We start from the raw sequence: 72,089 nt of genomic DNA on the forward strand, positions 1-72,089 counted from the left end.
TACACTTGAAAAACAGTCCTGTCTAGATTTTTTAGCTATTTCTCCCTTAAGAAAAAAAAACAAAAACATCTTTTGGTTTAGATGAGGAGATGATACACCTCTGGTGCTGTACATTACTGGTCTCTTTTTTTCTCTTTTCTCTCTTTTTTCCTTGCTTCTACACCACTACATGTTTSATAAAAATTTCTCTGGCATGCTGTACTCCCAGGGCTGGCTTTCTGAACAGGTACAGCATCCTTAAATTCCTACCTTTGGCCAAGATTGGTTTGGATTTATTCCCAGAAGAGATTGCTCCTCGTGAGTGTGCTATGAGAATTCCCAATGATTTTCCTAGATACCACTGCAGAACTGGAATTGTACACGAATGAAGAAAGCAAGCCAGAGGTAAAGCTTTGAACAACAAAACTCCAGAGTGGTACTCAGGGTTAGGTTCTGAATATTTATGAGTAACACAGTATTTTTATGGAAAGTTTTTTATTCTGGCCTAGTTCAAGCATCTGGAAAACAATACATACTTGAGWGGTCAAGTTTATGGTTTTTGCTACTGCAAGTTGCTCTTGTCCTTTTTCATATGAGTCTAGATTKCATTTAGTAATAAATGAAAGCATTCTGTAATAAGGCTAAAATTAAAATTTTACAGTATGAAAAATACATGATATAGAAAATGCAGTGAAATTGTATAAAGTATAATGAATAGGCTCTCAGTGAACAAACGGATTGCATCTGAACTAAACTACCCTTGGCAAAACCAATTACAAAAGTATCTGCCAGGAAATATGCACGCTATTAATTTTGCATTTTGATGAACATGTTTTATGCATTTATTAGAATATCTTTTTGGCTAAGTAACAATCTAAAGACAAAAAAAGATAAGTAAATTTTTTATTCAAACCAGTTGTGCCTAACATCCAAAGTTTATGTGCTATGGGTGATATAAAATKCATAAAGCTTCTCTGATTGTATAAGAAAGCAATTTTGCTTTATACAGGGGAACTTATTCTAAAAAGCAAAACTATGTATTTTGTCAGAAAAATACCTTAAAGCTGATCTATAATATCATAAAATCTGTATTTACATATCTGTAATTACAGGTTGTCTCARTTTGAGACAATGTTTTCAGAGAGAAACGTTACAGGATAAATATTTCCTCTGAAGTAAAAAGTTTGATAATTTTTTCCCACCAATATGAAACAGAAGTTTGGGCAAATGTGAAGAGAAAAATAGTCTATTAACAAAACAAGGTGCCCACAGGACACAGATTTAAAAAAAAAAAACTGAGTAACTGATGGATATTTAAAACTCAGGAACACATGCCACCTCCTCCCCCCACAGAATTTTCAGATATTTGCCAGAATTTCACTGTGAATCTTCTTCTGTGCTTACCTTAAGCTAAAGAGATTTGGCTGCAGGTTTGGTTTCAGGGTTGCCAGTCTCTGCTTGGAGATTTGCCTTTATTTTACAGGTTTTACTGAGTTTACTAACCTACTTTTTTCTTTTTTTTATTTTTGACTATATATTTAATTACAGTCATTACTATTTCTTCACAAAGACCACCATTTTGAGAGCTTTCAAGGTACAACACACGAATAAGGAAAACATCCTTCAAAACATTCTGAAAGAAGATTTGATAAAGCACAGCAGGGAAAAGATACAGAACCATTGGTTTCTTTGACACACTAGAAGTCAAATGAGAATTTTGCATCATTTTACAATATCCCTTAGAAGGCAGTCAAATAACTAAGAGTCTATTATGTTACACAGTATTTAGACTGTTGTACACAATCAGCCAGATGCTGATTGATTTCTTCTAACCTTTAGGTACAGCAGGGAGCAATGTTCAAGCCCTCGCTGGAGAAACTGAATACAAAGAYAAGGATTAAGTTGAGGCTGGACTCATTTCAGAAATGGTGATTAGGAATGGGCAAAATAGACAAATAGGTTGACATTTTAAAAAGTTATTTTAGGTCATGAGTAGAATGCAGGGAGTAGATTATAAAAGGATGTGTTCATCAATAAACACATGTAGAAGACAGTAATGTGACGATTAACAGAAGGCCATTTGTGCCCTTCTCTTTAGAAGATACTTAAAGCTTTTCAGCTCTTGCCCTTCTGATGCTGAAAATTAAAAAATTAGAGATGATTTGGGCTGTGGTTACAGTTGCTTTAAGACTCCTGCCTGAGCCCTTTTCCAATGTGTTTTCCTCGCATCATCCATTGTTCCATCTCTCTTGCTGCCTCAGGACCCCATCAGGTCATGCCATTATATGTCAACACCAGTGCAGAGCAACACAGGGATGGTGGGCTCAGGTTTTAACCTGTATGGTTAATTTTTATCTCCTTTAGGAATATTTTACTAGCATTCAGTGCTACTTTCTCTGATGCACCTTTGAATTTTATATGTACGATGAAGAAAAGAGGAAGTGACATTCTCACAGGCATGATTTTGCAATACCTTAAACATGACTGAATTTCTTAAGAGAGATTTGTTTCTCTGTGAATTGGAGTTTTACAGGCTTTGTTAGAGGTCTTCAGTCTAATCATATTGTAAAATACAATGGATATGTATATAAATTTATGTGATGTATAAGTAGTTTATATATTCAATACACAGAAAGTACGTGGAAACAAAAGCTTAGGAGAAAGGCATTGAATTCTCATTTACAGAAGAAAAATATGTTGAAGGGAGTGCAAACAAAGAACAACCAGTGAGTTATATGGGACAGGCACAGCCATGGATGAGGGAGAGATGAAAATATTGTTATATGCTCTGTATAAAAGAAAAAAAAAAGTCAGCATTTTGTAATGTTTGTCATTTCTTCAAATCTGCATTAGCCAATCATAGCTGACTGAAAGTTTACCCTCCAGCAGGAACTAAAACTAATGTCAAGACTGATAAACTCACATGCACTAGGCAAAAATCAGGACTGACCATTTTCATGCAAAATGTCTCCTCCTTTGTAGAAACAAAACAAAATTAGTTTGCCTAGCTCTCTTTCTGACCTTTGCTTTTTTTTTTTTTTTAATTCCAACAAAAAGCAGTATTTATGTCAGCAAAATTATTCAGGAATTTTATTTTTGTCATGAATTGCTTCAGATTTCTTAAAGAGATTTTGCTCTATTTAAAAGAATACCAGATGTAGGAAGAAATCAAGAATTGTATTGTATGTAGGGTTGTAAACCTCATGCCAGCTTAAACAGAGAAATAATGTAGGGYGAGTAACCTATGACTAAGAAAGGCAGTGATAGCCAAGGAAATCATCCAGATAAGGACAAGTTCACACCAATCTCACCCCTCATGGAGTCAGCAGGTGCTTGGTGTTCTCGACTTTCTGYTACTTCACCACAGCCCTTGTGGTGCTGAGCTTCAAATCTGTTCAAGTCAACAGCACAATTTGAAATATCCCATCACTTTGCATTCTGAACAGTGAGGAAAATKGTCTGCACTGTGGACTTACGCCAAGTGCTCTCTCAGCTGCAAATGTAAATTTTACATTTATTCCTGACATTTAAAGAATTTATAGTAAATCTATTTTTAAATTAATGATCCAGTTCCCAGTAAAGCAGCAATTAAAAATAACACTTTTATTTTTTTCTAATAGGGAATTATTATTAAGGATTTTGATTAATTTCAAAGGATTATTTTCAGTCTCTCCTGATACTTTTTTTTTCCAATTTTATACCTGGTCAAATGAAAAATTGTTTTGATCTTAATGAAATATTCCATTACGTAGGTACTATGTTAGATTATATGTTGACTTAATCAACATTTCAAAATCAAGTTTTGTTTCAGAACAAAGAGCTGGACTGCAAATCATCATGTTTTCTCCCGTTTAATTTAAAAATTATAATAATGCACAGATATATTTTCCTCAGATTGTTTTCTTTTCAGTGAAAAATTACTTCTCAAATAAAAGAAATCTCATTCTGGAGTATTTTTGTGCATTTATCCACATGGGATKATTTGCTCACCCTTCTTTTATACCATGCTCTGGGTCTATAACAGCTTAGTGGTTTAATGGATCAATAATGGTGTGTAACTCAAATATACTCACAAGGCGATTTTGTCGAAGTATATTAAAAGCTGAGGTTTGTTTTTTTGTCTGGTTTTATTTTGGGCTGGGTGGGGGGCAGGGAGGGACTCATATACAAGATAAAAGCTAGGTTTTTTTTAATAAACTCTGACCCAGTTTGACTTTCCTGCAAGTTTAAGAAATACCTGTTTTATAGTTAGGGTGATAAAACTTTTTAACCTTTGTACTCAACTGCCCCAAAAGAGCTTGAAAAGCTCACTCCCACATGCAGTGATGTTTTTCATCCCGGGGAGATGCTCACTGTGCACAGCCAATGCAGTCCCTGAAATGATGGTTTAAGACCACAGAACAAAACTGGGCTATAATGACAGGATTCCAGCATGACCTAAAATTTCCAGTCAAATGTCAAAGCTTTTAACGATGGGAAAGCATGAAGTGGGAGTAACCAACACTATTCCTTTCCATCTGGAATAGCTGCTCCTCAGAGCCCACAATGGGAGTGGGGCTGGTTCCTCAGAACCACACAGCCCTGCGTTTGGGGGCCTCTCCAATTAGCCCTGTAATTTACTGTCACTTAATAAAATGGGCCAAGTAACTTGTGCCAGTGGGAATGGAAAAATCCCGACCTCCAGCTGGGGTGGGTGTTCTCAGAGCTAGCCCAGCTCTCAAAAGGAGCCCACAGCTGAATCTGGGGAGACAGAAAGGAGACCTTCAGCCCCCGATGAATTACACACCAGCGCCAGGCCCCAGGAACAGCAGATCAGCTCACACTTTGAAGGATAAATCAAAGCTTTAATCGGGGCTGTCAGCAAAGCAGGTGTTTTGACTGCCTTTATGGTTCATTTTTATGCAAAAAGGGTTGCGGGCGATACAGAAATCACGGGGGATTGAAAATAAATGGCACCGACAGCACTGATCCCACCAGGCGAGGGGGCCAAAATCGGTCTGTCTTTTCACATTATGAAATATACCTAACGGCAGGCTCTTGAAACCCCGCCTGCACAATGCACAGTCTGTGTGCCTGGGACTTGCCTTTCTCTGTCCTCCTTTTCTCCCCCACTTTTTTTTTTTTTATTTGATATGCCAGGGGGCCTTTTCTATTCTTTGGTGATGAACTGCCCCAGCAGCCACAGCAGGTTCAGAATGTTAAAGAGCCGCCACTCACCCGAGCCGACAAAAGGATCCCGCTTTAAAGGGCTGAAAGGACACTGTAGATATTACCCACGGCCCTGGTTTAGGGTAATGTCTTTTTCATCTTGGTTTTCATTGTTCAATAACATTAACAAATGGAACATCACAAAAATGTGTCCATGCAAATTTTCAAGCTTGGGTGGGGGCAAGGGGGATTGCTGTTTGGAGAGAGTTTTATGCCACAGGGATGCTCCAATCCAGCTCCTTTCTCCTGCCTTGCTTTGTGGGCTGATGGGGCATCCACCACTACCCAGACTCACACTTTAAAACTGACATTTAACTTCACTTAATTCTTAAGTCTCAATATTAATAGTGGGCATAATTTTAAAGTTATTTAAATGAAATAAAATATTTCAACCCATGGAAATTGAAGCATTGCGGCATCCTGTAATATTGAAATGGTGGTTGAGAAATGTTCTGATACAGCACACTTTTCCAGAAAGAAAAAAATTAGGGCCTTTTTCTTTGGTTCTGCTATAACTCAATACTTTTCACAGTGTATTCTGTAACATAATTTGAAATATTACTGCAGGGTRCTGCCAGTAAATTTCATTTATCATTTACAAACCATAAAGCAGGCAAGAGAGGAAAAAAAAAGGCAAATGCTTCCCTCCCGTAGTTTCACACATTTATTCATGCTAGTGCCTCACCACTCACAAATGACAGTATTTCAGCAGCTTTAGTAAAGAATTGATTCTTCTATCCTTCCATAAAAATTGAAAAATGTATTTTAAAAAGTAACATCCATCTTAGGATGTACATCCTTAAGACAGATTGACTGAGAAGAACTTTTGAATAACTTTATATTGATTACATGTAAATTAARAAATTCATTATGCTTGATTACCATCATTCATACTATTGCTTTTAGCCAGAAAACTTTGCATCTTTGCTTACATGAAAACGTAATGGATGTGTCTTGTGACTTAGTTGTACAGGAAATGAGATCACCATCCCTATTTTAAATGTAGGCTGATGCCCTTGGTCTCCATAAAAAGTTTATGCATTTTTGGATTTTGACCCTCTAAACTACTGCATGAATTCCAAAGGAATTTTAACTATTACATAAAAGTCAACCTACTGTGATCAAAAAATAATATTTTGGGCTTCTTGCAAGTAATTTAGACACTGATTTTCCAAACATGCATAATCTTAACTCCTATAATAATTCCATCTAAAATAATAAGACTAATATACTTATGAARTACATACTTTCTACTTATTATAGGTATTGCACATTAGGACTGACATTCATGTCAAACTTCATTTCAGTATAATTTCTCATGCCAATGAAGTTATTCCTCGCCAATAAAATTCCATCTGTGCTTGYAGTATTGAGCCTTGAAACCCTAATTTTMTCAAATATATCAGGRCCACAGTTTAYRCAAGCTTTGAAAATGAACRGCTTCCAATAATTTGCTTKRAGAAAGATGATACAAGTCATTAATMAYRGCCAAGATTARGTTCTTGGGGATGTTAGCTGAAAATTCATTAACTTTTCTCTCTGGAAGAGTTGTTATACTCAATAATATTTTGGATGTTTAGATCATAAGGTGATTGCTGCATTCTGATTAACAGTCTCTTCAGAAAAGCTCAAGAAAATTTAATAATAATTAAAAGTCTAATTCAAATTTGCCAAGTCCTTGTTCATGATTAACTGTTTAACATTCTTGTTGTGAGACCACTGGCTGTTAGTCTATAATATAATAAASAGTAATTAAGAAATAATACAAAAATATTTATTTACATTTATCTTCCACAACATTGCAATGGTTTTCCTAATGAAGTGCATTATCAGGATCTGGTTTGTAGAGCAACCTAAAAGAGCCTGCATCGTCCTGAGTAGAGAAGATTTTTTTGGCATAAGAAAAAGTTTAAAGCAGCAAACATTTTGAAATGCAGTTAGCAAACGCCTTAGCTCTGAACACCATTTGTGAGAGTAGAATCAAACGTTCTCATTTGGAATTTCAGATCATTTTTTTTCTAATTAGTAAGCAGGTAGTCTGCCCTGGATTTCTGCTTTCTGTCAGAATTCCATCTTACTCATGAGTAATTCTGGTACTGATAGATTCCCATCTGCCTCATTTGAAAATGGCAAATGTTTCCATCATTTGTTATCTCCAACAAATTCAAATATACTTAGCATGCAGAGATGAAATCTGACACATTCAGCTAAAATGCTGAAAACATGGGCACCACCAGGATGAAGATGAATACATCACAGATTTGTAAATAAACTGTGGAATATGTTAGTATAAATCTGTATAACTCAGTCCTGAAAACTTTTGAAAATATGCACAAATGGGTTAAACCTTCATCATTGACTACTCTTTTGTCCACACTTCCCTGGGTCCAAACACTACCTTTTTCTACCTATTTCCTCCCCAATAGCACAATGTGGCAAGTTTATTTTTATTATGTGTTTGTATTGTTTCTTTCACAGTAGGATTTTAGTTCACAGTGGGACATCCAGACACTGCTGAAAGACAAAAAATAACAAAAAATCATGCCTTCAAGCTAAAGATTTGGTCCCCAGATATTCTCAGAATCATTAAAAATTGAATGTACTGAACAGTACATGTGACACCAGATAAACCACCAAAGAAAGGCAGTCTGAGAGAGGAGAGTCTGAGCAGGAGAGAGGAGGAGGAAGAGAAGGAGAGAGTTCAAGCATTTGGACAACACTCCCAGGCACATAGTGTGACTCTTGGGGATGCTGCTGTGCAGGGCTAAGGATTGAACTCAATGATCCTGACAAATCCCTTGCAGCTCAGCATATTCTGTGATTCTGTGATAGTGTGTGGTTGGTTTTCAGTTTGTTTTTTTCCTTTTTAAGCTTCATAGACCAATTACAATGTTCACTGATTTCTAAATGGATTTTAAATGCTGAGTTTGATTTAAATGTATTTAAGTGGACAGGCAACCTACTATTAAGAGGCTCTCTGCTTAAACTGATAATTAGCTTGTAATGTAGTTGTCATGATCATGATCATCCCCCTTTTTCTAATGRAAACTAGACATGGTTGCACCTGCATTAGTCTGGTTTTTACTTCGTTCTGGAATCAGGAAGCCACATGTATAGGAATGCAAGGCCAGAAGCTCTGATCTTGATTTTCAGTTTCATATTAAGGCTAAACWTGTATTTAGCACAAATTTGGAAGATATAGAATGAAAACAGTGATGAGTAGCATGTTCTCCCTCAGGCTGCTCTGACCTCTGGGGATGTTTTTTTTTTTTTTTTTTCCCCAGTGGGGCCCTCCCTGGTAGCTGTTGAATGCCTAGATAAGTTGTAAGGCCAGCTTTCCCTTCCCTGTCTAAAAATAGAGGGAAGATTAGCAACAATAATTTATAAATGGACGGTGTGAAGACAGATTAATTATAGTTCACATCCCTTTACTGTCATTTCACAGGTTCTGTTTACAGTCTGATGAATATGGAAGGGGTAGCAGAGAGTCTGCAGATGTTCTTYGGTTGTGTTTAGGCTTTAGTTTGCMCAGGACTAAGYTTGYRAAAGCATGTGATGCTCTTGGAGAATGTCAATAGCTCATTGACACCCTCAAATAGACAGAATTTCATCTCCTCCTCCCATCAAGTAGCCATGATACTTTTCTCAAACAGAAGAGCAATGATTTCCAGTAATTCAGCCAGTAGTGCATAATAATTTGTACACAAATWTTCTTTCATTTGTGGTCGCACTTGGCTAAAGAATGCTGACCTTCCAATTTAAAAAAGGAAATTGAAACACAGAATGCAAATCAAGTTGTTTGTTCTCTTTCAAGTGCTGTTATGCCTCTCTAGAAATTACAAAAATTATTCCTCTTGAGCAATACGCAATTAAGCAGTTGGACTTTCTGCCACAAGCATGCTGCCATTGTRTCAGAAAGCACAAACACATTTTTAGAAATATTTCTTCAGCTTGGAAAGATCCTAAGATCTTTGATTCCAATCGTTAATGTGAAAAGTAAGAAGATAATAGATAGTCAACACAAGAAGTATGTTTTTAAAAATATTGCACATGCAAGCCTCACTTAGATTATGATGGAATAGGGCTTAGTATGGTGTAGTTATATTTTAATGAGAAAAATATGTCACAATGTAAYTTGTTTCTTATAAAAACAACCAAAAATATAACGAAATTCCAACAGCTTTTGTAATTTAAAGTGGTTGGAAATTGTGAATATTAATTTTTTGCTGAAAAAATACTTTTGTATGTCACTGAATTTTATTAAATACTTTAATGGTTCTGAACATAGACAAATACTAAATGATGAATAATGTACATGTGGACCACTTATTTCTCTCGCACATGCYATTTTCAGTTCTATCAGAACACATTTTCACTAAGAGAAACTGATATGTTGTGTGACTGCCTATGAAAGTAAAAAATTTATACCATTCATATTTTTCTGCAACTTTTTTTGCCAGCTTCTGCTAATATTGCACTACTTAAAATACTATCCAATTTATATGATGGTATCAGTCTTGCTAGCTGTATTAATCTAACACCCTTCTTAATAATCTGATTCATATCAATGCATTTGTCTGCCACACAGTCCATCTTATTTTCATTTTGTTTGACCTTTATCTGCTTCTRTGTAATAAACCCATTGGCAATCTTTTGGGAGAGAAATGGGCAGGTATATAAACCCGTCATGGTCTGGTAGCAAATAACTAAATCAAATTTAGTGACATAGAGTTGAATGTTCACRGAGTGCTTAGCTAGATTAAAAACACAATACTTACTTGGCTTAATTTCTAATTTAATAGTTAAAAATTCCAATTCATTTTTTACAGGCTAAAAACTTCTCCTTATTTCCCAAATGATAAAGGAAGGTATAATTATAAAGTAATATAAAGAAGAARTTATAGCTGATTAGCATTTATTTTAATGGTCTTTCATCATATGAGTGTGAGAGTATTTATACCCATCCCCTGTTTTCCCTGTCCTCATTAGAAGTCCTAAAGTGACCCCAGGCAGAACCAGAGTAAAAGAAAAAAATAACATACAATATGAATTTTCAGTTTTAGAACTCTCTAATATTAAATAGCTKTTCCTTTTAAAAACAATTTTATACATGCATATTGAGTAGGAATTTCTTTTTGTTTGGGTATCTGTTTTGGGGGCTTTCTTACACCCATGAAGTAGTACTCTCTGTCCTGATTTTGGTTGGCACAGTTAATCTTTTTCCTACTACCTGGTGCAGTGTGGTGTTTAGGATGGTAACACACTGATGTTTTAGTGTGGCTGAGAAGTGTTTACTCTAAGTCAAGGACTTTTCAGGCCCTCAGCTGGGAGGAGATACAGCCAGAATAGATGAACCAAATTGATCAAAGGGATACCATTCTTACTCAAGGGAAGAGCTAAGGGTAGCTACTCACTCCTGAGGTCAACATCCATCAGATTGTGTGCAAAAAAAACTGCTTGAGACACCAGAACAAACCTCCTCTGGGATCACAGAATRKCTTGGCTTGGAAGGGACCTTAGAGAGCAGCTCCTTCCAACTCCCAACTTTACACAGGAAAGCCCTGGTAGAGCATCAAACTCAGAGTAACGCACTGAGCTGTCCTGAGATCAAAGGCCATTCTTCYCCAAAACACAGCAATAATCAGTTCATCAGTTAGGCAAGATATTGCAGCTGATATAAATCTGCTCATTGATTAYAACTTCAAAGGACATTGCCATTTTGACACCGCAAAGATCACGCCCACACTGTCTCATAAATTGGTGACGCTCAGATCTCACAGACATCGTGTGGTAACAATTAAAAAAGAATTGCTGTCCAGAGTCTTGRAGAAGAGTAGACTATTTTTGCCATTAAAAGAATACTCAAGCACAGTCTGGCATCCTTAACACCCACCACGTCATATTTCAAGATCCCAGAGTATTTCTTGAAAAAAGAAAAAAGTAAAAACAAAATATTTCTTAATAATCTTTAGGTTGATAATTAGTTCACTTTATATCTTTCACATGCTGGGGTGAATAATTTACTTTTTAAAATATTTTTAGTCTTTTTCTTTGTCCTATTCAAACATGCATACCCCATGCTATTTACAGTAACTGTCTGACTCTGGCTGCTTGGGACTGCATTTTAGATTGTCACATCAGCAACCACCTTCAGCAAACAGAGGGGGAGTGTAAGTATAACTGTGCTTGTAAAAATTAAACAAAATGAATGCCCAGCCATATGGTTTCAGAGTAATATGCCAACATATTTAAAAATATTCAATAAAAAAAAATTACTTGAACAAAATTCAACAGGGAAACATAAAAACCAAAGAAAAGGAAACACTTCGGCTCTTTTTTGGCAGCTGTAGTTATGCCTGTAGTTGCATGATTGAAAAAGGCTCACAAAATTACTCAGTCTTGAATTGCTCCACATGTGACCGGGCTTTGGTGGTAGTGGATACAGGAGTTTAACTTCAAAAACAGAAGAAAAAAAGAGCACAGAGCTGAACAGCAAATAAAGTGGGACAGAGAGAGGCAGATCTCACTTAGTTTAAAAAACTACTTCTTTTAGCTGATAGCATTTTAAGGTGAGTCAAAGGGACTTTTCCCCTTTTCAATGAAACTTACATATTACCTTAACAATTTTCTGACTACTCGGTCAGAAGAGCTCACATTCCATTTTTTTTTTTTTTTTTAATTTTTGATTTGCAGTATTTCCAGGCTGCTGACAATTATCCTTTTGGAGGTTATTCTGGCCATCAGAAATTATCCAGGGCCGCCAGGCACACCTCCATGTGTGAGCAGTACAGCCCCAGGGAGGAAGGCAGAAGGGAAAGTTTGGTGCATGAGCACAGAGAACAACTCTTACAGCAAACCAGATTATCGTCACAGCATTTGGTCACTTCCTATGCCAATAAATTTAGCATAAGCACCCCAAGGCACAAAGTAAAGGGATTTCCCATATGTGAGAGCATCTCCCAGATTTTCGCTCCCTGTTCCCAGCGATTCAGATGCTGTGAAACAGCCTCTGGCTGGAAACGACTGGGTGCGGTTCCTCCAGAGTTTATTCGTGTCACTTCTGAATATAGCCAGAGGGGACATGAGAGTGACACGGATGTACTTTCCACTTCTTCTGTTCTCTTCTAGCACTGGAAAATGGCCTGTATAACATAATAAGTATTTTCTGTCTATAATATCCATTTTGTTATGCTTTGCAGGAACTGGATGAGYTGCTTACACAGAGCTCCTTGCCAGTTTCTGGACTAAAACCAGTTTTCTGCTAGACAGCATTTTTTTTTCTTTTTTTTTTTAATGACTGTCATTTATTTTATTGTGTTTTGCAGTCTTGMAATTCCTCCAAGTTTGTAATTCTTGCAGAACTTTCCTGCAAGTCCTGGAATCCTAATTTAAACCGAAGTCTACATGTAAATTTAAACATGCATCTCTGTTACTCATCACTTCAGTTCCCAATAGCCTCCAGCTAAACAAACACACAGAGAACACAAAATTATCTTAACTCTGAGTAGTACAGGACATACCATGAGGATACTACATTCTCCCTAGTGTTCCCCCTGCCTCCAACCAATTTCTTGTAATCCCTGGTTGCCAAAGCTCTTAGCTGTGATCCTGCTCCATGATGCTGATCCTCTGTTGTCTGCTCTCTGACTGAAATGGTCCTGAGGACCTTCTCTTGAGCAGCCAGCCAGCTGCTGATACTCCAATCTTCTTTTAATCATGCTCCACTCAAGGACCATGTTTGCTTTAAAACAAACTCAGATGTGGAATTAAGATGAATATGTGGATTTTCCATTTGTTATGTTTTGGGGATCAGGTTTCATGCGCAGTAAACCAGGTACCATTTTCCTTGTTAAAGTTTTTCTTGAATTAGACCTAGGACACACTCCCCTTGTTGTCTCTCAGCCTTTCCTTTAACTATTACACATGGAAGACAAGACATTTAATATTTGAGGGTTTGGAGTTAGGGAACCAGATAGCTACTTGCCAGATAATCACTTGAAGTGATTAAAATACATCTATCTATAYATATGAGCCCTTCTGAAAGGGTAAGAAAGAAATCTGCTTATCTTCTGGTGTAAGCATCATAACAAATAACGACCCTATTGTATTTTCTGATGTAATTGGCTGTAGCTGATTAAAGGTATCTTTTTACAAAGCTSTTTTTATCAGGGGCTGATTTTGCTGGATGGTTTTAAATCCAAGTAGCACACTTCTACATACACTCATATGTTTAAATAACCAGTGYATTCCCTCACTGAGTCTCTCAAAGCAAGCAAGTATTTGAAAAGAAAAAATCCTTTCTGTAAAATTAAGGGAATGCCCAAAGTAGTTCATGGTATTGATGTTCACTTTATGAAAACCACTTTGAATACTTTTATTTGTTTGTGCTGCAGCCAATTCAATTTGCCTGGAACATAAGTTCTTATTTTACTTTTGGTATTTAACATACTCTGCATTGATCTCCTCAAAATGCCATGAAAGCAAACAAAACCCCCCAGTTCTGTATCAAGAAAACACATCAAAAATAATTATTCTTAGAAAGAATAGCTCTCTTACCTAAATGGATTGAACATAAATATTTTCCTGTATTTTATGTTGTGTTATGAAATAAATTTGAGTCRTAATGATACTTATATTCTAGGTTATTTGCTCAGTAGATTAAGCAACCATAAATATTGAGTGATTCCRTCGAGCAGTCAGTATTGGCTGGAGTGACTTGCATGTTAACTGATCCTGGAGCTCCAGGACACTCCAGAAGTTTGTGCCTAACTAAGCTTACTAAAATAACATTAATAAATGCCATTTTTCTAAATACTTAAATTACTTATTTTGGTAAAGGCTCACTGAGAGTTTTCCAATGTGATCACAACTTCTCATGGGTCACAGACTAATTTATTAAAGCTCTGGAGAGAAACTCTGGGAGATGCAAGGAGCCCTTCCAGACAGCCATGACCAGAACCACCCAATCCAAGTAGGTTAAATAAGACTTGAAAAACGTTTATAACTGTGCTGCAACTGGAATCTCTTTCTCATCAATAATCTCTTTTGAAATAAATATGTTAAAGCATGAGGCAAAACAGAAAGGATAGTTATGTTGTCTACAAACTCCCTCACAAAAACTGTTCACATTTACTTGTGGAAATATTTCTGTCTGCTGTCCATTTCTGCTTTTAGATATCATTCCTTCAAATTATGTGTCATGGGAAGATACCACTGAACTGTGGAATGCTACTAAACATATAATATTGCTTCTAGAAGGCAACAGCAACAGTCTATCATAACTTATTTAATTTCACTGGTCTTGTACAATGAGTCCCAGGCTCAACMTTTAACTAAATTGTGCAAAGACACTCTTTCAAACATATGTCATGTATATAAGCAACTCTTCTGTAAATTGTCTGGGAACACACAGCAGAGCAACTCTCAAGAGAAAAAACTAGAGCTGAAATATTTTCCCATGCACCCTCCAGCCGGGTGACATTCCTCTCTCTTATTCCAGATTTACCCCCAGCACAACCAAACAGCCGCTACCCTTTGCACCCATGTTTGTTTGTGCTTCCCCTCCTGTTGATATTTATGAGAGCTSTTTCTGATACCCTTTGTAGCATCATCCTAATTTTGGCAGCAGTTTCTGTGTGTTCRGGTTCCAAGAGGAATGGAGAGAACACAAGCTGTCTCCAAACTGAAGGAATCAATTTTCATTTCTGAAATTGACGGGTGTTCATTTATTGCATGTTGGAGGGATAATAATAGTGTTGCTGCTTTCAGTGAAAAAGACCATTATTGAGGACAATCCACTCTGTCAAAACAGGCACCAGATCTCACCCTTCACTCCCCAGTTTAAAAGTTGGGCTCTTTCCAGGAACTCTTTTCTACCTGGCCATGTCAGTAAGAGCCCCAGGGCATAAGGAGAATGTGAATATTTTTGGACATCAGTACAAGGAGCAGAGAGGAAATGAGAGAGTGAGCTGCTCCTGTCCCACCAGCCCAAAGCGTTACCATATGTTTGGCTGCCACCCATGCTGCCAACAGCCCTTGTCTGGAGACATCAAATCCATTTGGACTCCACTTCCTAGAGCTGATGGACACCCAGCCTTTTCAGGCTTCAGCCAAGCTGTAAACAGACTGTGCTGGCACCACTGGGCTCGTTGAATTAGCTCTGCAGGAACAGAATCTACCCCTGTTCTCATCAGCCTCAGACAAATYGTACCCAGGAGGCAACAGACCCCAGGCAAGGTTTACCAATCTCACATTCCTGGCTCTGGCATGCACCTGGCTCAGAGGATTTAGCCAGAAAACTATGTTCTGTGTCCAGCTAAGTGTCCCCAAAACATCTCAGTACTTTCAGTGGGATAAAAAGCACAATAGGAAGTGAAGAAGACTTTTTTTTTTTTTTTTTTTTGTTTGATTGCTCTGTTTTAAAATAAGCTGTTTAAATGACACAGTGCCATTTGGGAGGTTCCTGTAGAGTTTCAGAGAAATGGTGTCTATTCTGACTCTTCTACTACATACTAATTAAAGTTGGTACTGATGATACATAGTTGGCCATTCCACTGCAGCTTCATTTTCAATTATGCCCTACCACTAAAACCTTATTTTTAAAACCAGTCTTGCTGAAGATTTTAGTCATGGTAGTGGTAACAAAGATGAGTTGTAAGTAGATGAAATAACTACAAATACTCTAAAAAGTACACTTTTTTTTCCATAATATCTAACCTTCAGTCTTTTAATAAAGCAGAAACTTTTGAATGTGTTTTCTCTATAAGTATCTATGTTTCAATCTAAAAAGCCCCACTGTAATTATTTGCAAAACAGTAGTGTGTTCCACTTTCAGATTATTTTATATTTGAATTCACATACTTCTCAGAAATGAAGCCATTAAGAACGTCATAGCATGAAGTCCTCCACAAGAATATTTTTTTTCTGATTTTCAATTGAATTAAGTTTTCATGGATACCAGTGGTTATGCTTCATATTTAAACTTTTGAAGTTTCATTCTGGTTTAATTGCCCAATAATCTTGTTGGGTTCTTGCTGACACATTTTATTACATGCTTTCTTTTGTCTAAGACTTGTACTTTAAGATTGTAGTTAATAATATGTGCATAGCTTTTCCAGAAAGCAGTTTCACTGTGATATGAAGGAATGAGGCCATTTAATATATGCAAAAGTGCAGAACTGCACAAGTTGACAAACTGTCTCTCTGCACACTTACCTTGAACTGCTGCATAATCTCTGAGAGTGTTTTRTTGTAAACTTTAGYAAACAATGTTGAAGAAATCTGTGTKGAGTAATACAGGGCAGCAGAATGTGCTGCTGCTGTCCACCCACACTGGAAGGAAGCCACTGAGTTTTCAATTGTTTGCAGATGTTTTCAATGACAAATCTCTTTGCTATTTTTCATATGAAGTTATGTACTCCGACATGTGCTGCCTTAAGTGCTACAGTAAGTGAGACAAGAACCATCAGAGAGACCTGAATTTTGGTTGCTCTTCAACAAACACATCTATGCTTGTGATTTTTGTTTCACAGGTTTCTAAGGTCATAAGGCATGATTGTAATAGCATCACTTGGCTCCTTAAAGCAGGGCAAATACCATTCACCTRTTGCACCACTGAAACTGTAAATGCCCAAGTTATATCCTCTTTCTAAAAATATTTAAAAGTTTAAATCACAGGACTTTCCACAGTCAGATCAGATACAACCATGAAAAAAGACAATCCAAGCATGAGGAAGTATAAGGATTGTAATATTAGTCTGTGATATTTTGAAAAGATTATAAATAAATCATTTCACCACAAACATTTTYCTAGCTTGGACATAAATCAGCATGTCCTTTCCAGTTAGGTGACCTAATTATTGMAATTTAAAAAGCCAGATGGGTCAAAACAAGCCCAAGTGGTCTCAAGCCTGCCAATTTACCAAGTTTATTCTTTCATCATATTTGAATAAAAAAATGTCCATCATTCTTTGCCAGAGGTGCACTAAGCTGCTGTGGTTGTTTGTCATCATTTGTATACAAGCCAACCTGGTTACCTGTCAGTTTGTAAATATATTGGATAATGGGCATTACTTGAAACAGCACAGGCCTGATTAATAAAAACATTCAAATTTCTCTTAACCCGTTCCTCTCCTTTTCTTCTTGCACAGTACCATATTAMTGTGGATATGGATTTTTTCCACACWCAAGCAGCACTTTCAGCTCATTAGACCACAAGACTCTTACAATCAGCCTTTTCCAAGGCAGCAGCTTCTYTTACTACCCCATCCAGGATTAAATAGAAAGAGTCTTTCCATATAAAATTATTACCAGGCTCAGACACTCCTCCCTTTTCATTTCACCTAAGTTTCATAGTGATGCATTTTTAAACGTCACAAATGTGTTTGTGTGTAGAGAAATCATTTTATTCCAAGATCAGCTGAAGCTTATGAAAACACAAGCACAATCCTCTCTCATCWAAAATGTATTTATTTTACTCGTCTTAACTATCTTAGCTGTATATAATAGTAATTAGAGAGTCTGAATTCTCCTTCTRAGATCTAAATATAATCATTGCTGAAATCCTGTCCTTAAAAAAGATAAGACACCAAGTGATATCAAGTTATTTTAACAAGAGTACCATATGTGAGACACTTTTATTTGCTATACACAGCACAAAGAACACTTCCTTTTAAGGCATAATTCCTGGTAAGCATAGTCCTGGAAAAGCTGTCAGCCCATGGCTTGGACAGGAGCATTCTTCACTGGGATAAGAACTGGGGGGACAGTTCTTATCTGGGCCCAGAGRGTGGTGGTGAATGGTGCTGCATCCCACTGGCAGCTGGACACCAGTGATGTCCCCCAGGAATAGGCACAGTCCTGTTTAGTATCTTCATTGATGACCTGGAGTCACCATTCTTGAAGAAGTTTAAAAAAGACTGAATGTGGCACTTAGAACTGTGGTTTAGTTAATAAGGTGGGTAAGTCATAGGTTGRACTTGATGATCTCAAAGGTCTTTTCCAACCTAATTAATTCTGTGATTTTGTGAATCTGTGGTTTCTACTTAAATCTCCATTATGGTCTTAGGACACTCCATTGCTATGGAGGAAATTAATTTTGCCAAGCAGGTAAATCTTGAAATTCAAAAAAAACCATTTTACACTAAGTAATTTAGTACAAAAGAAATATTCAAGGTTATCACTGTCCATATTTGCTGTAAAAACTCCGTGGATTCTACATGCAGAGAGTTCTCCTAGACCACAGGAGACAGCACAGGAGACCCTTACCCAATATTGCTATTGAGTTTCACCACAAAGTCATGCAGTGTTTTAGTGAGATGAAGGTTATTGGCATGCAAACCATAGAGAGAAAGAATAAAACAATGAAGAAAATATTTTAATGAAACAAAGTAGATCTAGGCTTCCTCTCACACTAGTTTTCACAGCAACTGGAGGCTAAATGCACAAAAGAACATATGTACCTCTTTTGATTGCAGGATCTATAAGACTCACATGCTTTCTATGCAATATGCAGGAAGAACTTTGTGCATGACAGTGAATGTCAGACCTGAACAAATCACTAAGAAAAGCAGGTTATGGCTTAAATCTCCAGTATAGATTAAACCTCCAGTCTATGGGGAAAGATCACCCTCCACAGCCATCTCTGAGAGGGCTGCATACTACACTTGGATTAAATGAAAAAAATTTTTAAAAAAGTAATTCAATCTAACTTTTTCTTTTCTTAAATAAAACCCCACCATTATCTCTGCTATCTTCTGGAGAAGAGATTATAGTAATTCTTCTTCACAAAATGCAAGTATCTGAAAATACAGTGTGTACTTTTATCATTATCTGAGAATTGAGACAGCCCAGCTTCAAATCCCTTTGTCTTCACAGGAAGACAACTTCTTATTGAAATTTCGATCTCTTCTAGCCACTACCTTACCACACAATCTCACATTTTCCCATTGAAACTTCTGCCTTTGTTTAATGTTTAAAGCACACAGTTTTAGCCACAGAGACTGAAAAACAAAACAAAAGAGAGTTGAGGAGTGACTGCCTGGAGGGGTAGACAATTGCTTTCCAATGCCTGGCACAACATGCATTCCTGCTTTTTCTCTTCCTGTATTTCCTCTGGAGTCCAGTCTTGCACACATGTTTGGAGGCAAACCTTACAGCACAGGGCTGAGCAACAGATTGCAAAGCCATGCAATGAAACTGGATGCCTGGTGAAGCTTTAAATGCTTCYTGTGAGCCATAAAACTGTTTGCATGGTCATTTCTCACTGTATTTCCCACACTGCTCCTTGGGCAAGGGGCTGGAGAATGTGTGCMCTGGTCAGATTTCAGCTTCAATTATTACCCAGTTTTTCCAGGGTCTCCCCTGAGTTTTAATTAAACAAAATATTATTTACCAACTCCGCTGAAAATAGTTTTTRCAGTATGGTTTAAATTGTTCCTGTGTTTCTGTTCAGAGAGGTTTTTTTTCAGGAGGAGGTTACTTGATGCCAGAATATTATTTTCACAAGTGCTCAGTCATTTATGATTCTACAGCTCCTAGGATGCAAAGTATAGCAAGGTTGTTAATTGTGAATATTTTTTATTGATTGAAGGTATGATATTATYGCTTCCTTTTCTAAAAATTATTATTTATATTTACTGCATTGCAGAAGATGTTGCAGGACAAGTTTTGTGTGCAGGCACAGTTTGACCCTGGGATACCCAAAGGAGAGAAACTGTGCCTGAAAATGTAACAGCCTGCATTAYTGAAAGAAAATAATGTATACCATAGCCTCCTAGGGATCATAGGTCAGATGCTCTGTTACCTAACAGTAAAAAATGGAGGCTTCCAAATCTTCTAATCTTGGCCAAATGAAATCCTCTGCARGTTGCAGAGAAAGAAATCAAACTTCTTGACATTTTCTATTAATTTCAATGTTGCATTAAAAAAGGTAAGGAAACTGAAGGGTTAAATATTTTGTGAGGCTTTTGTTTGATTTCGACTGCCATTCTTAGACACAGCARCTATAAACACAACCAGGATAAAGAATGCAGCAAAGACATCATTGACAGCCACATCCTCTCAATGTGTTTATCCTAATGGGCACTTACTAGCAAAATGCTAGGCAGCGGTGACAGAAATGTTTAAACACAACTTWAAAAAGTGGTAAAACAACTCTGATCATTATTTCAGTACATTTTTTTATGTAACCATTTCAGAASTGAATGTAAAAAACTTACATGGAGCCTGGAGAAAAATAGTGGCAGAGCAYCCAGTAATAAACTTTGTATTTACTCAAAAGTCCCAACATTTCCATATATAGAAGGAATGCCAGAACTTCTATAACATGGAATGTTTGGGTTAGAAAGGACCTTAATGATCAYTCTGTTCCAATCYCCTGCCATGGTCAAGGACCGCTTCCACCGGACCACTCAACTCAAAGACCCACCCAACCTGGCCTCGAACACTTTCAGGGATAATCAGTATTTTAGTAAATTACCATTTGCCGATTTTCACAGCCTTTTCTGTCATACCAACAAGAGGGATCAAATTGGTAAGCATTTTGAGAAGTACTAGGAACTTGTATTCTGAACAGGGCAATCATGCTCACACTGGTGCTTAAACCACACCAGGAACCTTTAATTCACTATAAATTGTCAAAATGCAGCAAATCCAGATTTATTATATATTTTTTTAATCTGCATACCATCCGTTTTCCCTGTTCCTTACACAGAAGAGATYTGGTGCTGGAGTTTTTATATATGTGCACATACATTTCTATAACTATTACATAATTTCTCATTTATAAAGGAAGCCTGAGAAAAAGAGGGACTCTGAAGCAAGCAGGATTAAGATAGSTTTTTCTCTCATTTGCTGCTTTCTACAGACCTTTTAGTAAGCTTCCTATCAGTAATAAATAAAACTCAAACTCCAATGCATTTCAGATATAATCGAAATAAACCTTCTTGTTCCTGGAGACTGGTCCCTTTATATGATAAGATTCTTGAAGCAGTGCACATACCAAATATCATTACTGTATGTTGATACAGAAATCCCCTCTAGGAAAACCTTACATGTTTTATGATATTKGGATGCAGAGAAATTCAAGGCAATCTACTTTTTCTAGGAAGTCYCCTCTGCAAACAATGGCTCTTTAAATCGTTGACACTATCCATGTGACATAGGCCAGTGGGCATAAACTGATTTAAGGATTTTAAATTTAAAACAGGTTGGTAATCCCTAGKGGATGATATGGCTGTGGAAATGGAGCTTATCAGGCTGCCCTGCAAGCCTGTAGACAGAGCAAACCAGTGTMAGGCTGAATGTCTAAAATTTCCTCCTCTAGAAATAAAGAGTAACAGCTATCTGCATTTATTTACAGAGGAATCTACACCATTTGAAGGGGAGGTTCATACTCTGCTGCTGATTTTGTAACAAACAGCAATGTTTAATCCATGTCAACAGAAAAATAAAATAATCTTCAAGTTTAACAACTATTTTCAAACTACCACTTCGTACATTTTTAACATAACCACCAGTCCCCCTGGTTCCAACAKCTTTTCACAGTTCTGGCAAAAGCTAGATATCCTATAAAAATATGCATCTGCATAAATGGCCAAAATATGGGTTTTTATGGCCATCTCTTAACACTCCTGAAATGAGCAGTGGGGGTTCAAAAACCACTCGTTTTTCTCAACTGTAAAATCCATTTGTTTACTTCTACAAAGACCTCCTTATATATGACAGGTTAACCAAAAACGGGTTTGAAAAAAGAAACAAAAAGGGCTACATTGACTTTTATCTGACCAATATTAGTTACATCACCCCCTCAGTGGCAATGGTACCTTAATATAAATGACTTTTCATTGAGCTTTAGGACAGAGAGAAGCACCACTGTGGAAGGATGGGGTTCAGCCAGAGGCAAAATGTACCTGCAGGTTCACTCTTTTCCAGGAAGTTCAAGCATTTCTGCAYTGCTTTGCAAATAAAAGACAGGCACACTTACAACAGAGAACATTGCCAATATTAAAACATGGTTGCTTTTCAGAGGCAAAATATAGCTGTTTTTTCTGCAAATGCAACATTCCTTTTATTTTAGTGTCATTTACAAAGTTAAAGCAGTTCATTGCAAATTTTGTATTTACATAAATTCAGAATTCAGCTTGAGGTCAGAAAAGCTGATTTTATTGCTGTCTTTCAAGTATACACCGCTGACTTCAACTGGCTTTTCAGCGYAACAACAGTACAACAAATTTACATTTTTTTTGCAGAGATCACAGTGAAAAACCCATTACTGAATTCCATTTGTTCACTGGGGAAAATACTTATGTGCCAAAGACAGGAAGACCTCAGCCTGAAATAATCCATTAATTAAATGAGAAAATTATTCCATAGACCAAAAGAATCAAAATGAAAAAGGACATTTTAGGTTTCATGGGAGTTACAATGCTTTATTATAAGAATAAAACATTTCAACAAGGTGTTGGATCGTTTACTGAAACTAACATTTGCATAACTTTTTCAGTGTTTTGGRTTTATATATGAAATATTTAGAAGAAATAATAAGGGAAAACAATATTCCTCCTTTTTTTTTCTTTGTTTTGCTTTAACATGCCTGTGTGGAAAGAATTCTYTAAGTTTGACAAAGGTGGGACCATCTATATACATTTAGGAAAACATGCTTGCTGTGGGTGTACAAAAATAAAATTTATTTGTTAAATTACACATAAATATAAGGTACAAATGTATTTTTAAAATACAGATAAAGATAATCACACTTGCATTGTGTACATATGAAAATACAGTATTTTAATATTCAACATACACAGACACATTTATGATAAATGCAACTAGTTGGCAATGCCAGTTCTTTCAGTCTAGTTTTTGTTCTTTTTTTTTTTTTTTCCTTTCCAGTTTTCCATAAATATGGAAAAATAGGCTTTTGAAAAAAATTAGTTCTGCCGGACATCTTGCAGCAGCTTGTTAATTTCTGCCACCAGCTCACTGGCATCCATGAGTTCATGTTTGCCATCACTGAGGTGGTTGAGCACGTTGTCAAAATCRTCTTCTTCGTAATTCTCTGGGATCTCCTCCATGGCTGGCAGCCATTTGGACGAAGGCTGCGCGCTCGAGTGAGTCCCCAGAGCGGGCCCGTTGTTGGCAGGATTTTGGAAATGTGTGCTGGCTGCCCAGGCTGCCACCCCCGGTGGATAATTTAGAGTCTTGGCTGGCAAATGTCCCTTCCTGCGCTCCAACGAGTTGGAGTGATCCATCTCATTGCACTCCGTGTAGGCATCCAACGAGGGAGGCAGCAGGCGCTGGAAAACGCTGCTCATTTCGGAGAGGAGGGAGGAGGTGCAGGTGTCCCCTGATTCCTCCTCACTCTGGCAGTCCTTCCCAAATGTTGAAAAACTCTTCTTCTTCTCAGCGGCGTCGGCTGCCTGGGCATCCTCCTCGAGGCCCTGATGGTGCTGCTGCTGCAGGTGCTGCTGGGGTGACTGGAACTCCTCGCCAGGGATGAACATGTTGCTCCTGTAGTCGGAGGAGGGAGAGGGCAGAGGTGGCATCCAGCACTGGTCAGAGTGGCCCAGAACCCTGCACTCCTCTGTGCACAGCCGCATCGCTGCAAGAGAGACCAGAGCACAGTGAGCATCCCCTCCTGCTGCGCACAGAACCTGCACTCACAGGGATTCCTGACACCAGCACTGAGCTTCTCCAAGGTATTCAAATCTGGGCTGCACCTTCTGTGTGCAGGAAGGTGGCAAATGGTCTGGTACTTCCATTGCCAAAGCAGATCGTGTAAGACAGTAATGAGATCTCCTAACCAAAGTTGAAGATAAATATGTAAATCCCAGGGGGAAAACAAGCACTTGTGGCTTGAAGACATTCAAACTGTTTGCACAGCTCTAGCTCATTAAAAATACAAAATAAAAGGAAGAAGTTTCTACAGCTAAGCACTCAGTTTTAGAGAAGTCTCCCACATGCAACTACTGATGCATATCAGAGCAACAAAGTACAGGGAAATAATAAATGGACAGGGGAAAWGAAGAACAAAAAATAATAACATGCAGAGGGATCTCCTTGTCCATAAACCACTCCTTTGTTCTGACAATGAGGTGTATGCAGCATTCGAGGTGTTCCACCATTACCTTTTTAACTAAATCAGTTAAATTTTAATCCAGCACCACAATACCTAGGGCCTAATTCCTGATGTTTACACTGGATTTATACTCTTGGGTGAACTTGCAGCTCTGTAGCCCAGGTTACTGGCACAAGGAGGGCTCTAACCCACCATGTGGGAATCCAGGTCAGCCAAGAGGGCTGAAGAGCAGAAGACACCAGAGCTGCTCTCTCAGCTTCTTGGTTTATTGGTGTCTCTCAGGCAGAAGCAATAAAATGGGGCAAGTAACSCTGAGAGCTACGCTGGTCCAAACTGGCCGATGAAAGGCCATTGCAGGAGAACTTTCTCTGCAAACATTACAGCAGGTCTGGGAATGGTTCCTGGAACCAGAGACAAGCAAAGCTCAATTTGACAGACCTGCAGAGAGGGATGTGCCAGGAGAGAGGCCAAATTTTCCACTCCAAAGGGAACTGACTGTAGGATACAAAGCTGTACCTTAAGCTGGGTGTCTGTGCCTGGAGAAAACCTGGGCACTTCTGGGGCCACTAACAGGTTTGAGTCACAAACTCAAAAGACAGTTTTCAGAAATGACACTCTTTGTGTAATGCATATTTTGACCATAAGAAACTCCTGCTCTAATCAAACTTAGTGGTTAGATTAACCCACATGGAATAAAGTTTCTCGCTCTTTCTCAGTACATATTGAGTACATAAGAAATATTTGCAGTCATGCCCTGGAAGTTTTCCCTGCTCCCTCAACACATTTCTCATCTGGCACTGGATCCACTCCATTTATCAAAAAAATCTTTTTGCAGTGGTGTAAGTAGAACTGAACAGAGTATTTCAATTTAGGATGTACCAGGGATTTATAAAGTCTCATACTGTCAGCACTATTTATTTTTGCACTCTACGCAGTCTATCATACGGTTTGCTTTCCTAATGGCCTTTCCATTCCTATGAGTATAAACTTTCTCTGTGTCATGCACGCAACAGTATGAATTTCTTCAAAATTACAAGCTCAGACTGCAGCCTGGATATTGCACAATCTATTGCAAAAYAACTGCTGATCCAGGAAGTTTCAAACAAACAAAACAAACTAGAATATATCAGTGGCTGAAGTTTTAATACAAGTGACTGAAATGCCTGCCAGTGCTTTGTTCCCCTCTATGATATTTTACAGAAAATACTCAAGAGCTAGAAGTGTCAAAAGACATCTAAGTGATCCATGACCAGTTCTCAAGTCATCCCAAATGGGGATTACCCTTTTAATTAAAAAGKTTCCTTTAAGACTCCTTTAAATTCATTAGATAATTTCAGTGTTCTAGCATTTCATTAGTAGTGAGGTTTCCCCTAGTGTCAGTTTCGTAACTGTTGTTATAAGGAATGGTTTTGGTTTAAAATATTCAATTCTGACATTCCTGAACAAAAGACCAAAAAATACTCGGAAGTAACTGAATGGTAACAAAATCAGTCCTTACATCAGGAATAAATTTAAAAATATCCAGATGCACAACAGCTTTTTCTTTCTCTTCCCCTTTTTTTCTTTTCTTTTTCTTGTTTGTTTGTTTGTTTTTTTCTTTTTCCCTAGAACTTAAAGCTTGTTGTTTAAGATTTAAAGGGAATGAAAAAGAAACAAGTCTTTCATGGACAGTTAGTGAAATTTCTGATCATGTAATTTGTGGAGTTTTGAGGGWCTGGCTCCATTCCTTTCTTGTTCCATCTTCAGCAGACAAACTGAAATGATCTTCCCACAGCATTTTTGCCTTTGTCCAGACTGACAATTCAAAAACCTTTCAAAATGGAGGAAACCTTCACAAAGTTTTCTTTTCTTATACAGGGATTGTAGATCAACTCAGGTCTCATCTGAACTGGTTCAACAGACTTATCTGAAGGATTAAGGCAAAGAAGAGCACTAMATGGACATCTGGGTGAGATTAAATGCCAATCTCAATAGCCCAACCCAGTTGTGTCTCCACTCAGAGCAGTTTTCCTTACTTTGAATGCAATTAGCCTAGCATTTCTGGAAATCCTCTCCCTCGGCTTCCTGTTTAGAGAAGGAATTGTAAGAGCTGAAAATGGGTCATGGGCATTTCAGCCAGCTAAGAGGACAACCATTCCTGTCTGCTGGCCCCACTGTAAAGGGATCACTCCTCCTTGGCAGCAGCAGGGCTGGGTGCCAGTACAAACACCATTGCATTTGAAGTTCCCCAGGCAACTGAGAGCTCCAGCAGATCCCTCCCTGCCTCCTTGCTAAGCTCAGGAGAGAATGAGACATGCCTCATGCTAGCTGGCACAGGAATAAGTAGTAGGAGTTAGGGAGGATGAGGATAAAAATATATTAGGACTCCAGATTTAGGTTAAAGATTCTGAAAACAGAGTAACTCTTCAAAGASTCCAGTTCTGAGGGCATTTGAGGAGGTAAGTGAATGGCTGGGTGTGTGATACAAGGCCTAGAGTGGAGTAAAATGTGCACAGAAAAATTTAAAGTTAAAATGTTTTAAAATAACAATTTGAACTTTTGGCATTCAGTCTTGTTTAGCATAAGAGCCCTGGTTAATACATGGGAGTCACTTTAGGAGATGCTGGACCACCCCCCCCAAAGCCAGGGGGCCCCATGTATAAAATTACTTTACTAAACTTGTTAAATTTATAAACTTGGTTCAGTGAACCCTACTGAAATTATCTCGCCCTCTGGTTATACAGAGAAAACKAAATAAGATCTGAAGTAAGAACAAGATCTAGGGTACAACCAGAGGCAGTATAATTATTAAAGTAATTACAAAATTCTTCTGTCTATGCTAAGCATGATTTCACATGACCTTTTATTCAACTTTTATTTGGGCATAAATTTAAAACCAATATTTCATACACATGAATATGTATATGTATGTTTATCCTACTGTCACTCACCCTTTTACAYTTTTTTCTTTTCTGCCCTCTGCCCTGAATTGTATCTCTTAAGTTCTTTATTACAGAAATTAGGRTTGCAAGATTTAAAATCTGGGACATATTTAGATTCTTCCCTTGCCACTCGAGTTCATTTTTCAGTGGGTAAACCACTTTTCTTTCTTCTCCTTCCATATTTCTTGTCCACTTTCTTACTCAATTTCTAAATGGTAAGAGTTTGTATCATATGGACCCAAATCCACTGTGGAAAACMTATCTCCCAAATTATAGTTCACTGTATTTTTAACAAACCACAACTCCCTGGCTTTGCAAAAACATCCACCCAGTCATTAAAAGTCTAAGGGCTTGGAGCAGATCATACTTTTTGGGTGAATCTGGAGCCAGCTCATGATGTGAGTAACAAAAAAAGTAGGCATTGCTCTGGGTAGATTCACAGTTGTGTCTGAGGTTTCCTTTTAGTAGATATGTCAAGGCTTCAACTCAGTATTTATCATGAAGCAGAGTAAAAAAGAAGAAAACAGGACTTGAAAGCTAAAGAATTTTTGCTTTCTCAGTAGTAGTTTCATCAAAGTGACAGCCAGGCAGTACTGTAAATAAACTGGTCAGCTTCCATTGTGCTCTTACCTGCAGGAATTCTCCCATCTGTAAGGAAAAGGTCACTGAATCCTTCCCCAAGAAGTCTGTCAATTGGAGACTCTCTCCCCAAATCATAATCACTGTCTCCAGCTTCACTATCACCCCGGCCACTGTCTTTCAAGCTGAATTTATCCATATCTTGTAGGGCATATCTGTAAAAAGAATTGTGGACAACTGCATTATCTCACGTATGTTATATTCAAATTTTTGTTTAAAAATACATGTCTGTATTTTCTGATCCATGCACATTCATATGTAGCAGAACAGTCTGGATTCTTACCTGTAGCTTCTGGAATATTTGTTTCCTCGAAAACTTGGCCTTGGTTGATACTGGCCCTGGTGAAGCATCGAGAGAAGCTGAGAAACCTGCTGAAGARAAGGTGGAAAGACTGATTCCTTGAAATGAAAGCTCAAGTTCCTAGCTGTAAAACCACAAATTTGCTTTGTTTGTGGGTTTTTTTTTCCTCCTTTAAGATTTAATTAAATCAAATTCCTGCACACATATAATGCAGTACACATATAATACATATTTGGTGGTGTAGTGTGTGACACAGAAAACATCTGAAGACTCTGTACAATGAGGAAGTGCACTGCTGTTCATTAGTCTSTRAACTCATCATAGTTAATCCATTAAYAAGTAAAACAAGTACTTAAACAGAGGTAGAGTTTTGTTTCAGTTTAATATATTAGAATCAATCCTTTACCATTCCAGGATCCTAATTCAAAACAAAATGGCCTTGCTTTACATGCAAAGAATTACCAGGACACAGTTCTCATTCCTTTAAGCCATGACCCAGCATTTGCAGTAAAAACTGTGATGAGGAGTCTCAATTTGAGATACTTTGATCACATATTACAAMAGATGTACTCAAACTGTGTCAATGTTTAATCTTTTAGTTCTTCACCCCCATTAATGGAAGAAGTTACTGGATTGTTTTTGAAAATAAATTCTCGGGCACTCATTCTCAGATGGAGCTGTACAGAAGAGAGAAGGAAAGCAAGGAATGAACACTGAGCAGTTAAACAGTGCAGAGCCCTGTGCTCCACTCCATTGTTTTGACCTTACTGGGAAGAACCAAGGAATGATGCTATTAACAATTGATTTAATCCTGTTCCCCAGGGAAATGGAATCAGCTGATACTGGAGTAAAACTGAAAATCTGTCGCATCAAAGAGAAATCCACAACACGTTCCCATGAGGCACAGACCTGCCTGCCTCTTGCTCTCACAGGTTGAGTGCAGGGGTATATGCATGGTCCCAAATCAGTGCCTGCACCCATGGATGTGCAAAAACAAGGCCTGGACCTTACCTCGACAGCTGGTGTAGCATGGGTGAGCTCCAGGGAGAAATTTTCAGGCACGTGGTTCGAGGAGATGGTCACCAGGCTGTTCAGCGAYTGGTGGCTGTGGTGGCTCTGCCTGCTGCTCATTTGTCCCCTCTCCAGGGCYGGGGAYGATGACGGTGAAGCTCTGTGGTGAGATCTGATGGGTAGAGTGCCATTAACCGTCGGCACCAGYGTGATGTCCCCTTTGTGGATCTGCCTGGAGGGACGTTTTGGATGGTGTTGGTAGGTGGATTCGGCCACACGGCAGTTGTAAGACCTGGTGTCCTTCTTCTCTCGATTGCACCTCGTAGCGAAGATAACCATAATAACCAGCAAAACGGCACATATTGACCCTAARGATATGATTGTTATCATGGAGATGTCCAGGGAGGGTTGGCTTATCAAAGTTGCTTCGGTGCTTGAAAATGAATAAACGTGCTCAAAAACAGTACATTTCAGAAGAGCTTTAGTGCTRAGCTGAGGGCTGCCTTTATCCTGGACTATCACCAAAAACTCCCATTGTTTCGCTGGAACAGATTCAACACTCACATTGATAGAGATGTCACAAGTTTGGGGATCCATCACAAAGATGTTGTTTTCTTTGTCAGCTGCTATGGAGCAGCTGAGTTCAGAGTTCATGCCAGAGTCTCTGTCTGTAGCTCTTATCCTGGTGACAAGGAAGCCAATTCCAGCATCTTTAGGGATTGAGATTTCTGCTGTGCTGTTGCGTAGCRCCGGCCCCACAATGACAGGAGCGTTGTCATTTTCATCAATGATGGTGAGTACAACCGTGGCGTTGCTAATGAGCTGCTGGCTCCCTCCATCCCTAGCTTGGACCACAAAAGCAATTTGATTTACTTCTTCATGATCAAAGGTCCGCAGGGCATAAATCGCCCCGTTGGAGGGATCAATGGTCACGTAGGTGGTTATAGAACTTCCCAAAATAGAGTTCTCCAAAATAGTGTAGGTCACCTGCCCATTGTCGCCTAGATCTGGGTCTRTGGCTGTGACTGATGTGATGTATGCTCCCGGAGAGTTATTTTCCAAGATAACAACTTCGTATCTGTTTGTCTGGAAGCGGGGCGGGTTGTCATTTTCATCACTGATTTGGACAGTAAAGTGTTTCACTGTGGAGAGACTTGGCGTTCCCTTGTCCTCTGCTATTACAGTCAAGCYGTATTCAGATCTCTTTTCCCTATCTAGGGTGGCATTAGTCAAGATTAAATAGTTATTTTCATAAGTCTTCTGAAGTTTGAAGTGGCCATGTCCATGGAGCTTACAAACTATCTCTCCATTCACACCAGAGTCCTTGTCTTGCACTCTGACCAGGGCAACAAAGGTGTCCAGGGGYGAGCCTTCAGAAATGTAAGCTACTTCTTCTCTCTCTGGGGACATCAGGTTTAAGTTAATTTCTGGCTTGTTGTCATTCACATCCACAACTTTAATTATAATTTTGCAGTGAGCTGGAATAGAATTTGGCCCCATATCCTGAGCCTGAGCATCAATTTCGTAGGATTTGGTTGCTTCATAGTCCACCTGTTTCAGCAGGGTCAGGTGACCTTTTTCTGGGTCTATCCTAAAAGTTTCTATAATTTTGGCAGACACATGACTGCTAAAGGAGTATACGACCTTCCCATTGGCGCCCTCATCTGGATCAGTGGCATTGAGGTCTATGAGCAAAGTCCCAATGGGAGAGTTTTCCAAGAGCTGGATAATATASGACTGCTGCTCAAACACAGGGCTGTTGTCGTTGGAGTCAGAAATGCTGATTTTCAGGAGGGATGACCCAGATCTCTGAGGCACCCCTTTGTCAGAGGCAGTGAGCTGGAGTTCGTAACTCGACYTCAACTCACGGTCCAGCTCCTTAACCACGATCAGCTCTGCATACTTAGCACCATCAGTCCTGGTTCTCACATCAATGCTAAAAAAATCATTGGCAGAAAGGGAATAAGTGTGAAGGGAATTGTCTCCCACATCTGGATCAAAAGCACTGTCCAAAGGGATCCGAGTTCCTACAGCTGCACTCTCTGATATCTCRATAGGGATAAGAGCTCTGGAAAACTGCGGAGAGTTGTCATTAATATCCAGCACTTCAACTTCAACATGGAAAAGCTGCAGATGTTCAGTGGGCAGAGTGATCACATCAAACTCTATGGAGCAGTTTAAGTTTTTCTGGCACAGTTGTTCCCGATCAATTTTAGCTCCTATGCTGATTTCTCCATTATCCTCACGGACTACAAGCAARGGAGAATTTCCCCTCTGCATGGCTCGAAACCGAACCGAGGAAGGGTTAGGCATTTTTAATAAAACATCAGCAACATCCTCCGATAGTCTTGCAATTACCGATCCAACCCTCTGCTCCTCATAAATCCTGTATTTCAAATTCTTGCCCAGCACAGCATTATTGCAAAATATTATGATTAGTGCAAAAATCAATAGAAAGTGCATTTTACCGCCGATTCGATGCATTTGTAAGTTCTAGCAATCAATTTTTCCCAGTATGTTAAAAAGCGATTATTTTGCCTTCCTTCGGTACCTTAAATCCAGAGCACATCTGGTCCTTTCCAACTTGAAAACGCCTTTTCTAGCCAGCCGAGTATTAATAACTTACAGATCGGAAAACTTTTTGCTCTTTTCATACACACCGTGCCGGGACATCCAGATACAATCTGTAGGCAATCCACGCTTTCTGATTCCACTCAGCGCTCCTCTTCCAGCCTGAGATGCTCCGGGGCAGGGTGCTCCTCTCCCGCCGTCAGCATCCAGGGAGCCGGCGGGATGGAGCTGCAGCTCGTCCTTCGTCTCCTTCCGCTGGACTAAACACCCTCCCCCGCCGGCTCCAGCCTAAAATCCTCCGCAACTTCACTCCAAGTGCCCAGACAAAGCTTTTTGCCGGGCTGTGCCGAGCCCCGTGCAGCCAATCAGCCGGGGAGGGCGGGGATGGAAGGGGATGGAAGGGGGCCCGCAGCCCGGCGCGCCGGGGCGGGGGAGCGACAGCGCGGGCGGGACCGGGGATGGGGGTGGGGGGCACGAATGACTAATGGGCAACTTTAAATCAACCTCTCTCCTCCCCACCCCCCGAATTTTCATGGCAGTTTTCAAGCGGGGTTTTGTGATTTTAATTCCTCCCCTTTCCTGCCKCGAGAAATGCGATCGCTCTCCTTATTTACATACTTTTAGGTTCTCCCTTGTTTAACTCGCTGGGATCTTTTAAGTGGGTTTGCTTAGTAAAGGAGCTGGGGGTGACGTCTCGCTATCCGTGCCGCAAGAGCGTCTTCTTGCTGGTTCTTTACCCAGAAGCTGCACATCCCCAAAATCTCTGCTCCTGCCCGGAGCCCGGCGTCCACTCCACAAACCTGTCCTGCTTCTTCCCAAGTCAGGAACATTTGGCACTCTSCGGTCCTTCCCCGGCTGCCTCTCGCAGCATCTCTGCCCTCAGMGCAGCTGCCTCTGCCTGAGCCCGTTCCTCTGTGTGTTCCTGTGCTCGATTGTCTCTGAGGTTTTTTATTTGCTGTTCCAGCGCTACTTCAGATGATCTTTTTCATCCTATTTGAAACAGCACTTCGTGCTCCACCGTAACAGGCTGAGTTAAGCACACCTTCTACATGCCAAGTATTTTAAAGGAMAAGAAGCCACAAGACAGATTGTTTAGAAAGTGACAAAATCCTCCCCTCTCCGATATTGCAGAAAACTATTTACACTCCCACATATTTGCACACAAAAATATAATGTTATGACTGAGTCAAGCACRTATTTAGTGCACACTGGAAATGTTRCAGATCCRTGTGKGAGYTTCRGGCTGCATTCAGGAYATGGAAGCTGATGCATTCTTCTCATTTCAAATACATGCATTTGTGTGGATTCTACTTCCATTTTACATATGCATTTATCATTTTTTCCACAGGCTTGCTATGTTTCTCTTTGTTTTTCTGCTGACTTTGTCCATTTGTTTATTAGTGTTGTCCATAACAATACCATCACTTTTTTATTGCTTTTGACCCTCTCTTATGTTCCCCCCACAGCATATCCAAAAATATAAAGCGTAAATCTCTTATTTTTCCAATTTGCTTATTCTCAGCAGAGCTCAGCCAATGTCAGTAAGAATGTTTTTGCTGAAAAAGAAAGCAGAGGAGGCTCAGTGTGAACTCTGCTTCTTTTTAAGCATTCAAAAGCATTTTATAAGCCATTGTCTCTTTTTTTTTTYCTTCCACAAACTAGCACCGTGTGGCAAATTGTGCAGAATAGAAATGCCCATAATGAATGTATTTAGTACTGGGTCACGCTGATGAACATTCTGCCCCCATGAATAATACTGTTTTACAAGTTTGCAGCCCTTTCAAATTGCTGATCCCCAAACCCTATAGGCAAACTAGAAAAGCTAACACAAGCAACTGGGACTTTAGAAACCCATAGCCATCTGGCCTAAATCTCTAACAATCCAAGCCAATAATTATATCAATTCAGGCTTTAGTGAACCCCTTTGCAAACACCAAAAGAGCAAAATAAAAAGGAATTAGTGACCATTCTAAGTTCTGGTAGAGAGAATTCAAAGCCAGTATAATGCCATTAGTTCATGGACAGCTTTTTTTGCAGCTCTGATAAATCTTCCTAAAACATTTTTCCAAAGCACAAGTGTAWACTCTTTTTGGACCATAATTGGGGAAAGAGGTTCAATTAAATGCTATTCTTAGTGTCAATAAAAAGTATTTTGTTGATAAAAGAAGTCACCACCCCTTTCCTTACATGATGAGTACAGGAGATGAATAATTCATAGYAAAAATAATTCCACTGATTAAAAACTATTACATATACTTTTAAATGATAACATATTCATCCAAGGAACTGTTTAGTAYACTTAGATATGCAGAACTTGCTTTATGTAATTTTTACCACTTTCCAAATAGTAATTCCACTTCATCATATTGGTCTTTCTCAGAGGCCCACTCTGTATATTAATATAGAGCAGGATACCTACAGATAGGAATTATAGCACGTCTTTTTTTCCCCCCCTTTTTGATTTTTTGTTAATTTTACAACTTTATCAGTCATATGTCATTTTGCCACTTAAGTCCACRCTGTCATGCAACTGACCATTTGCACTTATAATGATAAAATGTCATTGGCACTATAGTCCTTACCTCAATTCTGAACTAAAGTAAGGAAAAAGTCTCAATTTTCTTTTTTTTTWWWTTTTTTCATMTGACAASCTGCAAATGAGGAGKAACCCATCTTGAGATTGTTTGCTTAGATGGACTCTTCTAGAAGAGGATGCTTCTCTAGGGTGCTTAGGAGCAATCACAGCATTCCCSAGGCTGGTATCTCCAACATCCAGTGAAAGAGTTTTGTCTGAAAGTCTCTTAAACTCCAGTCCACCTTTGACATGACAGACTTTCCCTCACAAAGAAAAGGGAGAGTCCCACGTGCAGGCAGCAGATGCTTCTTAGTGAGGGTGGTATTGTGAGTGCTGTTTGGCGTGTGAGTGGAGTGCTGCTGCCCTCCTGGAGAGTAATCTCAGTTACTCCCACCTAAGACAGACCTATTCACCAAAAAGTTCTTCCCAAAAGTTGCACTCCAACTCTTCACTGATGTATSTGAGGAAGCAAAACAAAGTGACTTTAAATTGCATTTCCATTTGCTTACAGTACTGCTTCAGAAACCACTGCTGCGCAACAGATTAATTATTTTTCACTTAGCTGAAAGGAAGTTTATTTCTGTGGTCGATATACTTTAAAGTCTGTCTTGTTACGCTGAGGAGTATTACTGAGCTCTCAAGCCTATATTTTCCTCTAAAAGTTTATGACCCCCTGGATGCACAATATTTATGCAAAAATTAGGTGAAAAACAATTTTACTTTGAAGAAATATTTTGATAAATAGTCCCTCAGCAAGGACAGCAGAGAAAAAATATTTTCTTAATGATAGAAACACAGCAGAATTAGCACTGTGCTATTCGGTTCATTCCCCTCCTCAAGATACATACACAGAAATGAGGTTTTATTCACTTTCAGTATGATTTATTACCTTATGTTGCATTATGTTACAAAATGTCACATGAGTTATGCTCCAATGCACAAGACATCGCAAGATAAAATTTGATTTGACACCTGTGCAATGAATGTGAAAGACAAGYCTTCCTAAGTCAAAAGTGTATTTTAAAAGAACATTTCCATCACAATGAATGACAAAACTGAAGAGCTTTGTCTCTCACTCTTGCCTTTCTCCCTCTGCTACATCTTTCCTCTCTCTTCCCTTTTTTCCTCCATCTCTCTTCAACAAGCTTGTTTCCCAAGTAAAACTAACATTTCCCTCTGAGGCAGCATGAGTCCAGATCAAGTAAGGAGTATCCTTGCAGGCAAAGAACTGTTACCATTTTATACTCACTCTTGAGCCCAAAAAGCTGATCAAAGATAAATATGATACAATTCTGTGGAGTGGCAGAGTACATATTTTGATCTGTGGAATATTAGTGTATCTCAGATACCCATTACCGAGTTCACACAAAAAGACAGTCAAAAATGGGGTCAGGAATCCTGGCAGAAAAATCAGAAAAGCAGAAAGTCCACGTGATGTTACCAATTCTGACCTCCACAAAACCTATATATTGACTATATAGATGTATACAGCACTTCCTTACCATACTTCTTGCTGAAAATACCCTGGCTTAACAGCATCTGTTCCATCAGAGCACTGCCCCTTCTGTGCAATGTCCAACAGAAGCTGTCTCAAAGGCTTCTCTGTCACCTCAGAGATAACCAGAAGACAGAAAAAATTATTTTAGTGGCCCAACAAACAGCCAGTCAAAGCCCTGGAACAAAAGGCCAGGAGTGAGAAGATGGAATAAACAGAAAAATTTAGTTCAGAGCTCTGACCTATAATTTCCACTTTGTTAACTTGCTTGAAAAAAAGATCTGATGGGTCATTAAAACACATCAAACCACCAAATTCTATAAACCTGCTGATGGGAGAGAAAGTTTTTTGAAAAGTGAGTTTAAAATTAGATTTTACATTATCATCAGTCATCATAGCAAAGGGCAGGGGATCAGATTTTCTGCTACATGAGTAGATTTCCATGGCATTTTTGCAATGTGGCATTGTGTACATAAATCGTGAGTTAAACCCATATATGTTCCATGCACGGTAAGTACTATACCTAGAATTCAGTCTCTTTCTGCACCAATAAAACTTTTATCTCTCAAAGATTTACTAAGTGAAAAAGAGAAAYATGCATGAGTCTTACAATTTACTAGGTCTCTGTTATAAACAAATGCCTGCCATATATCAGTGGATGCTTTTCAATTTTTTTTTTTTTTTAATTAGTTAAGATGGTGCAGTATACAATGTAAATTCCATTGTACGATCACTCTAACACATTTGTCATTTTGTTTAGTTGTTGCCTTGTAAAGAATGAAGTAAAATGTCTCAAATTGATAGGTGTTTACCCAAAGCTGCCTTTAAGAGCAGCAAAAAGAGGGTTTGAGCATTGCATACGTTTTGGGGAGGCACCAGTCAAGACTGTARCATATTTCTTTCCCACCACACCTAAGCCAACAAAGGTAATGCTGTGTGACCCTGTTCCACTTTCTCACAAAGCCACACAAACCCAGCTACAGGTCCTGTTGCGTACAACAGATACAACCACCCATCTCCTAAGGCATTATTTTTTCTTTCTTACCATCTCTACAGCTGAAATACAAATAATGCAGAGAGCCAAATGTTTTGGAGGACAGTGGCCATAACCTTTGGTTCATGCAAAGTGGAACTCAAGGAGCAAAGGTGGTTTTTCACCTCSTGTTGCCTGTGGTGCAGCCACCGTGGGTTTGGGTGGTCACTCCTGCAGGCAGAGACCCCATATCTCTTTTTTCCCCACAGGGAAAGCACCAGCACTCACAGCCCAAGGAATGATAATCAAGCTGCTGTATTGAAATTGGATTTCCACCATCTGCATTTATTCCAGATGTTAGCAAATGCAATACGCTGCATGCACTGCAATTTAAAATGCTTTACATGAATAAATTTGAAAGGCTTTCTGTGTTTTAAACTGCTGCTACTCTGCTTTGACAAATGTGTTGCTCTTGTACCCTGTAACACACTATCAAGTGTGATGGTACTTTCAGGGCCGCTCTTTATAGCAAGCAGAAAGGAGCAGCTGCATTTGAGATACTCCTTTTCTTCGTAAAATAAAAGTTGAAGTTTGGTGCAGATGTGAATTTAGTCAGGGCAACAGTGCATAGTCTGTCAGATTACTGGCTCAAACTTTTAATGGAACTATGACAGTCTCCATTACCCCGGGGAGTTTAAAAAAGGAGCGTAATTGATGTTTCAAGCATTTTTTGACCAAAAAAAGCATATGTTCAGTCTTCCACTGACAGCCTAAACCAAATGATCCCCTTATGTACCTACTTGCAGCAGCTGCTTGTGGCTTACATGCTCCAAGGATGTGGAGCCCTCTCGAGAAGGAAATGCTCAGATGCTCTGGCATCTTCAACAGAGCCAGAGCTCAGCAGTGTGGTGGAGCCAGAGGTAACTCCAGAGTTTTTAAGATGCTTTTGCCCTCTTTGTGGATGATCCTGGTGGATCTGACAGGTTTAGGTTGATGGTTGGACTGATGGTCTTAGAGGCCCTTTCCAACCTTAATGATTCTTTGATTTTGATGCCAATGCTGATRGGGAATCAACCCAATCCCCAGAAGGATTCTGAACAGCTTCAGAGTTAAAAATGTCTTGAAGAGTGTGACCCCCACAGGACAACAAACTAGACAAAGTTTTGTAGCAAGAAAGGACATTTCATCAGATTTCTCCAGAAATAGCTGTAGGCAAATATTTCCTAGAATTATCTAAACTTCTCTCTACTGCAGAATTTAKCAAGCTTGCATTGAAAAGGATTGTCTTTAAGGGACGCAAAATGGCCTTTCTCTCTTCAAAAACTCATGCTCCACCCAGCCTGCTTTGTGGATAAGGAAAAAATGTGTTGCTTATTTTATTTTACCATAAATATTTATACTATTTATATAGTACTCCACATTWTTTTCTTTTTGATTTTTCTGGGAAAATAAAAGAGGAAAACATGCTCYTTGCTCCAATGTAATGGGAAAACCTGTGAAAATTTAAACCTGCTGTAGGAAGCAGACACAGTGGGAGATGTAATGGGGAAAAAGCAGACATAGTTTTTCAGTAGAATATATAACATATACCTAACATCCAGCTTCTCAAGTAAGTGGTTAGCAGTGCTCAATGAAAATGTTTCTCTTTAAAGAATCAGATGTTCTTTTTTTTTTTTCCCTTTCAATAGCTAGAGTATGGTAAAACTAGTGCCATAAAGTCATTGCAAGAGACAGCAAACAACTTTGTTATCATAATAGGCACTTTTTCCCCTCCTTCTTTTTAGAACAATGGCTCTAGCAGGTGGCATGTGGCTGAGACAGGGTCTATCGCCATCTCCAGGGTGCCAAGACATCCCTCAAAGTTTCTGTGGGAGGAATTTGTTGGTGGGATTTGGATTGTAAAGGCACGTGAGCATCTGCTGCCTGCTCGGTCTCATTACCATTGACACAATTAGCTCCTGTAGCTCAGGCTGCCAGAGCAAGGACTCAATTTTCTTGCCTCTCTGACAATGGTCATTATTATTCATCTGAACCTATGGATTCCTCTGCCCCTGATTCTGGGCAGGGGGCTGTGAAACCAGATCACACAGAGGAGCACTCAGGGAAGATAGAGCAAATTGAGATAATTGCTACAAGCAGCCTAAACTCAACAGCCTTACAGACAGCACTGATGATAAACTTTCAGTGTTTACAGTCATTGCTCTTTTCCCTTTTGTGTAAGTTACTTCATTCCTGAAAAACACATTCTATGGATCTGTGCTAATGTATGCTTTCTGCAAGTAGCTTATAACCCTTTCCYGTGATTCAGGAGTTATTGAGTTTATTAACACCATATCATTATTGCCCTTCTATATTCCCGATAGTTCTGACACTTGCTAAGTTCTGACAAACCTTTATTTTTTTTTTAAAGGTGTAAACAAGAAATCCATTTCCTTTGAGTTAATTTGGAAGCCATACTAAAAAGCAAAATTTTTGCTTTTTATGGAAAGTAGRAGATTCTGTTTATTCTCATCGTCCTCTGGCAGCCACAGTCTAAACAAAACATTAACTCACATCTGCAGATAAAGACTTCACATTCCTCTGAGTGTCTTCAGCCCACATTAAACTGCATTTATTTTACATTTCCTTATAATAGACACTGCACAATTCCTCCTTGTTAGCCCTATGTCCTTTTATTGCTAAAAGAAAACCCTTTTGCCCATAAACAGAAGATTAGAAAAGTCACACATTTTTTCAAATAAAYCACTTGGCTAAAAGCAGCGAGGAGGGGAAGGAGAAAGAGGGAGAGAATTTAAACCAATCTTTCTCCTGGATATATGTCAAGGATCTCTGTTTATGAACAAAGAAAACAGAAGGGCTTCAAGGCCTGAATCTGCAATAATCTTGCAGTTTTCAAATGTTGCATAGCTAGTGATTTGTGACGTTGCTGGAGAATATTAGATTAAAGGAGAAATAATTTCACCACAACACATCTTTCCTGAGACTCAGCCTTTGCTACTCTTCGTAACACAGGAGAATGGAAAACATCACAGAGAGCTGGAGAGGAGGCAAGGGCATGACATTTGTTTTCAGATGTTTTTAAAACTGAAGTAAGTGTTATTGTTTCCATAAATCATTACTGGAGGTTTATTTTCCTCYCCTCCTTGCTGTCTTGTTAGAGAAAACATAAGCTGGGCATTGGCATTGCTCAGGGCTAAAAAGAAATAAATGGGAGCATTTTAATGAGTTTTCCAAAATGATGACTGTCACAGTTTTAATCCCAGGTTCCAGGCACTCCAGAAATTGTACAAGCCTGGAGCACTGAGGATAGGAGGGACAAGGCCATCTCCCCCACTGATGATGTCCAGAGTCTATGCTTGTTTGCAGAACTGCCCCAATTCTCCAGGCTTTGTCATGGAAATATGAACCCTGGAAGAAAAGTCTATTATGCCAAATTACAAATTATATTAGAGGGTTTTAAGCAATTGTTTGCTGACTGTTGCCATTCACGTGTGGTTTGTTGGAAGGTGATGTAATCGTTGTGGCAAATTTCCACCAGCAGTAATCAACCGGGGTGAACTCTGAAGTCAGCTGCTGTGGGGGTTTGCATTATGGAATTACTGGGTGAAAGACCAGCACGGACACCCTTCAAAGTTAATTTGCACAGACCCATTTTAGAAGTAGAGCATTATGTCTCAGCTGTAGGAAATGTATTGTGGACATATTAGCATTCAAAAAATTCATTAGAAACCCATTAGTTCAAATGAAAGAGCCCTGTTCCTTTCACATTGTAAACTTTACCATCTTTGTGGCCAGCAAAAAGATAGAAAGMGTATAGAAAATATAGCAAAGGTGTGGGCTGTGTTTTTCTGGAACCTCTTGAATAAAGTTCTCCTTCATCAGAAAGATTTTTATTTAAATCAGATGTCAATTAAAATAAATTTGCAAGACTCTTCCAAAATAACCTTAACTTACTGGAATGCATTCTCTCACCAGGCTGTATAAATATGGGYACACCCACATTTTTTTCTTCAATTCTATGGTCCAAAACATCTGTGTCAGATCTTGGAACACTTCAGTATGATGTAATGAGGCAGCTGGCATTTCTTTTTTATGAATTTACTACACCAATAAATAGTAATACTGTGGTGACTGGAACTAAGCATAAACTGAAATATTTGCTTCCCAAATATAGCTGTGTGGACTTTTCCTTTAAATTGTCAGTGATATATATTTATATATATGTATATATGTATATATGTATTTATTATATATATGATTAATGTATTATTATGTATTATTAATAATGTCTTATTTATTTATATATATATATATATATATATATATATATGTATGTATCTCTATGTATTTATGTATATATAAAGTTTTAGACAAATAAGTCCAATAAAAGAACTTGAAATTTATCTTGATACCGCCCTTACAGATTTCAAGTATTTATAATTGTTGTTCCTGGGTGCTTTTTCTTAGGACATCCATGTCTTATAAGATACTGGTCTCCTGTTTTGTATTTCCATAAACTTCTATCACAAAACGAAGCTGAAGGAAATTCAGAATAAATCTAGCACACCCAGTATGACATATGGATAATTTGCRTTAAGGAAGTTCAATAAATAGATAAAAGGGAAAATTGGTAAAATAAATTATAGAGTCTAAGTGGATTTAGTGTATTACTACCAGGATTAAGTATTACACAAGTTAAGCTCCACTACAAAGATTAGTATTATTSCTAGGAGCCATTCTCCCAGCCCTACTGTTTTGTGGAAACACTGATTTTTAAAATATATTTTTATATCTATTATACTAGAGTTCAAATATTATTTTTTTAGTACCTTAGTAAAGAAATTGTTCAATAGTTAACAATAAAAAGCCCTCATAATTTGCACTTGAATTCTAAAAGCTGCAAAATAAAGTGGAAAATGTACAAGCATATATTAAGAAAACCTCTTTATAACACAGAAGTGTTTTGACAAGTTTGAGGGGGTTTGTTGTTAACTTTGGTTTATGATCACTTTWCAMAAAGCACTTGCACTGATTTTAAACYAGTTAACTAATGTGCCATACATGCTACACAGGCCATCAGCATGTATTTCCTCAGGCCTGTTTGAGAACAAAAGTGGGCACTTTCTTTTTCAGCTGTGCAAACCTTTATCTTAAACAGTTATTATTTTTCATTAGGGATCACATCAGCTCATTTAGGGATGTCAAAGAAGCTTTTCCTGAGATGGCTTTAACACCAGCTTTCATTTACGACTAATGAAGATAAATTCCAAAGTCTTTGGACTTTGAGAAGGATGGAGTCTGTTGACTCAGATATCTACATGCACTGATGAATTATAATTTCAGCCAAAGTGCATGTTGCTGAATCCTGATCAAGTTTAAAGGTAGYTCCTAGGTCACAGGAATGTCTCATATCTGCAGCAAATACCGTTTTAAGAGTATAGCTTTGGAAGTTATAGTTATATATCCYCTTAACTAAGTTTTATTCTGATGTGCTCTCAGGTCAAGAAGCATTCAACCACAAAAACAGTTGATGTGGTAGTTATCCAGCAAGGTTATGATCCCTAACTAGTACTTGGAGAAGACATTATTCAAGGAGATACTCCTTAAGCTTTATTGCAGTTCATTAGTGCCTGATGGCTTGGGGTGATTTGAGTTCCTTGTGCCATTGGGGACCTCACTGGRGTCCCTGTGACTTTGGCCTGACTTTGGATTTAAAGGGCCATCCATTATCCTTCAGTTTCCTGGAGTAAAATGAAAAACCTGGTGGCTACAGGAGATACTGTGTTTCTGGTTTCCTTGGCTTGTATATATTAACAGAATGTCCGAATACCTGTATGACTTTAAAGTCCAAAATATCAAAATATAAAGTCAAAATATCTTCTATGGGGCCAAATTTTGCTGTCACCAGGGAGAAGGTCTCTCTTTTTGACAGGAATAAAAGAAGGAGATAAAACCTTTTTCACTGTATGACTACTGATGTGGGCCGCATTTGTTTCTCTTTGGCCATAAAAAATTGTAACTGAACGGATCTCCCTTTTTTAAAAATTACTTTATTTCCTTGAAAGTCAAAAGAGTTGTTGTCACTGCAGCAGCAATAACATACCTGGAAGAATATATCTTTTCRTAGAAATAAAAAAGGAAAGAAACCCTGAACCTTTGTAGTCTCTGAACCTATGTAATCCCTACCATGGAAAAGAGACAAAACTATCTGACCTCTGTTCTCAACTGATGGAGAGCCATAATCTACTGATTCACACTCTGATGAATTGAAAAGGACACTTCAGAGACAATTTCCCTTCAAAAATTACTAGCCCTGATCTCTGTAACTGGGTTTGATTTATGGTGCCCCAAAAACACAACAGCAAAAGAATTACTTCTTTTTTTTTTTTTTTTTTTTTTTTTTTCACAGATATTACACAATGGGAGAATAGTGAAATGAGTTTCATGGAGATAAGAGCCCTGGAGGTTATTAGGTTTGTCATTGCATGTATACACAAACAGTGAGAGAGGGGAGAGGGAATGAGAGCKCTTCTCTGCCATGTCATCATTAGAATTTTGTAGGGCAACTAGCCTACTGTAAAATCAATTTGCAAAAATGAATAATTTTATCATTTATGGATTTTATCAAGTGTGCTTTTTTCCTAACATTATAAAACCATGAAAGCCAGGTGCACTTTGAATCAAATGCCCACACTGCATATGTAAAGCAAGAATCATGACAACCCCAGGAGGCAAAAAAAACCTCAGTTTTGAAACTAAAGACATTGCATAAAAATAAATTTACATATTAGTTCAATAAAGCCAGCCTGACTATGCTAACAAACAAGTTCAATTATGTTATCTTTGTCCCATTCTTCCAAACAAAATTCACCCAATCAGTTACTTTTTGCTGAAAACTGAAAAAAAACAACTGTTTAAGAGCAATTTTCAGTTCTCATGCTCCCAATTGGCACATCTACCTCACTGCATGGCTGACCTTGGGCTGTTATGCAAAACTGCTCTCTCGGTATTCTTACCAGTTATTACAGTAGYATGGGACTGACAAAAAAAGTCTAAGCCTGCCAACATGCAGCCCTAAAGTTTTCCCTCAATCMTAAATCTGTTCCTAGATGGGGCCTTGCTTATGCTGCATGCAAAAATACAAGTGGATATACAAGTGGATATTAATCTGAGATAACTCCCAAAATTGATGGCTGAGTTAACTCTTTTCACTTTATCATCTTAATACTGAGATGTATGATATACTTAATTACCATCAAACAATCACAGAAAATCATCCTTAAAATACCTGCTTCTGTAACTAATCAAACTGAGAAAGAAATAGGATTAAATTCTTTGGTTTGTTTTATGGTTTGTGCTGGTTAAAGAGGTCCTAAGAAGTAATATCTCTTTCACAATTAATTAGACTTTTCTTTCCAGTGTGAATATTCATTAAAGTACGAAAAAGTCAGAGCATTCCCTTAACCAATCTCTTTTGCTAAATTACTTCAGTGAATGACAGCCTGTTATATGACTTACAGCATTTTTATGGTACACGAATGTTTACAGCAGTAATAGAGAACACTTACAAAGCTAGATATGGACAACTATCTTGAACATCCCTATTAAAAAAAACAAACATATATCACTCTTTTCCTTGAGATTTGAGGAAAAAGATATTTGATTTTCCCATGATTATCACAGTATCTGATCTAGATGCCTTACACTATTTTTTAGTTTATCAGAGGAATTTCTTTTGCTGCTTCTCTACTGCTTATTGTGATGTGTTTTCTGAGCCGTAAAAGTAGTTTATACACATATATACTTCTGTATATGCATACACATATATCTTCCTAAAATTAAATACATTCTTGACTATGCCACTGAACTATTTCCATTCAAAGTGGGTGTCACACTTGGGGCTTTCTGCCTTCTAAATTTTTTAGATGAAGGAGTAGATCCTTTGTTAAAATGGGCAATTTCCATGTAGGATTTTGTCAAGACTGAAACTTTGATTTTGGTACCACATTTCATGGAAAGTGAAGAGAGGATGAAGAATGTCTTCCCATACACAGGGAATTTGCCATGTTCTGAATTCAATGGCCCCTTTTTCAGGGCCATTGACAGACACAAAAAGTCCTGAGATCAGGAACAAAACCAAAAAACAAGCCAGAAAGACAGAACAAAGGTACTGAGAAGGGATATCAAGTTTCACAGCCTCGCACACAGGGTGGAGCAGGGTGATTCTGCTGATGCCAAAGTCTGTGTGCTGGGTGCCAGGACAGGTGTGGCTCACTAACTTCCATCCAAGTTACAAAGGCTTTAAGCAGGAAAGACCAAGATTTGAGCAGTGAAACACTTAGGAAGAGCCCACGGTCAAGCAAATATTTTGTTTGAAAACTTTGCTTTGTGGGAAAGGGAAAAGGAAATGAAAAGGGAAGGAGAAGGAGAAGGAGAAGGGGAAAGGAGGTTTATCCCGTCTAAATGTATTTTTTCTACTGTATGAGATTGTTCAAAGGACTGAAGAATCCACGTGACTTGGAGGTACAACCTAATAGAACATATGAAAAAGTGTATATCGTTAAAACAGTCCCAATTCACTGGATTTGAGAGCAGTAGAAAATCCAGACACAAGTTTTAGAGGAAGTTAATATCCAAATGGAAACAAGCACCATAGTGTGGAAATAACCTTAATGCTAACACTACTTACAATCTGAGCCAAACAAGTACAAATAATTAAGAGAAATGAGGGACATTCGATACTTAGCAGCAGTAGCCAGTTCCCATTCTTTTAGTCCACATAATAGTTAAACCTGGCAGTGGGCAGTTGTTTTATAAAGCATATATTGCTTAGAGAAAAAAAAATCCTCAAAGTAGCCAGAAGCCTTCCTGGCCATCCTGATGTTTGTCTTTGGATTGCCCCAGTGGAGAAAGCCTTGTCWTTTAAATACCAACTCAGTCTTTGTACCTCAATTACAATAATCAATTCCTTCTAAAATTTCAAAAGAGATTCTTGTCTTTCATTTATAAAAGCTTTAGTTTTGTAAAAATCTATCATTTGTAGACCGGATCAATTCCAAGAAACATTATCATTATTATTCAAAACTAAATCCCATGGCAATTCATGCTGCTCAGGTGCTTACAGCCTCACAGTGACACTTCCATGGTCTTTTATAAAGTCTACTTTTTCCTACTTATATTTTTGCAGAACCTAATAGAACATGACCCAATTTTTCTATGTACAGGCATGTATTCAACCTCAAGGAATAAGTTGCCTGAAATAAAARCACCCTGCACATCTCCTTGACAAAATGTGACTTTGCTTACACAGCCCTGACAARAATCCACTTGGGCTCTGGTGGTGAAGAGGCATTCAAACATTTCTCAGTGCCATACACATGTAAAAAACTCATTTACACAGGAGTAGAATGCATATATATTTTTACAATAAGGTAAATTTTTCAAATTTACCTTTCCATCGACTCCTTATTGATCCAAAAGAAATGTATCTAATCTGAAAATCCACTTTTCTCCTATGTGGATGTAATGAATGGCACATTAAAAAGCAATAATTTCCTCAGAGAAAACATGGAGGGAATGGAGAACTGAATCTGACCACCTTTTTTTTAATCTCTAGGGGAAAAAGTTTAGAAGAACATTTATGACAAAATTTTTAAAAAAATAGATATGAAAATGTGTAGGACTTTAAATACATTGCTGGAGCTAATTGCATTTGAAGTTACTGCATGTTGCAGTTTCTCCAACARATCAGTATGACCTTAACTCTTTGTGTTGTTTTGTTATGACACAACTTCTCAGTGAAATGTCATGCTGAATTATATGTATTATTAGGGAAAACAAAATCAAATATCAATAATAATAATAACAGCATCAACTTTACCAATATTAAAAAATAGTAATAATAATACATAAGTTGTTTCATTGTATATGAACCATTATATCAAGTGGCCTGATAACTCTGATCATTTCAATTTTATTAATGCAAATTTCTAACACAGGTCCCTTTCTGAATATATCTTATTTCTTAATATTGCACATGCTTTGTCAACTAAATTACAATATTTTTTTTTGCTTCTGCAAATTTAAAGACTGGATAAGAAGAAAATTATCCTTCTTTACACTTTTTGTAGATATGCAAACATGGATACATTTACACGCAGATGTAATCAGCACTATACTTAATTTTTGTAATTATTACATTTGTAAGTTACAAGGAAGCAAATGAAGCTACATTTCCTTTGAGAGCTATTATTTTTTTAAGGAATGCCAATTTTGTCATTGGAAGACAGAAGTTGTCATCTTTCCTTTCAAATGTTTATGCCCAAATTTTCCCCAGAAATATCATCATTGTCTTCCAGCAGTCCCCAAGAAAAGCATAGGGTTCCAGAACTATTGTAAAAGGATGTGTGCTCAATGGCACATCAGATTCGAGGGCTGTTTTCCCTGACATTATTGTGCCTATATCTGTAGGTGGACAGGTTGAGTTTATTCAACCAGTCACTTGTATGTCTGTGACAAAATCTRTCCTGAATGTAAAAATTTTGTCTCTGTCGAACTYCTGCCTATGYATGTGYATATATATGTGTGYACACCACTGCACATGTRCTTTTTTTGCATACCTAGCTATATTCTATAAGGCCTTTCTGGAAGAAGCAGACAGTTTATATTTAGTTTGGATTCACCTTGTTACAAATAGATACATTGGGACATCTTACAGGAAATTATTCCATGTTATTTATTTTCTGCTTAGCAAAACCAGAACAAGTTCAGTCTAGAAAGGTGTACATTGCTCATGGGATTTGAAAGTTTATGAAAGAATGGAAAAAATTTCCTTTTGTATTCTAGACACAGTGGAAGAGCTGAGAAAAATTGTTTCAGTGATAAGAATGTGTTTAATATCCAAAGCCACAGAAGATGTGTTTATTCTATATGGGTACATACACACTGTCTATACAGGTAGAGCTGTCCCTTACCTACAACTGGCTATGAAAGGCGTATTGTCCTAGATTTGCAAATTGAATTGAATACACAGTTTAGTGTGCTAAAGTAGTATCKCCAAAATATTATTAAATTAAATAATTAAAATTATATATAAAGTCTATTTTACAAGGGAGCGTCTCTCARTCCGGAAAACTGATATGAGATTTATAAGTTCACATGGCCATTTTGTTAAGGAAATACTCTTTAAAGCAGCAGTTTAGGACAGCTAAGTATCAGCAAAAACCTCCCAATCTTCCCAAATTCTTCGCCTTCCCAATCCTCCAAATTTCAGAAGTAAAAGCAAGTTTGTGTCTAATTTCAAAGTCTTTAMAGCCTTTTATAGCAGCTTTAAGGTGAAATTTGGATAAAATCTTCAACTGCTAAGTGACAAAASAGTGATAGCTGTTTGTGCCACCAAACTGATGGGCTCAGCTCTATTCAGGAGCTGGGATTTCAGCTCACCAGCTGCTGTGTCCTTTTTAACCATGGATCAAGACCTTCACCCCTTCTCCTTCACCCTCTGATTGGCAGAGCAGCTCTCTGTTCACAATTAGAGGAGCAAAATGACAAGTGGGAAAGGGAAGGAAGAGGAGAGAGTGGGCAGAAGAACCTTTCTAAGTGCACACAGCTCTCCTACAGCCTGTTTGACAGATCTCRGTGGAGAGTGCACTGTAGGAAGAAAAACATGTCACTGCTCTAAAACTGTCTTTTCTAATTCAGTGCATCCATGTATTGTTATAAATCAGTTTCCCAGTCACTGAAAGATACAGAGACAAGAGAACAACTTTGACTGTTAGCCATCAACTCAAATAACAAAAACTTTCTTTCAGCATTAAGCTGCCAGCAGATGAAAAAAAAACAAAAAGACTAAAAATATAAATTAATGCTGAATTTTTTGCTTAGGAAAGGGTTCCTTCTACTCATGTCCTTATGCTAGTAGGAGTCAGACATTTACATTTACCTTTACATTTTAAAGGGACTTTTACAAGCATCTGTAATTTTGCATTAGAAATTGCAGCCACTTAACATTTCCRTATTCTTAYATCCTAAGAATCCTATATYSATATCTTATATCCTAATCACAGTGYTGYTGWTATGATTTTATTAGAGGTTATCATAGAAGCATAGTGATAACACTATATGCCTTACACTTGAGTCATGTTTCACAACCAAGTTTCTTGAAATCTATGTATACATACACAAATTCCTACAGGGACACTGGCAATGTTACTATAAACTTATGTTATGATCAATTGAAGTCTTGAATAAGAAATAGATAATAATACATTAATCCCATTMTTGGAATGATGTACTTATCCTAAGGTCAATCATGAAAGCCAAGGATATTTTGAATGAGTAGAGTGGGGAAATTCTCTGAGAAATTCTTTTTTCTATATACCTCACCACAATGAGTAATGTGTCATCTTTTTTGATAAAGAGTCAGGAATTCTGAGAATATATATTATCCCCAAGCCTCAGTTTGCCACAGTAAGCAAAAAGCTATTATCCATGGGCAGCTCAGGAAAACAATAAACTCCATCTTCATATTAGCATCTCTGCTCTGTTTGACAGTAAAGATGTATTTTGCCACCTGACAAAGTCTCAGGGCAGACCTCTTATTTATATAACTTTGCTTCASCAGTTAGCTTCATAAAGAATGAAGCCTTCCTCTAAAGGATAATCTTTGGAACTATAAGAGGATAGTGATTTGCAGAGTAACAGAGAGGACACACTGCATTTAAAAAGCTTTAAGACCACTTAAAGCTTTTATGTTGAAACCTTCTAATAATACACTTGCTGCTCTCAGTTTGGACACTTTTCTGAATGAAAAAATTACCTTTTATAATTTGCTTACCTTTAAAAATTTGCTCATGTGATAAATATATTTTACTCCAATGTGTGAAAAACAGCCCAGAAAATATAACTGCAATTTCATGGCACCTGGTAGTAAAACAAAGAGCAGCAAGAGCCAAGCAGGAGGAGAGAGAGGCTGCACGAGAAATCCCTGGATGTCTGATGGAAGGTAAAATGACATCTTTGATGTAAAAGCACCCTAACAATGTAAACTAGAAGGATGATGTACATAACCATTCTAGTGTAATGGACATGATTTTCACTTGGACAGATAAGATGTTATTTAGATTCTGTCATGAAATATAAGTCTTCATTTTACTTATACATTCAAGTAACCAGATTTTCCACTCAGCAAAGCAGCACAGTTAGTAAGTCAAGGGATCGCATCAGATGCTCAAAGTTTAAACACCTTCTCCCTTGTGGGGCTGTGTTTTATTTACTCAGAGAGCTGAATGTAGTAAATTTATTTCTAGGTATCTCAAAGGCACAACTCCCTTTCCCCATTATTGTTGCTGGATAAAAACTGTGTTCCTGTTCACTTACTTTTTGTGTTGGAATGAGAAGGAGGTAGCAGGACAGACCAACCTCCTCATGCTTGCAGCCAGTGCCAGTACGTTGTGTGTGTCTGTGTGTTTGTAAGGTATGTTCCTTGAGATTGGAGGAGCATAAAAGAGTGGGTAATTTATTCCAACCTATCCTTTCTATGCAATTAAGAGCTTTATTAATAGATCTTTAAAGTCAGGGTCTTTTCTGGCTTGAGTGTTATTCAGATCAGCCTAATGGAGAGATTATCAGAGAGTTCATGGGTCATCATTACATAATCAGCACCTAGTAAGGATTTCTTTCACTTTTCCTTTTTCCTTTCCAAGGGAAAATGTTATTTAGATTCTGTCAGGAAATGCAAGGATTCACTTTTTTATGGATTAAAGTAGCTAGATTTTCTACTCATTGCATCACTTTATGAATAACAACCCTGGACATTTCCAGGACACATTTTCTCCCCCAGCTGTCAAAATATTTAATGTTCACAATTAGGCATTGCAGTTGAAAGTGCTACATTTTGTTTCTGTAGCTTTGGGAAGAAATGATACCTTGGTCCCACTGGGTCATCTAATAGCAGGTTTCTACAAACTTCKGGGATAAACTGTGCCTATATTCAGGGTACTCAAAGCCCTGAGTGCTGTGATTTTCWAAAACAGATTGAGGGCCACTGGCTATTAATTTACGTTCCTCGGCTGGACATGTGGATTGAATTATCACTTTCAAACTCCAGTTGTGTCTTTTGGGAATGGAATATGAATAGAWGGAGAGAAAAATTCCTTGCCAGCTGGAAAGAAATGGTGGGTGCAGTCCTGGGGATTAGCAGTGACTGAGCTCAAAACAAAAGAAGATATGGAAAAGAATAGAACCTTCCCTGAGCTGTGGGATGTCTCCAAATATGCACAGTGAAAGAAAAGAGTCCTGGGGCGAGGGGAGCAGCAAAAATATGCAGCACTCCCTGGATCAGAGCTGTCTGGATGCTTCAGTTGACAAGCAGAAGGGGGTCCAAGGATCCACACAGAAGACCAAGGAACAGAGTGGAGCAGAAACAAGGAAAATGCTGCAGGGGGATCAATTAGTAGCCAGAAGCACAGGAAAGAGAAAGAAACTCCTGGAAGCAGGAGAACAAAGCCAGCCACCTGGCAGAACTGGGGAAGAAAGGACCTGATGAGAAGCTGCAGCTTCCTCCTTTGCTTTCCTGATGATTGGAGCTTGAAGCAACAGCACATTTCTTGTGCAGATGCTCAATCGACATAAAAGCATTCTGGAGTCAGCAGACTGCAAAYCAGCCTAACAACATTTCTGGGTATAATTTCTGTGTTCCTGCTGAAATGCACAAGGATGTTTTCAGCTAATCATGGTTTCAGACAAATATGCTTCTTTACCTAAATTAAGGCATTTACTAGAACCTGTTTCTCTCAACAAAACTTTAAATGAAAACTTGTCTAAATACTAAGATCATCCAGTAAATTTTGATCACAAAAGAGTGCTTTGGTTCTACTCCTTTTCTCAAAACATTTGAAAAGTTTTGCTTTTATTTCACTTGCTTACCAAATGAAATTATATTTCAGCTCTCAAAATACTTTCACAAATGGGAATTTATGAAGAAAACCAAACCAAATCCAGTTCCCAGGTCATAAAGAGTAGCTTTCAAAGTTCTTTTTCAGTGTAGTCTGAATTCTCTATTGCAAWGCCATGAAAGGATCATCTATGTAAATCAGCACAGTATAGGCCTYGGTCAGTGCGTAGGTAAAGGAGTCATAGAAAGGAGCAAATAAAACCTGTGAGAGACCTAATAAACAGCAGTGCATAAAGCTGAAGCAGACTTTAAAATTAATATGGATTGTATTTGTAGCAAACTTCAGTAATTAATTTTCACATTGATGTGTTGGTCCATAATATCTYTAATGTTCCTTTAGCTAAACCAAAKTGGTTGAAATTTCAGAAATGTCCCAACAAACCCTGAAAATCCAGATTGCAAAGGCAAGAGTTTGGAAAGATATTTAATGTCAAATAATCTGAATAGTCGCTACAGAAACATTTGAAAGTAAACTACAATGAAYTGTTGGTCACCTAGACATAACTGAAATAATAGCCCAGCTAAATATTTAGATACTTAATACCTTAAAAAAAAAAAAMAAATCTAAGCCTGACAAGTTCATCTGTCATTCAGTAACTAGAAAACCCTAAGATMCTTAAAGGTTTGGTGCAAATTTTGCCATGCATTACAGCAAAAACTACAAATGAATCAGTCCAGGAGTAGAAATAATACATTCATAAAATTCATAAAATTTATGTAAGATGAGGGGAGGCAAATCCAGCCACAGATSATATAGGGAAATAGAAAAAGGAAGATTTTGATTATTTGCAAGGCAGATATAATCCTGGAGTTTACTTTTTTAACAAAGTGAATTCAAAATGGAGAATTTCAGATCTGCTCAGCATCTCTTTCTGAAGATAATGTGTATTATTAATAAAAGACTAGATTACATTCCTCTGAAGAAGTAGTAAGACYAGTGTATCCCAAGCAGATGTGCTATTAGAGCTGACACTTTCCCATATTACAGCAACTTTTKAGGCTTTTATTTCAGGATAATGTAAAAGTAGGATTAAAGGATTATTCTGTAGAGAGGAAAAAAGAATGAGTGGCATAATAGAGAAATTCTGAGGAATTTCTTTTTCACACAGCATATTTTCTTCACGAATACTTTTGTATAGTGTTTTGGTCTTGCTTTTTTAAAACAATTTTATTTGGTTATCACCTGGTCAAGTACTATCTTTCTGAACGTTTTTGTGTAAACAATGAACAAGGGATCAAGGAAAGCTTGAAAAATTTATACAATTAGGGATTTTTTTATACAAGGATAAAAGACATAAAGGCAATTAAAAGCTGAATGTATTTAGATAAACAATCAAGAAAGACATTAATCATTAATGGGACCATTATGGAACACAGGTTCCTGCTGGTTACAGGAAAACTTGGTATTATTTGAGACACAGAATTAATTCTTGTTTTAGTACTTTCAGAGAAACCTGAAGGTCACATCCTGAAGAATGCAAAGGTACATTAAAAGTTTCATAATAATGTTGAAGCAGATAGACCATTAAAAGTGTGTGAAGTTTGCAAGGCTTTATAAATTCAAGGAAATGGAGGAGAAAAGAACACAAGAATTTTTTTTCTGCTTGCTTGAGAGTCGGAATGGTTACTGCTCAAATAAGGTGAATAATTTAGAGCTGATATTTACACATAAAAACCCTAAATAAGTAGAGCAGGCCTATGTGTTTAATGTGTAACATTAACATTAAGAAATGAGATACACATAATTTAGAGCTATTGAAATTGCTAAAGGGAGCATGGCTTCAGGAAATAAATTTTTCCTTCACTCCTGCATTGTGGCCAGAGGGAAGAATTGAGATAGTGTACATGGGTAATAGCAAAAGAGATTTCTAATGAGGCTTTGAATTTCAATCTACGATACAGCTTCTCCTCGAATTTGAATGTTGCAAATCATCGTGTTCTAGGCCATGTTTGGTTTAATCTCTTTCTAAATGAATGAAATATTCAATGGGTATTTGTTTTGAAGTCAGCCACACTATCACAGCAATTTAGCCAGTACTTCATCCTGACCAAAGACTTTTATTTTACATATATTACAGTGCCACTAAAGTTATCTGAATCTGTACAAGCAAACATAAAGTCAGATGAGTTTTACCAGTGATGAGCTCTGTACTGACTTGTGACAGTCACTGTGATACACTGTCCAGCTTTGAAGTAAGCTCTGGATTTCTGCAATGWATTTCAGTACATGAAGAACTTCTTGCTGTGGTCCAGCAGAGCTTCTACTACGCCTAATGCAGTTCCCATTGTTTCAGGACACTTTATGACTCATWATTCAAATAACATGGAAGAAAYRAACACATACACTCTCACTCACAGRAAAAGTGTTATAGTAGGAGCATTTGATCAYCAAAAGTATCATTGCTGAGGAGGAAATTAAGGTAGGTTAGCTCAGGGTATTAAGAAACTGTGTTTGGAACAACAGGTCAAGTAGAGGTTCATGTTATCAAAGATCATTTTTAATTGTTTTGTTTCTCAAGAACAGTGAGAAACTTAGTGGGGATAAGACACAGGCACATAAAATATATTGTTGCTTAGGACAGCTGCACAGAGAAAATCACTGCAGAAGCCTCAGCTCAGACCATCACACAGCAGAATAAGTTTCACGCCTTTTGCTAGTCCACATTTTATTCTAAATTTTCCATTTTTCCATCTAAACTCATCTAACACCTGTGTTGCCTGGCCCATGCTGGATGTCCATGTCTTTACCATCACCTGTCCTCCTCAAATTTGCAGAAAAATATAACATTGCATAGAATAGTTGTTAAATTAGCAGAATAAACATGCTAAAATTAGAAGGGATTGCCAAATTTTAATCAAATAACTAATTTTTCTAGGTGATAAATCTTCAAACAACTTTTATGCATTTCCAGACAGTCTGATTATACGATGGACAAATAAGTTTGYCAACATTGTAACACTGACAGAGAAGGGACAGTGAGATAAATTTATTAGAGTCAGAAAAAGATTTATACAACTGTCATCACAAGTAAAGCCCTYCACATCAATCTCTGAAAAAGAATGAAGTTGAATATTACCCTTCCCACCGAAACCTGAGAAGCAGCCATCTAAAGCAATTTTGACTGGYCTGGCTCACTTTTAGCAGGCTGTGAGATCAGAGGAGATCAAGGAGTTGTGTCACTGGTGAGGAGMCTGAGTCTGGACAGATTTATGGTTTGCTGTAAGTGCTGGTATTACAAAGATGCACACTTGGCACACAGCAGTCAAAGCTCCAACAGGATGTAAAAAATGTTATTCATGGAGAGGTTGCTGGATTCCCAGAATGGTTATTACCAGCCTTCCCTGCTCAAATAAAAAGAGTAGTTCCCCTGACCCACATAGAGCTAGGATTTCTTTTAACAACACATTCTATATTTCAGCCAAAGAGCAGTTAACCTGGCATGAAAAGGCAAGGTGTAACTAGTATCTTTTCAGTTCAGCAATTGCTCAATAATTCTCCTTATACTCAAGTCATAATTTCAGCACACAGAGAAACCAAGAGCTGCACTGTTTCCTCTTCTCAGAGTGCTGTGAGTGCAATCTGCCCACTTCTAATTCTTTCTGTCACATTACTAACATAAAAGTCAATTTATGTTTTATTTAGTCACCTGGATTTTCTTATTCAGATTTTTTTTAAGATATACTAAAACCAAATTCAACCCCTTGCTGGTTTGAGTTGGCTTTRTTTTTCCCTTCATAATTAAGCACACTAGTTCTCGAGCACTGGCTTAACAGAGTTTAATTGTTTGTTTTCTCAGAACACCTTGTCTCTTGAGAGCCAGAGATCTTGCTCGTTAAAAGCATTTCCATGTCTTAAGTAGAGGATGGCTTTTAAAGGAACTGGAATTAATGAAATACCCTCCTGACAGAGTTTATGGATATCCCTGAAATAGTGTTGTTTAGAAGATGCTTTGCRTTTTCACAGATATTAAAGTGGTTCTGCTTCTTGTAGAAATAGGTGTCATGTTTTTTGTCTGTAGAATATGGAAATTATTTTGGGGTCTGCAGCTGAAAATACCTGGGTGATATATTCAAGAGAGTGACTGTACTAGTGTCTCAGCTAGTAATGATGTTTATAAGGCTGTCATTGCTCCTGGTTTGAGCTCTCTTAATATAAATGTATTCTTCAAAAGAGGAGTATTCTTCAAAATGTATTCTTCAAAAGAGGAGTACAACACATTTTCAAGTCTTGCAAAGTAAACTATCATCTGATGCCTCAGTGTTAAGAGATGGAAAGTGAGCATCGTAAAGACAGGGAGCTGCTTCTCATTAACAATTGTAAGATGTCAGCAAGATTAAGGTATCAGGGTATGGAAAGATGAAGAAGAAAAGAATTAGCAAATAGGCATAAATGAATATAAAATGTGAATAGAGGGTTCTAGCTCCTTCTAAGGGTAAAAATAGGCCAGTAGACATTACATTGTGCTACAATCAACTCATCCACTCGATCCTGACCTTCAACTTTTTAGGCGAGACTAGTGGGAGCAAAATGTTACCACATAGCCAATGCTGGGAATTTTCAGAGCCATTATTTCTGAAAAGAAATGAATATTCAAAGGCCCCTTTGACATAATGAAGGTTAAATCCTACASAGAGTTTCGCAGGCCCATGTGAGTGGTGTCTGACTGGGCTGTGAAATAGCCCAAGTTCTGTGAGCTGCCTGGGAGCTCTGCAGCCATGGCTGGTTCATGTGGCATCTTACAAAGGCAGCTGCACAAGGTGGGCAGAAAAACAGCTYTGAAAGAAAGAAGACATCAGTGAAACATTTATACTTTCAGGGAAGTTGTTAGGCTGCAAATTATTTCATAYCTGACTCTTATAAACCATGTYRSGTRTTGCCAGCTKATACATACCTGTGAATGGCCAGCTCATACCATCCATGGGCTGTGATCATGSCTGGRAAGCACTTCAGTTCATTGTTTGCARCTGTACCTGYCTAGGAGAGAGCAAAACCACCATTTAATCTAAAARACAAGTCATTCCAGGCAGAAACTGTAATTAAAATCCTGGTATTTAGGAAGAAAGGGGAAAAAAATTAAACAAATCCAAAGAGTATAGAAGTAGAATGGTACCACTTCCAAAGCACTTCCAAAAAACTTTATTATCCTAGTACAAATGAGACTTAGCAAATAACAGATAGCTTTTCTGAGCAGCTTTTACCACACTTAATTCACAATTGTCCACTTTTAAGTATAGTGGCCTTCCATACCTGGGCAGCTCTTCCACAGCCATGACTAAACACTGTAAGAAACCTTTGTGTTTGGAGCCTAGGACCACTTCTAACATATAGCATTGATTTTAATTGTGAACCAATTTAGCTAATCTGACATAAACCCCCATATAATTACTTTGCATCAGATTTATGTAGATGAAAAACATACATCTGTTCCCTCAGCAACAGTTTCACTCCATAAATAGAAGACAGAGCATATTAGCTTGTGACCAGCYTTCAGCAATAATAATTGTATAGCTTTGAGACTGAAGCTTGTAGAATACATGCACTTCAGAGGTGACTCTAAATCACAYTTTTAATTCTGATGAGACCAATTTAGTTTCCATATAATGTTAGAAAAAGAGATATACCAATACCTCAAATCCAGTGTATTTACCTCAAACTTTTGTTTAATTAAGAAAAACCCCTCATGTCTCATTCTACCACTGTACTTGCAGTTCAATATGTAGATCAGTCAAATTTGCATTTAAGTGAGATGCTGTTTGCTTATGGCTCATGGCAGTGCTGGTGATTGCAAAAAGATAGAAAAAGAAAGGTTTATTGTAGTGGCTGAGTTCATAGCCCTTTGTTATCCCCTTTTATAAAGGTTCTCTTTGTTATTCTTTCATCTTTTTATTTATTTGGTTTGGAAATGTCCCTATTTGTTCCACTGTATTATAAAAGCTTTGCTCTGTTTCCCATCTGCTGTCTTCAAGACATCAATTGTAGAGCATTCATCAGTTGAAATATGAGGCTTTTCTGCCAGAGTTTCACTTAAATCCATCTTGCCACTACCATGTAAACTGAAATGGTTCCATTTTCAATGGCCTTGGCATTAAACCTCTGTGCTCTCCTGTGAGCCCTGTTCAATAACTTGAGGGGTCGGAATGGGAAACAAATTATGTGACTCTTAGTTCCAGTTTACTCATTCAGATGCCAGTACATCAAAACTAGATTTCCATGGGCCACAGCACTTTGTCATGTTATCTGAAGTAATACTGGTTTGTGAATTATGCCTGGTCAGTTTAGTGTCTCGGTTTGGTCACATTAMTCTCTTTAAATCACTGAACTCTACCATCTCATTTTTCATCTCGCAGAAAGAGGCTGTCTGGCTTTTTGTCTAGTGCCTGGCACACTGATTGCTCTGCTGACCCCACAGCAGTCAGAGGAACCCAGAGGTCTCACAAGCAGCATCAGGACCAGCCCCAGAGGGTACCCTGTCCTCAGCCTCCACTATCCCATCCATTATTTACTAACCATGTAAATGGCAYACTAACCCCAGATGATGTGAGAGATCCCATCTCACATACCTTAGCAGTTTAACAACTCACTGTCTATCCCAAGCTGCATGAACACAGAAGAAAATTGTGAATTAATAGACAAAAAATAATTTATAATTAGTAGAGATTTCTATATTTTTATACGCTATTTGTATCAGCCATGGTGTGCTTACCCGTGTTCTTGTATTAAGAAAACAGCCAGCTAAATATAATGCATTTAATCTGTGTATATAATCTTGATAAGGCCATGATGCAGGTATAATTTTGAAGTTCCATTATTATGGATCTGTCTGTGTTCATTTGCCTTAGATCTTCAAATGATCCATGAATTAGGAAATATGATTGATAAGTTCAGTAAAATACCTTAGAAAAATCCATACAGAGAATTCTGAATTCATTTGGGAGGAGAACCTGTCATCCTGCCAAAGAATTAATTTCAGCTGTTGTCAGTAAAATAGGTATTTCAATATGCTCCTTTCTAAACTAATGAATATTAAGATATGTTCCCCCCCCAAATTACAACTTGTATTTAAAATAGAGCCTTTTTCTATTAAACATGTGTGATTAAGAGGAGAAAAAGGCCTTTCTTCTGTGGAAAATTGTAAAACATATAGATGGCAAATGAACGTATTTACTACCACTACAAATAGATGTCYGTAGTCACAAGCTCCTATACACTGTTGTATGGTATCAGCTCTCAAGATACTTTAAAACAGAACAGTTCAGGTGAAATTATCATCTTGGCTATCTAGAAACTAACCTGCRCACAATGCAAGTAATGTTAGGTTACTTAGAGAATCTATTTGTGTAGAGGCCTTAAAAATGGCATTTTATCAATTTTTTTTTTAAGAACACCTTTTAATCTTTCCCTTGGAAAAGAGCTGAGGTCATTGGGTTTTGTTTCTGCCATAAAGGAACAAGGGAATGAAGCTCCCCATAAGTTTTGGGGTTAAATGAGGACTAGCCATAACTAAAAACAGAAAAAAATCCTAGCACATTCCTTTGCCTCCAGTCCTATTTCATCAGTTCTTTCTATTATTTGTCTTTTACAATTTCCTCTGATTTCTTAGCTTCCTTGATAAAAGCGTTTTTTTAACTCATAAACTAAACAACTAGATAAACAAGATTCCCATGAGAAAGCAGCCCAAGCTCATTAATATATTCCTCTCACTATGTATTCCTTTTAGCTTTTGAAAATTGCATAAGCTGATAAACCTAAGATTTTGAGASAGAGACTTACTATGAACTGAAAAGTGAACAGTCTTCCAGAGACTTRTCACAATTTTGAGAAATGTGTCAGGGTTTGCAATCGCCTTGTAAGGAAGTAATAAGTTGCTTTAAAAATAGAAATATRTTTAAATGTTGTAGAAGGATGACATTCCAGGACACTGTATGATGAATTATATGCACTTATTGTGCTGGTAAGGGTGCTTCACAAGTTACATCTGAAGAAACTACCCGTCTTTACAAGATGGAGTAAAGAGRAGTAAAAGTTGTCCAAAGGACAGCAGCTACAAATGGAATTCTTTTTTAAAACTCACATGTGATCCAGATTCTGACCAAATCAAGGGATTTGTGAATAATGCAATATAAGCCACTACTGGCTGSTTTTATATCTGCTACAGATGCTGATACATAGCTTAAAATAAGATGTAATAAATTGTGCAAGGACTGAACTGGGATTTCTAGTTATCAGGTTTTAAAACACAAATGATTGTCCTAGGGTCTTCTTCAGCCAACGGTGAAATAGAGAAGTAGGAGAATGGAATAGATAGTGAAATATGAGACCTAGTATTTCCAAGGAAAATCTTATTTTCTCGAGTGTGGCAGAGAGCTGTTAAACATTATGAGCCAACTAAAATGATCAGTAAAATTTGGGTTTCCTCATATACTGGGCATGGATGTTCCATTGGGTATGCTAACAACCGTGTAAAATTCAGGTTATTTCTCCATGAAGATATGCCTGAAGTGGATAATAAAAAGAAACTGAATTATGGATTAGGATCTACTTTGGGGGAAAGAACTGAGAAGAACTCAGATGTGAATAGAAACCAATATTTCATTGCCTAAAGATCAACTGTGTTAAAAACGGTGGGAAATTTAGAGAGGGATATAACTTTGAAAGAATCAGCCTCAGGAGAGCATGCAGAGCATCAGGACAGTAAACCTCCAACTGCCCTAACAGAGCTTTTTCCAGGAGCTTAGTTAAAGAAGTTTATTTCCTCAAGGCAAGTTGTCAGTCAGCAAATACTCTGCTCAAACACTTCTGAGTTTCTTGTCGATAGATACACCATAAGTTTAGAGTTGGAAATGGCAAAGGTTTGTTCATGAGTGGAAGAATATTTCAGATTATCTCGGGCTTTCTGGCTTTGCTTAACACTGTCAGGGAAATAAACACCTCTCTCTCTMATGAAAAAAGGTCATAATGGCAACTGTGTTAGTGCCCTGCTATTTCAAAACCACAATGTTGACAGCATCCCCATGCCAACAGAAATGTGAATGAAATAGTGAGGAATAACTGCATTCATGAAAGGATTCTATTTGTCACCATTATGCTCTGTCCCTGAYATGCTGGTGGAGAAAATATTGCTGTTGAAATTTGCTGTCAGTGCCCAAAACGTCAATGGCTAGTGACAGAATAAAAGTGGGAAGATTTTAGAAAGACACATTATAACCTGATCTTTGCTTTGGGAAATTGCTTCAGAGATCAGGTTCAATAGAAACAGTGAAGTGCTACTGCAGGTAAAGARCCTTCTCCTGAAGGAAGATTTGATCCCAGAGGTCATGCAGCATGCCCTACACATTTCTTTTATATTGCAAAACATTAATCTCTTTACACAGATGCCTTATGTCACAGACAGGGCAGGTATCAATACTCAAATCAAGCCTGGCATGGGCAAATCAAGGATTCCTTGTTTACCCAGCATGCAGGGATGTAAATTACACATATATGAAGATGTAAATCATGCTGCAGGTATCTGCACTCTCGCACTCTTAACCTCCAGCATGGGTTCTCCCTGTGCCAAGTGGTTTCTCCAGACTTGTCACTGACCTGCAAAGKTTAAGTGCCCTTCTGGATGGAAGGCTTTGGTCAATGAGAAATGAGGCTGACTTGAATGTGGCTTACATTAGAGAAAAATAGAGAAGAAAAATAAAGTATCATGCCRAGATTCCATGTCCAGGGCAGCACACAACTCTCCAGGATCCCAAACAGCAGCAACTCTCTACCTCCACCCTACCTCCTTGAGACTGCTTCAGCTCCAGGACATATTGGCAGGGAAATGGTAAATGATACTTAATCTCCAATTTAACAATTTAAAAGCAGAGAACAAATCATTCACAAAATTGAGGCAGGTGGTCACCATATCTCTYGTATTGGTAGGCTGATATGGGCTGGAGTGGCTGGCAGGTAAATTCCTCAGTATGTGCAATGAATAAGTCAGTTACCAGCTTCACTGGTTCTCAAATGCTCTACCTAAATCCATCCATGTTAGAAATCTGTCCAAGCTGTGTTTTCCTCCTCTGTTTTCCCAGATCACTCCTGGTAGCCCAGTTAAATCCAGACAAGGAGCTTGAAATAATATGAGCTCTGAATTCATACTTCACAAAGGAATGCATGTGGGCAGACCAAATGTATATAAAATCTGATTTTCTTTATTTCCAAAGAAATTTTGTATATTATCAAAAGTTTATAAACCTCTATTTCTTTTTTTCCCCCAGTAAAATCATAGTTCATTGATTATATTCACCAATACCTCTCTGCAAAAAGGAAATTAATGGTTCAAGGAGGCACATAAGTACATTTTAAGGATTGYTAGGAAGATAGAGTAGAAATATGTGTGAGCATGACACTATGACAGCTCTTCTGGAGCAATAAAGCACGTGATGAACTTGGTCTAGGGTGGATAAATGGCAGCCATCTGCACCCTTCATTCTGGAATCTAAGAGGTGCAGGCTTCCTGGTGGTTTTTTCTGTTTATTACACTCTTACAACACTACCAAAGCAGAAGCAAACTCACATTGTAACACTAAGTATTGTAAAACACCTGTTAAAGGAGAGTTAAAGGAGTTAAAGGAGAATTTTCCAAATTAATAATGTCTCGAGCCTAACAGAGTATTGATTGGATTAGATTATTTTAGTGCGATCTCAGATTGTACTCTGATTTGTTCAGAAAAACCCTTTGACAAATGATTCAAAAGGCCGGATAAACAGAATAAATAATAAAATCATAACTTYCAAGCAACCTTGTTTTTCTGCTGTCTTTGAGAGAGACCAGCTTAGAAGTTTTCAGAGTCTGTAATGCACGATGCCTGCATTTGACTTACAGCTCATGGAAAACATTTATGTCAGGAATCATTACCCCCGAAACCAGGGTCATCCGATATTTCAAAAGGAAAAACCCTTCTGATGGCAGGGATTAYAGCAATATAAGATGGGAGTCCAAGCTCTCAGCCACCCACCAGACTTGTTTGCCTGCTCCTGCCAGGCAGCATGACCGTGACATTCAGTGTATGGCTGAGCTTTCTAATTGCCATTTTAGCTTCACTGGGACAAAAATGCTTAAGAAGTTTGTGTTTGCACAGCACCTAGCACTGCTCTGTAATTTGTGCTGAAAGCCACAGTGAAAATARTATATTGTAGCACCAGTTACTTCCTGACTGAAGTCCTAAGTCRAATATTTCAGAAGTAATAAATTTAGGCTGGAGCATGACCAATAATACTAATCATTACAGCGAGGATAGATTTGAGAGTGTTGAAGAAGAATGTGGTTACTGCTGGTTCTGGAGATAATGATTTTGAGAACTGCATATTTTCTCTGTTAATCCCATTGGTTGGTTAACATTGGCTCTATCATTTTGAACAATATCAATCAAGTCCATTGACAATGTCAATCTGCCTTTTTAACATCTCCAGACCTACTSCTAACTCTGATATGACAACTGTGGTGTCTGCTTGGCTTAGCAGATGCTGTGGCAGAGAGCCCTAGAAGATTTCAAGCGTATTTATTAATTTGATATAAAATGCATGAAAGAAGCACACAGAGGTACTGCTTTGTTTCCTCTTAAAATTGCAACTGGGCCAGTAACACTTAATACAAAGTTAATTTAGTCAAGATACTTGAGAGCCACTTGGCTCTGTTTCTAAATTCCTCCCTTTGTCCTTTGCAAAGCTTTGAAGTGTTACTCTGCGAGGTGGATGTTGTAATGAGCCTATTTCTAAGAGGATCAAAGTAGCAGAGCTGCCCAAAGCAGCATCAAAGATACACAACAGAGAGCCCTTTAATGAGCAAGAGGGACATAACTCTATTTTCCTCAAAAATAAAACCCTAAACCASGATTTAGATTAAATATTTAAAATTCAAAATTGTTTTATTTCATCTGRAGCTTGCTAGCAGAAAGCAAAAACCTCAAAGAGAAGAGGAAATTTCTCCAGCTGACTCAGCTAACATTTAATGACTGTCATTTGCTGGGTGGCTTCACCATCACATAATAGGGTCCAAATACTTATGGCCTCAGCTAAAGGTGCAGCACAGGCAGGACAGCAGCCTTGTGCTAGRGAAGATTCCTTTCCCATGGATATGAAAATAGAAAGCAAACATATGGCAGGAAGTTGCAGCAAGAGCTGCGGAGAGAGAAGACAGCTTGGAGGGGGAACGGGGGGAAGGGTGGGAGAAAGAAAAGGAGTGGGAGGGAGGACTGGACACGTAAATTATGTGCCAGGAAATGAATTCCTTATAATGTCTCTTGCCAGAAGCACATGTAAGTCGTCTTTTTTCCCTTTCTTTCGCTCTTTACACTGYTCCTCTGGGGGTCAGAGAGGAAGGAGCAAGGACAGGAAGAGGGCAAATTCAGAGTTTACTTACTTATTGTGTGACTAAAGAGCTATATGATCCAGCTTTAGCATCAGAGGGCATGGGACCCCATAAAAGTGACAAACAGGATAATATCGTGCTTTTCATTAGAAGTGATTTTTTTTCATCTTACTTTATTTGGCCACAGGGATTCTTCGATATGTTATAGGTTTGAAATACCASAGGAAATATGTTTCTGCTCAGAGGCTGAATTGCACTCTATTTGCAATAAAACGAGGGCTTATTTGTTTGACTTTACGTCTATCTGTGCAAACATGGCCTCYGCTTATGTTTGTTTTTATTTAAGAAACTACCTAAGACCATCTTTCAAGGCTGTAGAAACATATGCCACTGAYCTATGCTCAACTTGGGGACAAAATTAAAAGTCTAATTTTGAGGTTGTGTGTTTTTTTCCAGAACGTAGCAAAAAACATTCAGTAGAAAGTCAAAAACCTTGATAGCAAACCAAAGTACGCTTCCAGCTTAAGAAAAATCAGTGAAATATGATGCAGAGAGCAGAATGAGAAATCAAACCAGACACAAAGTAATTATAACATGAACAAACTTTCACTGTTAAACATGGTTTAAATGTGAAAAGTAGTCCTTCCATAATTGTTTTCTTTCCCAACCCACACAGTTCAGGATACCACATATTTCAGCATGTGCAATGCCATGAACAAAAATAATATCATTTTCTTTGAAGATATTCTGTGGGTAAAAGTATTGGACACTTTCAGATATAAAGAACACAGATATTATCTTTCTTTTTTTTTTTCTTTTTTTTTTCTTTTTTTTTTTTTTTTTTTTTTTAATTAACTGCAGCACTACAATGCTTATGAAAGTCTGTACATAGCAAAATTTGGTAACTTAAGTTAGTAAAGTCAGGTAAGAGGCTGCTTTCAGCAACCATTGCTGGGAATCTGGGAGTTTCCAGTGAAAGGAATTGGCTGGGAAGCACAGCTCCCAATTTCCTTCCTTTACAGGGTACAATGCACACAGCTCTTACTACAGTGCTGTTATCTCTGGAAATGTGAATCCATTCAAATGCTTGTTTTATACTGAAATCAATAAAACTTCAGAGCTTTTAAAAATTAACTTCTGTGTATCCATTTCTAATCAGGATTTGGTCAACAACAGTCTGGAGAAATATTGACCATTGTGACTTTGGCAAATTTGGCCAATGCAGCTTCTCTGACCTTCTACACACACATACCCCTTCTAAAACACATACACCTTCTCAAACTGCCCACTGTAGAAAGAGTATCTATAAAAACATGTTGTACACACCTTGCTCATTGCCAGGAAGTTGGACCAGATGATCTTTAAAGGTTCCTTCTAACCCAAACTATTCTATGATTCTGTGTATTTATATGACATGTATTTCACATTCTGGCTTCCCTAGGGAATATAAAATGTAAAAAAAAATAACATATTGATAGAAAAAAAATATGTTCCAGGTGAATGTGAAGTAACATACAAACACAAGAACAATATGGAGAAGGGTATCAAATGAGGTATCCAGCTTTTGACCTTACTAGGCTTGTTGAAGGCTAATCTCCACAAAGAAAATCACTCAAAGCTTTGATTCACAGGAATGTGTGCTCTGAAGAGATGCAGAGACATCATCGTCCTGCTTTCTTTAGGTGGCATGAAATATATTTGATTTAAAATGATTGTCAAAAACTGTCCCATCTCAATGCTAGTTCCACAGAGTGCCTTTTAAAAAAAGTCATTTTTAAGAATGAATGCTAAACCATTTTTGAGCACCGGAATTTCTACTGATTTCTTCTGCTTCAGTACCAAACATAACCTACATTACTCAGTTTTGATGATGCCTAAACTGAGGAATAAGAATTTTTGCATAAGRATGTTTTATTTCCCACATCGACTTAAAGAATTCCTAAGATTTTGCTTGTATTTTATTGATTTATTTCAATACTATCAAAATTTATTATATTTCAAATTAAAATGATTTGTTTTAATTGGAGAGCAGAGTTCTATTCAGCCTTTACAATCATAATTTCTTAACACTGCTTGTTTAGGCATTTTTTGCTACACCTGTAAGATGGATTCTTCCTGCTGTTGGAAATTTGGGTACAAAATGAAAAAGATGTTTCCCTCAAGACCATAGAAATAGCTAGTGTCAAGTTGTGGGATACTGTTCTCTCAGAAATTAATTGTATTAGTTTAGCTACACAGTATGTGAGCTATTTGAATTAATACTGGCAAAATAAGGAGGACTTGTAGCAATACATGATACATTAAGTGTTCCAAAAAATCTTCCATTCAACAWAAAACCAACTTGCAGCTTATTTGTGTATGCATTTCCAAATTTAAGTTTTCAGTACTGTTGCTCATAGCTTTGAAAGTTTTCTCTGATGAAATAGAAGCTGCACAGTCCTTTCTGAGCAGCTGTTTCCTCTGAGTATCATGAGAAACCTTTCTCCCAAAGTCCTCTTATGCCAGGCAGGACTCAAGAACAATTCCTGTTCCAAACTGTAGCAATGACCTACCTGGAGGCTGCGAGGCTTTCAAGGTGCAGTGAGTGATATCAGTTAACTTAGCCTGAAAAAAAGCAAACCAATAATTACCAYAGGTTATAAATATACCACATTATATTTAAACACAAAATACGCATCTCTTTCTACAGATAGCACATACTTCTTGCTGTCATTGCTGTTGTTGTCAGGACATAACTTTTGTGAAATGATGAGGTGCCTAATTATGGTACTTGAATAAATCCRATATAATATTGCCTTCACTGTCAACACCATACATGAATAACAGCAACCGAAATCAAATGCAGTTTGACACTTCTGTGCTACTCAGAATCATGTGCTGAGATGCCTGAGTAGAGCAATTCTTGTCTAATGTCCTTTCAAATGATTTTCTAAAACTCTCTATTCAGTGAAAATCAAGATGGATGTCATATCCTTATACAGGGATAAATATTAGGCCGGATCACAGGATCTTAGGGATCCTGTGTAGCTGTGGCACCTGAAGCAAGATATCTCTGATGTTTAAGCATCCTTTCTTTAAAAAAAAAAAAACTGGGCAAAACTACCCCCATGAAATAAAATTACTGTAGGTTTGCAATAYGGATTCAGAAGCAAGGCACACTGGGAATATTGTGCAGCTGCTCTTGAATWAACATGTTTTACCTACCTTTGAAGCTCCAAGTTTCTAGCTCCTTTTCTGCCTATAAGAAGGAAATTTTACCAGGTAGCCCAAATATAATACAGAGACTAATTTTAGGAACAAAGACATCTGTCAAAACGAATTGCAGTTTGTGTTCATTCTTCTAATCTATACTTGAAATCAAGTCCTTATAAAAATTAAACTCTTAAATAGTTTTCTTGACCTTGTTCAGAACATTTCACTTCACTTGTGTGTCTAAGTTCTTGATGACATGATACTGCATAAGCAGTTAACTTAGAATATAACAAGGTGCTAAGTACTTCAACTCTCTTCAATTAAACCTATGAACACATTATTTTCCATTTGTTTTATAGTTCCTGGCATTCATGAGGTGAATAAACTCGTAGCTATATATGTTATATCTTAAATTGTAAATCCCTATACTAAAAAAGGTACGTGCCTGCCTAGTCCTAAATCAGATAGCACCACAATTCTGGATGTGCAGRGGCTCACGTGTCCTTCCCTATAGTCTTCCTGGATGAGAGACTACCAGGCTCACCCAGCAGAGCATGTTCTCATTTCTTAAATGAAAATATTAATCAAAACAATTACAGTAATAATAATGAAAAGAGAAAAAAATTACTTACTACTCTGTTCTTTTGTATAAAATTGTCTTTTTCTTCCTACTGCAAAAATAGCTAGAGAAAAATACTGAATAAATACGCTTGTGACTAACACTGATTTATAATGCAGAGTCAAAATTTAGTCCAAGTGTTGCTTTTCTCTTTTCAAAAAGCAGCAGCATTTTTTAAGATGATTAGCAATGGCAGTGTCTTTTCACTTGACAATATGAATTATTCCTAGTGCAGACAAATAAAGAGAAAAAAAGCAACAACAAGTAACACAATTGTTCTTTTCTGGCCACCACTAGCTCACAAAAAATTATTTTCTTTTCCTTCATTCATTTGCATATGTTTTTATTTACACAAGGAAAAAACACAATTATATAGATCATTTAAATTATCAAAGATACAAAACTTGGATGATTCATTTGAAAATTCTCAGAAATAGTCTCACAAAGTAGCGAAGTGGTTTTATTCATCTCATTCTACTTTTCTCAAGGCCTGACATATGCATAAAAGGGGAATGTGATCCCTTGCACRTGTTCTCCATGAGGACTGCGTGCAGCACCATCATTAATTTAARAAAGTTTTGCTGACTCTTACTCAATGCAATGCTGAATCCAAGCCAGTGGTATTCAGATTGGCATTTCCCCACCTCCTCTGACCAGGGAGTATTGTGAAAGGACAATCTTGTTTCTCTATGCCAAGTATTACAGAGTTTCAGCAGACCTGKGCTATCTGTCTCAACAGCTCTGTTGTCATCTGTAATTGTCAATAAACGAGTCTAAGCAGCACAATTTGGGAAGTGGAAACACCAATCTTTACATAAGATCTGCAACAAAACCTGTAATTTTTTTAAACATTTTTTTCAGTTTTAAGGATAATTTTATGTCAAATCCAAGTCAAACATTCGACTTTTTAGAAAAGTAATATTTTGTTTAGAGTGGCTTTCAGGAACCACTTGAGCTTCTCTTATTGTCTCATGGGATGTGGACTGGAATATTCCCCTTTGAGCCAGATATATCTTCCAAATGCTTCCATATTTTCCCTCCAGCCAAAYCTCATTGGTGAACTACAGAATTAAATACATGAATGATACCCAACGGGATAAATGGAGTAAAAAGAGAGCCCAGATTACTGCAAGTGATAAATATTTTATAAGAACAAARGAAAAATTACACCAGGGCAGATAAATTGTTAACTTCATATACATTTGGGTTTTTGTGGTGGTCAGTAGAAGAGATAAGAAGAACAAGAAAATTAGAAATTAATTCCTTCTTCTGACATGTTGCCCCAGTTCCTCAAAATGCACCATTTCTAAGACTTCCTGAGCTACAGATTACATCTGAAGTACTGTAATATCAACTTTATGCTTCGTCAAATGAAGCTGCTTAAACCCAACTAGGCTTTTGGCCTTCAGAATTTACTGTAGTAATGAAAACTTCAATTTAATAATGCATAGTGAGACAACAAGGTTTCCTTGATTAATTGCAGAACTTTTATTTTAAATTGGAATTGGGTGTCTTCCAGTTATGTAATTGAGAAATGCAAATAATGGTTCCCTAGCTGCTGTGCCAAGCACGATTTTTAAAACTTATACCACATCCCTCTCATTGCCTCYTCCATCCATRTATTCTCCCTTCCTGTGGAAATGGKCTCTGTCTTTGATCTCCCCAGTCCTCTCACATGTCCCTTGAATTGTAATTCCCATAATTCTCTTGAAGAAGTTCAGGACATACAAAATGAYCTTAAATGTAATTAGAACAAAACATTTCAAAATTTCCAAGTAATATAGTTGATTCCCTTCCTGTGCATTCTGCATAATTCAGTTCAGTTCCACAGGGATATGAAAATAATGACATAGATTTAATAATTCTTCTGGGAATAAAAACTGCAATTCCAAGTAGTTTTATCAGAATTTTTTCTAAATTTTGAGAAGTGTGTGCTTGCATGTATTTTTCTGGTCTATACTGGCATCAAGATCAAAATCCAATTCGCCACACAATTTAAGAAAACTCAATAAGATTCTTTTGTTTAAAACACATACATATAATTCTTCTTTCCCTTTTTAAAGTTGAAATATTTGGCCACAAAACCTGGAAGTCCAAGGCTGCAGGCAGGTGTGAAACAGACTSCCTTTTGAAGCTGAATGAAATGTAAGACAGGAGAAATAACATGTAGTAAATTTGAGATAATTAATTATTCTTTTTTAATGGAGGAAGTCACCTTGGCAAAACAAGGTAATGACCTGAAAGTCTGAAAATCTGAATTGATTTGAGTGCATTCGAACTCACTGTACAGAGAGAAGAATTTATYGTCTGATCTTTTCCTTTAAACAGTCATTTTCCAAACACTGCAGTGGAGACAGATATTTTTTGGAAACTTCTAACATTGTCAGACTAAAGCTTGACAGTTATGCACACATGGTAGGGCAGAGAGGTTTTGCTCTCAGAGAAATGTAAAATCTAAGCCAGGCTGAGGCAGCTGAGTTCCTGCACCRAGGCACTGGGGCTATAAGTCTTTCTCAGCTTTTCTCAGCCAGCATTACTAAGATAACAAAAAATGTGTGTGCTTATTTTCAAGCTCTGTGCCTGGAGAACAAGCACTACATGGCTGTCATCCCAGCAGCCTGGAGACAGTTTTCCATTCTGAGGCTCCCCCCCTCTCTCCAGTCATAGTAACTTACCCCCTTCACTGTGAAAATAAATCAATCTCATCTGCCACAGCTCGATCACTTTCTTCTCCCCGCCTCAGCTCCTCAGTCCCGCTCTCCCTTTTGAAAACCCCTTTGCACTGCACCATATGGCAGCTGGAGAAGGGCAGAACTGTGATCTATCTCATAACAAAGGAGGCTGTGGTGTCAAAAAGCCTCATGAATGCATGAGACACGCTCATGTATAGAGAAATGCCTCCAGCTCTGTCAGGGAGGACTAAAGAGAAGGCTGATAGGTCTGACATCACTTTTGGGTTGAGAAAGGCACCAGCTCTCTCTGCAGCTCATCCCTTCCTTCCTCCCCCCTCTTTGGTTTCACACCAAAATCCTATTAGATCTATTAATGATACGAGACACAAAGTCAGAGCGTGTGGCAGGACAAGAAATTAAATCATGCCACCTTATTTACTCCCTGTCACTATTTTCGAGATAGAATCATACTACTGAAAGAAAAAAAATAGCCACAGCAAACCAGACTTTAACAGTGTGCCAAAAAATAAGTAAGTTCTATCCCCCACCCAAAAAAMAAGGGATTGAGCACACTCCTGTACATTGCCTATGGTGGCAGATTTACAGCAGAACTACAAATTGAATGCTGGCAGGGTGACCCTGAAATACTGTTTAAAGCRTACTGTTGGGTTCATTTTACTTCCTCAAGCTGTTGTTGGTACAAAAAAAAAGCTACTCTGGGGTCAGAAAATTAACTAGACCTATGATTATGTGTGCCCTTTGAGCTGTTGCACTTAATTTTTACTATGAAAGAAATGCAAACTGTCACTTGCAAAATATACATTCTTTTACCTGCTTCCTTCTGTTTCAGTTTCTCATTTTCTGTCCTGGTGATGTTTGGCATGCTTCATTTCACAGAAATGCCTACAACATGTATTCATGGCCTTCACACAACAGTTAGTACAATGATAGAATTTACCCATCTGAAATACACTSATTGCAAACTTTTATTGCTATGAGAGGGAGAGAGAAAAACCACCACTCTTGTGCAGCAGAATGCAACAGTGTGTATTTAATGAATAACAAGTTRCTGAACTTAAATATTTAATTAACAACTTCAGTTTATAAGTTCCATTAATTTCATTAATATCTTCAGTTTCTGAATGTAACTGAGGGCAACTATGCTGTTTTATCTCCACAAAATGAAGTCGAGTTAAACACTTAAACTGGAATTGCAGCAATGTTTCTGCCTCTTCCCTACAAAGGCCTCAGAAATAACATGACTCTCTGTCCCTGGGGTTACTTAAAGCAGCCTGGGCAAGCTTCCAAATGCTGGTATATGTGACTTTTACAAGTATTCCACAATAACAGCTCCCAGTGAAATAAATCCATGGACATGTGTATAGAAACTCAGCAGCAGCATGGAGGTTAAAAGACCAGCTTCTATCAACATTGCTGATTTGTGTCTCTACAATCAGCATAGTTTAGTTTAGAAGATTTTACTTTAACATATGTAATTGCATAAAATATGTTTATAGTATCTCCTGAGTCTTCCTTCTTGGAATGCACTTAATGTAAA

At 37.8% G+C, this 72,089-nt stretch overlaps 1 protein-coding gene across 2 annotated transcripts; it reads right to left on the reverse strand.

Annotated features, from left to right (window-relative positions):
* Positions 1 to 22,328: 22,328 nt before the first annotated feature.
* Positions 22,329 to 32,052, reverse strand: PCDH18 (protocadherin 18). Of its 2 annotated transcripts, none has more exons than XM_057375939.1 (4): positions 29,138 to 32,052; positions 28,109 to 28,194; positions 27,817 to 27,980; positions 22,329 to 23,788 (listed from the first exon to the last, which is right to left on the reverse strand). In XM_057375939.1, exons 1-4 carry the CDS (start codon positions 31,619 to 31,621, stop codon positions 23,118 to 23,120), a joined length of 3,405 nt encoding a protein of 1,134 aa, XP_057231922.1. In that variant the 5' UTR covers positions 31,622 to 32,052; the 3' UTR covers positions 22,329 to 23,117. The 2 variants fall into 2 exon arrangements, with proteins under 2 accessions (XP_057231922.1, XP_057231921.1); XM_057375938.1 differs by having other exon boundaries at positions 28,109 to 28,197.
* Between the last annotated feature and the right edge of the window lie 40,037 nt (positions 32,053 to 72,089).

The sequence above is a fragment of the Malurus melanocephalus genome, unplaced genomic scaffold (assembly GCF_030028575.1).
Source record: "Malurus melanocephalus ecotype Western Australia unplaced genomic scaffold, MMel_1.1 scaffold_265, whole genome shotgun sequence".
Classification (NCBI taxonomy): domain Eukaryota; kingdom Metazoa; phylum Chordata; class Aves; order Passeriformes; family Maluridae; genus Malurus; species Malurus melanocephalus.